Genomic DNA, 72089 nt, shown 5'->3' on the forward strand with positions numbered 1-72089 from the left:
AACCTCCCAGCCCCCAGGTGTGGTGTAAGGGCAGACCCCTACAAGTGCTGGAAAAGACCCAAGGAAAATGCAAATGCCAACGGACAGAGGAGAGGGGACTTTTGTGTGTGGGAGAGAAGGAAGCTGAGGAAGACGGGGCACTTTCAGATACACCTTGAGGATGGGTCAGATGGAGGGAAAGGCACTCCAGGGCACAAGGCACAGCAAGGAGCAAAGGCACAGGAGGCTGAAAAGTCCAGGCGGTCGGGGGAGCAGGGAGAGCAAAATGGTAGGTGGCGGTGTGGGAGAGGGGAGGCTGGAAGACAGACAGATGGGGAGTGGACCCCACCAGGAGGGGCCAGGAGCATAGACTACAAAGTCGGGGACCTGAAATTAATACTCGGATTCAGTTATAAATCTTTATTTTTCAGACTTGCCCATTATTGACAAATAAAATACAAAAGCAATCAAAAATTATACTATTTTCTAAAAATAGTTTTCCATTTGGGGTTTATGTCCCTCTTCCATAAAATCACTGTAAAGACTTAAGAGGTTCTGACTTCAAATTCCTCAAAGACTCTTTCACTGGCTGCAGAAGCCCCAGTGAACGTGTCGCTCCTTAAAAGTCATGGGCAAAAAAACCCTCTTAAAAAGCAAATGCACCTTTCTCAGTGCAGAGATTTAGCCTCCCAAATCTGTGGGTTTTTCAGAGGATCACACAGGACCTGTAGGAGCTGGGGAAGTAGGTAAAGGTGAGCAAGCCATCCCGGGGGAGGCCTGGAGTGCGGCCCGCGTGGCCTGATCACATCCCCGGGAGGGCCTGCAGCCGCGGGGGGAGCCTCCCTCTGGTCCCAGCTCTTCTGTCTCTGATCAGCACACATTCTAAGGGACGTGTTCACATTCAGAAAAGTGTCGACAGCATTTCAGTAGTAACCAAGGCATACCTTGTTCATGGACAATTTTATTCTGTAAGAAACGGGAAGAAGAAGTTATTGAACCCGAAGTTGGTCAACCCTGAAGAAATGAAGACGAACGGAACCCACCACGGAACATGTATGACAGACCCACCCAACCCAGCAACCCTGGGGATGCATCTATTTTGAATTCGTCCACAGTGAGAGGTAGAAGCCGGCAGAAGCAAAGTGCCCACGTGCAGAAGAGGACAGCAGTGCTACATGTGCCCTTCTGCTTTCAGAAGGACACCGACCCTTTAAATGCCAGGTGCAGGGTTACCTGTCAATCGGATAAGGGTTTTCACAAAGGTTGACCAACACGTACAAATGTCTCAAAGCATACTCGTACTGGAGGAAAACAAACCAAAAAGCACGATCAAACATCATCATTTTATAACACGATCAACTCCTAACATGGGACTATGTAAAGCATCTAGACCAGTGGTTCCTAAGAATTCCCTGGCAGTCCAGTGGTTAGGACTCCGCACTTTCACTGCTGAGGGCCCAGATTCGATCCCTGGTTGGGGAGCTAAGATCCCACAAGCCGCCTGGTGCAGTCAAAAAAAAAGAAAAAAAAATCACACCAATGGTTCTTAACCTTTATTGAGTCAGGGATCCCCTCCCACCTTTAGATTATCTGGTGAGATTTATGGACCATCTCCCAAGAAAAATGCACATGTGCAGGGGGTTGGCAGGCTTCCTACAGCACCCTCAAGCCCAGGCAAGGACTCCTGGATGAGAACCCCCTGGCCCTGCTCGCCTCTGTTAGCTCAGACCTCCCCCTGGCAGCCTGGCTTTTAGTTTGGGACACAGTGGTGAGGGAGACAGATGGTAAGTGATTGCCAAACAGATGGCAACTAAGACGGAAATAACTGGGGGTGTTTACCTTGAAAAACACTTCAAGGGAACCTGAGAACTCACAAGAGGAAGAAAGGAGAGATTCACTTTCTGTGATTCCAGCAGGCAAAAATGTTAACACCAGAGGATTAAGTATTTGTTAAATAAATGGGAATTTAAAAAATCATTAAATAAAGAGAATGCTTTGTTAAATAAATGAAAAATAAAATTGAGAGCCTCTTAATAATGGAGAGCTATCTCTCAAGTGACCAGCACTCCACCCTCAGAAGTATCTGAGGATGACCATGCACGTCACAGCCCAGAGGGGACTTTCTGCAACAATGAAGATGTTCTATAACGTTCTCAATTCAGTAGCCACTCACCACATGTGGCTCCTGAATACGGGAAATGTGGCTACTGCAGCTAAGGAACTGACTTTTACGTTTGGTTTCATTTTAATCCATTTATTTCTTTATTTTAAATTAATTTTTTTCTATGGGAGTAGAGTTGCTTTACAATGTTGTGCTAGTTTCCGCTGTACAGCAAAGTGAGTCAGTTACACATACACATACATCCACTCTTTTTCAGATTCTTTTCCCATATAGGTCATTACAGAGTATTGAGTAGAGCCCCCTGCACTATTTAGTAGGTCTTTTAGTTACCTATTCTATATGTAGTAGTGTGTATACGTCAATCCTTAATCAATTTAAATTCAAGTTTAAGGAGCCACGTGAGGCTAGTGACTACTGTTATCGAAGAGCATGGGTCTAAAGCAGGACTTGGCAAACTTTTCTGTCAAGGGCGAGACAATAAATATTTGAGGCTTTGTAGGCTGCATGAACTACTCAACTCCACTGCAGGGTGAAAGCTATGTGACTGAGTAGAGTGTGGCTGGGTTTAGATAAAACTTTATTTATAAAAACAGGCTGTGGAGGGAAAAACCCAACAGGCTGTGGGTAGGAATGGGCCTGCGGGCCACAGTTTGCTAACCCCTTCCCTATAAGGAGCCAAGCATCGTGTAAGTACTGACCAGAAAGGAGGCTTTTTAGGTACCTTCCGACCCTGACATTCGACAATCTGCAGAAACTAGGTCCTTTCTTCTCCTCCATGGGCCAGGGCCTGCTTCAACAACAAATCTGGGGAAGAGGTCGGAACAGACCCAGAAGGGAGAAAACCTGCGTGGCTGGTGTAAGGGGCAGGGCGGAGGGGTGGGGTTTGGCAGGGACGGCACAGTGTGAAGAGAAGGAAGTCCCCTTCAAAGGCCAATGGAAACGGCAGTTGAATGGTCTATGACTGGTAAGCTCTCCCAGCCACTGGGACAGCTCAGAGTGTCTGGGGCCAAGATTTAGGGTCAGTGAATTTGGATGACCTTCCTCCTCTCACATCCCCACCAAAGGCCTCTGAATGAGCCTGTTGCTTCTTCTACAAGACGGAACCTTCTACAAGGCAATGCACCTGATGTGATTCCCAGTGGACAGTACTAACTCAGGTTTGGGGTTTAAGATGCAGACGAAGGCCAAGCTAGTTGGCCCACGGAAGGCAGGGTGCAGAGGCCGGCAGCCCCAGGGTCTGGGCTTACCGTGGGGTTGTGCCAGTTGAAACAGTGCGTGCGGAAGTGCGACACGGCTGCCTGGTAGCAGTCGTGCGCCGTGAGTGGGGCTCTCTGGGACAGGAGCCTGTCTACCTCGGCATCGGACCCTGAGATCAAGGCGACGATCTTCCGCACTGACTTCTCAATGACATTTCTGACCTGTGAAGAAACACATCTTTTCCAAATGTATCTTACTTAACGTAGTCTCTCCTGGAACCCTGGACCAGTTAGATGCTTCTTTCATAGAGCCTCCACCCCAGTATGTTGAAAGAGATGCCAACAGATGCTTTCTGTGGCCAAAGACGCACACGCGAGGCTTCTGTTACAGCTAGAACCCTTCAGAAATACCTTACCTTTTAGGGATCTTCGGGCATGACAGAAGCATTTAAATCTGAATACCTGAAGAGCAGGTATGGCCCAGGCTAAGGAAGTGGGGAGCAGGGGGGAGGCCACGTAGAAATTGTGCCCCATAGTAGACTGTTGTCCCATAAGCGGTGCTATGTGTTCACAGGCACCTTTGTCCATTCTGGAAACCATCAGATGCTTAGACAGAAGGACGCAAAGGGTGGACATCATTTTCTTCCCAGATAATGAAAACCAGCATCATTAAGGAGAAAGCTGCTTCCATATCAACCAAAACTTACAATCGAGTCCCCTGACCCTCCCGCTCCCCAGCCAGGGTTTGTTCCATTCATGCCCGAATGCTCCCTGCCCACTGTGTGCCAGACCAGCGGGTCTCAACATGTGGTCCAGGACCACCGAGGTCCCCCAGGCTTCTCGGGGGCTCCATAATGTCCTCCCTTTCCCAACTATGTATCTGTGTAAGGTTACATTTTCTTTATAGATTTCAACCAGAACAAAAGAGCCCAACAGTGAATGCAGACGCAGGTACGATGACCCAGCTGTCCTCTAGAACGCCAGGCAGAAAACAGATTTGCAAAAGTGCAGTGATGCCAATCTTCTCACCCAAATTGTTTTTATTTTAGAAAGTAATTCTTTTTCATAAAAAATATATTAACACAAAATGGGTTTATTATTATCTCTAAGTGAGTTACTATTTTAAAAATCTCAGTGTTCATTTCTAACACAGTAAATATTGATATAACCCATACCAACAAAAGCTCTTTGGGATCAATAATTTTAAGAGTGTAAAGAGGTCCGAGAGCAAAAAAATATGAGAACTGTTGTATTACCCTGTGGTACCAACAACTACAACAAAAACCCCATCCTGGTTAATGTACCACGTGTAGGATTGCTAACTGTCAGGATTATGAGATATACGACTTTAAGACAGGTCATATAGATTTTTTTTTTTCTTTCCTAGAAAATTCAGGCTGTATCCCAGCACATCAATCCCTGTGCTGTGCTGAGGAGGGGACAGAGTCTGCACGGCTGGCTTTGCTGAACAGACAGTCTTTGCCCAGCATCTCGTGAGTACACACCTGGTGGTTCTAGCCACACAGCTAGAATCTGAAAAGAAATTTGGCCAGTTGCAAACAAACAGATGAACTGCTGAAAACAAATCCAGTCATCGTAAAAGATTGCTCAAGCATTTTAGGAAGAATGTGGGGCTGTGACTATGATTTCCTAAGGCAGCAGAAATTTTTTGTGGACTGGATTTTTGTTTTTAAATATGATTAGCTACTAACTCACCAAGCAGCAAAATAAAAATGTCTTGTAAGCAACTAGGTGTAAAAGAAGAAACACCCACATGCCATGGCTTCTTGGCAGGAGACAGGCTCCCTCTCTTTGCTTCCTGCTTCCAAAGAGGTCAAGGCCAGTTTACTGATGAAGAATGAAGCTGGCCACTGCCCTGCTCACTCGCGTCCATTTTACAGCGAGTACAAAGCCTGGTTTCCTTTCCCATATACTCCCAGTGTGGCAGGAGGAGGGTGACCCCAGAGCTCTGTCACTTGGCTCCCACCAACACGGATTTATGGTCAGGAGGCAGAGACAGGACTCGCACACGCTGCCCGGCAAGGCTGGGAGCCGCAGCTTCGCCACCACTTACCTCCAGCTGCCTGTCGATCTTCTTGACAAGACGCCTGGACTCCTGCAGATCATTGGTGCTCATCAGTTTCCTTTTCATGATGGTGAGGGGCACCTCGGGGCTTGGAGTGAGGTCAAGGTGTTTGACTCGGGGCAGGGAGATGGGAGAACTAGCTTTGTGTTTCAGACCCTGAAACTGCATCAACTTCATGGCAGAGATGGACTGGGGAGGGAGGGGGAGAGGGAGCAGGGGGGAGGGAGAGAGAGAGAGAGAGAGAGTCAGTTTGAGTGGGAGGAGCAGATGTGCCAAACGTCCCTTGGGTCCTGGAGTCCACAGCTCACCCCACGTGGTTTCAGGACCACTGAAGGGTCACAATCGCAGCCTGAAAGCACGCGCTTGGTCTTCAGCAGCGGGCGACGCCACGCATTTGACCACCTGAAATCCACCGATGATGAACTTCGAAGCTGCCTGGCACCCTCTGCAGCAGAACCGCTACCCAGTTCCGCCACGCTTGTACCAGAGTCGTTTCAGCCAGGGGTGACCCTGGGTTGTGCTCACCCCTCCACGCTCACCCGCCTGCCCCTAGTGACCAGCAGAAGGAAGGTGCAGAGCATCGGTCTGGGTCAGAGCTGAGGTCTGGGTCCACTGAGATGGGCAGAGCTAAAGCCACCGAGGGGCGGGGCCGACTTGGCATCAGGGCCTAACAAGCGGGCCCGACTGCCTGGCTGCATTTGCCGGCAGGGGTCACTGCAGACTGGATCCCGATTAAGAGGGAAAGAAACGCTACCAGCGGTCATGTTCCTAAACCAAGCGACGCTAATCTAAAAACAGTTCTAAAACAAAAAATAAAATATACACACACGTATATATAGAAACATAATGCTTAGAAAAGATCCTTCATACCTCCTCAACCAAGAGCAGACGTGGCTAATGCTGAGGAAATTGTAAAGAGAACAGAAAGCTCAGGGCAGAAGAGTTGTTGCTGGTACCCTCCCTCCCTCCGATCCCCCGACAAAGCTGGGGCAGTGCCACCTTTGACCCTGCCCCCTCTGAATTACCTTTCCCTGGCCTTCTCTCTGCTCCACCTCCCCACTACCCTCCCTCAAAAGCCTGACCAAGCCCACGACATCCTGAGTGCACTTCTCGTGGCCTGTGAGTGCACTTCCCGTGGCCTGTGAGTGCACTTCTCGTGGCCTGTGACTGCACTTCTCGTGGCCTGTGACTGCCCTGCTGGCTCCCGGGCCCTCCGGTCCACACTCTGCCCGAGAAGCGCTGAAGGCAATAGCTGGACTGACTGCTCACAAGGTCTTCTAGAAGGCCAACGCTCACATCAAAGGAACAGAACTCAGCTGGCGAGCTCTCAGCTGGTGGCAGGCCACCTGGGGGATGATGTCTGGTCGTACAGACTGCTGGGAGCCCCGCACAAATCCCCCTCCTCTGCACATCCCGAGGGCTAGCCCCAGGGGTGGCACCTAAAGCCCAAGCCTTCAGCAGCCACCTGCTATGACCTCTGTCCGGACAGCCCTGATGGACTGACCTATTTTACCACCTAGGTCCCTTCTGAACATGGTTGGGGGTGGGGGGGGTAGGGGTGGTAAAAGTCTCGAATTTATAGCCAAAGGGTCAAGATAACATCCTGCAACTGCAGGAAGGCTGGACCCCGGAGGATTCAGGGTGTGGGGTTCTACGGGTCAAAGCCACAAAACTCACAGGAGAAGCTTTCGATTCAGTAACCTCTCACTGTGTGTTTCGTGCACGTGATGGACCCCCTTCTTTTTGCTCATCACCTTGTGTGCTAGGGCTTTGACCAAGGAGGAAACGGAGAGGTTTCAGAGAGGTCAGGTAGGTTGCCCAAAGTCTCACAACTTTGTGAGTTTGAACCTAAGTCCGATTCCAAAGCCTGGGTGGAATCTCCAGGATGGAGCGGCCATGAGAGGCAGAGCCAGCCCTGCCTCAGCCGTTCCTCACCCGGATGGATCTCGTTTCTCTTCACTGGGAGAGAAACGTCCCCGGTAAGTCAGCCTGAGACTCGAGGCATCATCAGGGGTCCGAGGCTCCCCTACTCACCTTGTTTCCATACTGCATGACGTGGCTGGTGTTGGTGTGGGATTTCACCAGCTGGTACTGCTTGTGGAGGGTCTCTTTGGTCAGATCCTCCTGCAAAAATGAAAACAGTCAAGTCCTTTGACGATGGCAGCTGACAGCTAAGCCTCAGCTGAGCAGCCGGGCCCCGGATGGCTCACCACGTCCGAGTCTTCCATCCAGCTGACGCTATACCAGTCCCCCAGGAACGTGGACCTCGCCTCATCGTAGTAACAGGCATAGGACGACTCCTTGGGGTTGGCAGCAGTAGTTGCATAAACTACGAGGAATTAAAGACACATTTCAGTCGTGTTTTATTCTCGGCTGTCTGCGGATTCCACTTGAAGCTTGAGTTCCTCCTCCTTTCCTAGTGCAATCAAAGCAGGTCACCTGGGGCTTCCCTGGTGGCGCAGTTGTTAAGAATCTGCCTGCCAATGCAGGGGACACGGGTTTGAGCCCTGGTCTAGGAAGATCCCACATGCCGCAGAGCAACTAAGCCCGTGTGCCACAACTATTGAGCCCGCGTGCGACAACTACTGAAGCCCGCGTGCCTAGAGCCCGTGCTCCCCAGCAAGAGAAGCCACGACAATGAGAAGCCCACGCACTGCAATGAAGAGTAGCCCCCGCTCGCCGCAACTAGAGAAAGCCTGTGCACAGCAACAAAGACCCAACACAGCCAAAAACAAAAACAAATAAATAAATTAATTTAAAAAAAAAAAAAAGCAGGTCACCTATGATCAGCTCAGGGGGGGCAGGGAGACCTCCTTGTATCCAGCCCTGTTCACTGAGTTTCAGTAACTCATCTAAAACTAAATGTGGAAAAAGAGAAGCCAGCTGATAGACACTTTTCTGCAGCAATGAGGAAGCAGGAGTGCTTATTAGGACATCCAGCTATTTTGGAATAGTGCTAACAGATTTGAGTAGCTCTGGAGTCTTGAAGGATATGGACCTCATTTCATTTCCACAGAAAGTGAACATTTATTAAAGAAACACTTAGATGGACTGAACAGATGAAATAGCTACCATTTACTACCTAGCTACCATGGGCTCAGAACTATGCTGGACAAATGTCATCGCTTAAAATGTAACTCTCCTAACAGACACTATCTTTATCCCCCATTTTACAGATGAGTAAGTCTGAGGGTCCAAGAGGGTAAGTCACCTGCCCAAGATCAGAGAGCCGGCAAGCAACACAACTCAAAGGACAGAGGCCAGTCCAAAGACTGTGATTTTGGTCTTAAGTAGCCTTACTAGAACCCGGCAGAGCACCACAGAGCTCACATCCAGAGCTTACATCCCTTCATCCCCTGACCACTAATCCTGCAGGAGTAGAAGAAGCTCAGAGCTGCCCACAGGTATCCCCCTACTTCTACGCACTAGGCTGGCCTAGGCCTGGCTTATTTAAGACACTTGGTTCTTCCCACGGGCAGATTCAGAGAATGTCCAATTGCACCGTGTAGCAAGGTGCTCACCCAGCCCGGCTCAGAGGCCAGTGCTCCCACCACCTACCATCGATGTTGGGGGGCAGGTGGCTCATCATGGACCCAGACTCGCAGGCTTCAATGTAGAACACCATCTGGGAGGCGAATGAGACAGGTGAACTCACCCCGCCCAGGCACAGACCTCTCGCAAATGCTACTTTGACTTTGCCCACTCTCTTGACCTGTTTCTTAAGAGTCTTTCACTTTTGCTTCTGGGAGACATCTCTGCTGTAAGAAGCAGAGGCTACAGAAGCTGTTGTCACACAAACCAGAAGGACCCAAATTTATGCATGGCTAAGAGAATAAAATGATCTTTTAGCTGAAATAATGCAGAAAAAAATGGAGCCATAGATGATGCTAAGGAAAACTGATCTGCCATCCAACGCAGGGAGCAGTTTCCAAGAGCAAAACACGTTACTAACACATACACGCCTGAGCTACACAGGTTCCATACAGGGTGCAAAAGGGGCCAGAGGGGGCCAAAGGGAAAACAAGAGGGTAGTATTTTCCTCCCCAGCTGCCCCAGATTGGTGACAGTCCTAGAAACAGTAGTCCTCAAAGTGTGGTCCCTAGACCAGGAGTGTCAGCATCACCTGAAAACTCAGAAAGGCAAACCCTCAGGCCTCTCCCCAGAACAACTGAGCCAAATTCCGGGGCTGGGGCCCACACTGTACTTTAACAAGATCGCCGGTGATTCTGATCTAACAGCTAAAGCTGTAGAATCACAAAAAGTTACTCCTGGGAGACCAGAGGTCAAGACTGATTGAAAGGACACCCTTTCCAAAAAAACACAGCCAATCCAGAGTTAGGAGGCCTGTCGAAGAACCATGGGCTTTGCTTCCACTGCATCCCTCACATTCCTCCCCCAAGGCCACCCCAAGCACTGACATTACCTTTTGGTACCTCTTGTGTTTGTGCATGTAATGGATGGTCTCATTCAGGTCCTTGACGTGAAGCTGAAAGGTAAGAATATGCACATTCAGACCAAACACATCAAGAGAAACCGTTTGCTGGATAACCCACTAATCAAGTCTTAATCATGCTTTATAAATTCTTATTTAGAAATCCTGAGAGATAATCGTGGTGAACAGCATTATTCCGGAACATCATCGAGGGCTTTAACCACATAATAAAAAGGGGAAGCAGATGTGCTTCCTCATCACTTTGTCCGGAGCACTCAGGGACTAAGTTCTATGACTGCGTCTAGTGCACTGCACCCAAGTTCAGGTACAGCGACTCATGCTGTGATGTCAGGAGACACGCAGGGAAAACTTGCCAGAAGAGATGCCTCTGGATAGATTTCAAGCTGCTAAATGTGACCCCACCCTCAGCAGCCACCTACGAACCTGCGCTGTAGGATGTTAGAGACACACATCACAGGTGGCCTGCCAACACTGAGGTTTTGTTTCCCATTCTCCCAGCTTGTTGTTTTTTTTTTGGCCATACCACATGGCTTGTGGGTCCCCCGACAGGAACTGAACCTGGGCCCTCGGCAGTGACAGTGTGGAGTCCTAACCACTGGACTGCCAGGGAGTTCCCCCCCAGCTTGTCTTTAAAACATTAAGAAAAACTCACATCGTCGTTAGGAAACACCAGTATTCCAGTGGCTCCGTGATCAGTGAAGTAAACGAACACGTGGTCCCGGGGGCCACTGCCAAGAGACACGCAGACGAGCATGAGAGTCCAAGTGGACCACTTCTTAGTTCTACTTCCATTTCTCTGAAAAGCCGCCCCAATCAAAAAACTCAGGAGAGTTCTGAGGATTACAGTCTCCCAACCAGGTGGGAGGAGGAGCCCAGAGCCCGCCGCCCAGCCCGTTCCCTGTGCTCCCGCTGGGTGCCGTTCTGAACCACGAGGCGTATCCCAGAGCCTGGAGGGTTCGCGGCCGGGAGGGTGCTCGGCAGACAGCCCAGGGTGATCTGGATAGCAAGGCCTCTGGCAATAGGGCCTCATCCCGGGCGGCCACGCTGTGCCACCAGACCTCTCCGAAACGAGTAAGGGAGCCAGGACACGCCGCCAAGCACGGTCCTGCAGCTCCGACCGCCCCTCCGGGCCCCTCGGCCTGCACACGGCCTGGGACGCCCACCTGCGCCCCCTCACCAGGCTTCCACTCAGAGGGCCCTGCTTCAAGGTTGCAGAGATGCAGTAACTCACTCGGAGGCAATTTGGTTCATCCCGCGCAGATGTCCGTCTCTGCTCTAACTCACATGAGCTACTTGTGCCCAGGTCTCCCCTCGGGCATAAGGGAAACAGCACCATTTGCCAAGTACCTGAGACTCTCTGAAGTCATGCTCCTAAGGTCCCTGACATCACGTCAAAATGCTGCATAAAGAGATGCTAAACAAGACATCTCTAACCCACAGCCAACAGGGCAAGCAATGGGATGAGTTTTCTCCGATATGGAGGTTTGCTCTGAACTTACAAATGTCCTCCTCCCACTCACTGGGCTGACCTGCCATCAGAGCACAGGGTCAGCAGGAGGCGGGGCGGGGGCCCTACAACCTGACTGGCCACAGAGCCTCACGCCTGTCTTGGCGTGTTCCACTGGTAGTGGAACCGACCAGCACGAGGATCCACAGACAACAAAACGCAGCGGGTTTAAGTGATGGGGAACATTTCACTAAGACTAACCAGGGACCCTGGATCACAGGGTTAATTCGTTACACAAATGGGCTGCCAAAAGAAGCCACCAGGTCTGTGCAGCCTGTCAGGGCAAAGGTCCCCACGCTGCCGTCTCTCACAGGTAAACAGCCCGGGAACAAAGGGCAAGGCCTGTTTGAATTCTCAGTTCTGGAGTACCACATCATTCAGAAAAGTGTGACAGCCATAAAACAGACATTACCTCTTCAAGACCTTTCCAGATCCTTTGCCCTTCACTGCCTCTGCATCACCTCTCAACACAGCAAGGAAATTCTGCGGGGTGACATCCTACAAAGAATTGGGAGTTGAAATCAGATGCAGCTGTCACTCCAAATCAGTGCGTTTGCTGAGTCTGTCGCAGAGGGCCCAGGCCACCGTCCACATACCTCCAAGGCTTAAGGTTTAAGGGCAAACACTTTGCAACCAGGAAAGATCCAGTGTTTCCTGGGCATGTGCATGACCTCGTCTCAAGTATCATCTTGTCTTTGGCAGATGCCAACTCAGCAAGCCTGCCATTTCTTCTTGACCATTATAAAGTTCATGTGGAGAAACCCAGAGATGTCGGTAGTTAGGGACAAAGAACAGAGGAAGAGCACACTGCCTCAGAGAGACAGCAAAGAGGGCGGCAGGAACGTCAGCACCGACCTTTGCAACCAGCTTGCCTCCTAAAGGCCAGTTCCCAAGGACACTCCATGGCCTTAAAGGGGATTTTGTAAAATGGATATGCAATCGTTAAAAAATGTAATACAGAAAAGCACAAGGAAAAAAAAAAACATCAAAAATCCCACCACCTAAATTCCAAATGTTTCCCTACATAACTATATAGAAACAATTTTATAAAAATGGAATCATCTATATGACACGTATGATGTGCCTGATTTAAATGTTGAGTTTAAAAGAGAAAAATAAAACTGAAAGAACTGCTAAACTTCAGACGTTTCCCTGTCACAAGGAATATTACTTTCGATCCCTCTGACATTACGAAAAAGGGACTATGAAATCCATGAGGCTGAAGTCATAATGGTGTTCTTAAAAATGTGTCAATGTATACAGCCTCAATCGACTGGGAAGCATGTAATGTTCTGGAAGTTATATACTATAATAATTAATGAAAAACTATCTTACAAAATTTAGAGATATATTTTGTACTAGGGCTGACGCTGAGAAAATTGATTTTCAGAAAAGGGCACGGATAATCTATAATCAGATCACTGGCAATATCCTAAGAAAATCAGGTATTATGGAAGGAAATCTATTATGAGGCTTAAAGTACAACAAGATTAGAAACTAAAGATCAGTAGACTACAACTAACATTCTTTTTTTTCCCTCTGCTTTCTTTCAAAATTCTCAGAAATTACACCTCAAGCACAAATCTTAATACAAACACGAAACATTAACCAGAAATCAGTCTAATGAGGTTCTGATTCCAGAAGTACAAGAAAGAGGGAAAAATCATCACTGAAATGAAACAGACCCCGCTGGCTCCGACCCCGTGATGCGCCTCACCTCGCCCGTGTAGTCCTTTAGAACCCCCTTGTACACGTCTGAGCCGTTGGGCCTGTTGATCACAATTCCTGGGGTGGGATTGCTGAAAATCAAAGGACACAAGTGAAGCACACAATTTGATGTATCTCTGAAATCTATGTCTTCGTGAATACGCCCCTGTTACGCTTAAAAATACTAAACGACCGTGGTTGTCACAGACATTTCTCATTGCCTCCGAGGTCACCAACGTGTTAGTGATTTTAGCAGCTTGGGGGTCTCGGTGTCCCACAACTCCTGAGTTCCTGGCAGGAGCAGCGAAGGACTGAGCTCTGCAAACCGAGGACAGGGACCCAGGCCCCTGTGTGCCTGGCTTCCTGCTGGACACCAGATTGCATCTTGGGGGCAAGATGTCATCAAGAGATCTCTCAGAGCAAAACTACTTTCAGAAAAAGACAGACCAGAAAACAAGGCTTTAATACAAGAGCTTAGGCTTTAAAGCTGAGGATGGATTATGAGCTGTTACGTGATCACAGTACAGGGCCATAGTCTGGGAACCAAGGAGCTGGGAGACTGGATAGGGTTAGGGTTAGTACCCATACAAGGAGCTGGGAGACTAGAACGGGTTAGATGTTCTAATGTATTCTAAGATACAACTGAGCCTTCTGTGTACAGGGCCTCTGAGGCGTCCCTGCTCAGAGCTTAGGAACAAGCACCACAGAACCCAATGATGAGTCAGTTCCCCAAGCTGAGAGGGAACTCATGCTTTAAATCCTTCCAAAGCCCCAGCCCAAGGACCTTCACCACCATTTCCTATGTCCCTGCCATTGCTGGGACCCACCAAGATATGGTCAAAGCTCTAGATGAAGCAGCCATGTGGAATTTCATCCGGGAGCCTGTTTATATTCTAATGTTAGGCCACCGATCTAAGCATTCCTGAGGGTCTGTGTGCATTTTTTAAAATGCCCTGAAGTTCCTCACCATCAAGTTCAAAGCACTCCCTACTCACTCTTCAGAGTTAGCGATGTCATCATACATCATCACGATGATCTGCTCATCAGGAATCCCATTTCGGTGAACAATCTGGTAGGCGTGGCACGCATCAGCCTGGGAGAAGTGGTTTTGTCAAGTGTTAGATTTTTCCCGGAAGGAACCCAATTTTGGAGTTCTAATGAGCAACATGTTCTTTCTCATGGAAGATGTGCTGTGAACCGCTCCCTACTGGTCAGGTATTTAAATTATTTTAAAACACACTCATTTATCTTTTTCAATTCAATTTTTAAAAATCCACCCCCCCCATGAAACTTTCATTCATCCGGCAGTTAGTGTATATGTGGATTACACACACACACCACCACCACCACCACCATCACATCTACAGGCAACAAGCGCCTTTGAAAGTCCTGAATAAGTTATTTTCATTTTCCACACCATAGAAAAGTCTCCTGAAAGCACTGATTTAGGTCTGAAGAACAGAATGACTTAGAATGATGAACCAGCAGATTAAAAGCTTAGCGGCTAGTTCTGTATCACACAGGATTCTTCTGGTTCCAGTAACTTTAACTGCCATAGTTGTTGTTCAGAGAACTGAGTGAAAACTCAAAAGTTCAGCTCAGGAATTGAAATGAGGGATGTGCTCTTTAGTTTAAAAAATAACAAGGGTTGGGACTTCCCTGGTGGCACAGCGGTTAAGAATCCGCCTGCCAACGCAGGGGACACGGGTTCGAGCCCTGCTCCGGGAGGATTCCCATATGCCACGGAGCAACTAAGCCCGTGCACCACAACTACTGAGCCTGCGCTCCAGACCAAGCCACAACTACTGACGCCCGCGTGCCACAACTACTGAAGCCCGTGCACCTAGAGCCCATGCTCCACAACAAGAGAAGCCACCGCAGTGAGAAGCCCGTGCACCGCAATGAAGAGTAGCCCCTGCTCGCCACAACTAGAGAAAGCCCGTGTGCAGCAACGAAGACCCAACACAGCCAAAAATTAATTAATTTTAAAAAATAAATAACAACAAGGGTGACCATATTAAGGGTAAAAGAAAAACTTTTCTGATGTGATTCCTTCTCCATAAAAGGGTGAAGACATTCTTTGCTTCCTTTTTCAGATGACACATACTACACTCCATGACATGGAAATCATTTGAGAACAGAAGGGAAAAATGTTACCTAACTTTCTGCTTTTATTTAATTATGTCTTTCCTAGGACAAAGCATAAAAGAAACAGTTTGCCCAGCTACTTGCCTCTCTAAGGAAGAGGGCTTTAGGAACTGGACCTCCACAGATCATATTCTACACAGCTCTTAGCACGTCAATTAAAATAAAGCTTGCCCGACGTGGATGGACCTAGAGACTGTCATACAGAGTGAAGTAAGTCAGAAAGAGAAAAACAAATATCATATAATATCGCTCATATGTGGAATCTAGAAAAATGGTACAGGTGAATTTATATGCAAAGCAGAAATAGAGACACAGATGTAGAGAACAAACTTATGGATACCAAGGGGGGAAGAAGGGGTAGGATGAATTGGGAGATTGGGATTGACATATATACACTACTATGTATAAAATAGATAACTAATAAGAAACTACTATATAGCACAGGGAACTCTATTCAATGCTCTGTGGTGACCTAAATGGGAAGGAAACCCAAAAAAGAGGGGGTATATGTATATGTATAACTGATTCACTTTGCTGTACAGCAGAAACACAACATTGTAAAGCAACTATACTCCAATAAAAAGTAATAAAAAAATAAAGCTCGCCCACCACCAAACCCAGCATTTTGCCTGTAGATGCCCCACACAAATGGACTTGATAGCAAACAATGGGTGCTCAAAATACAGCTGCTAAATGTTGAGTGGGTGAGTCTAAGACCTGGCATTCAAGAGCTGTTAGATGAACAGATGACTGAATAAATATGAAAACTCATACATTTATTGACTTTCTTCTACTTGTCAAGCACTATGCTCAGACTTTCTATGCACGATCTCATTTAATTCCCATAACAACTCTATGTGATAATTATTCCCACTTCATAGATGAGGTAATCAAAGCTTAGGGAGGGGAGGTGACCTGTCCAAGTCACACAGCTCACAGTGAAAGATCCCAGGCATTCTGACTCCAGAACTTGATATTGCTTCAGACAGGGACAATCAAGAAATCATTAAAACTGTAAAGGCCCAGGAAGAGTAGGGGGCTGAAAATCTAAACATAGATCATTTTTAAAAAGCTACTAAATATTACAAACACACACACATTAAAATGTTTAAGTCCCCATTTCTATAAAATAACAAGGACCCTCAAACACCAACTACGGTAGGATGAATAACAGCTCCCCAAAGATGTCCAAATCCTAATCCCCAGAACCTGTGAATATGTTACACTACATGGCAAAAGGGAATTAAGATAGCAGCAGATGGATTTAAGATTGCTAATCAGCTGACCCTAAAATAAAGAGGTTATCCTGGATTATTCCAGCAGGCTGAATGTAATCACAGGGGTCCTTATTTGTGGAAGAAGGAAGCAGGCAAGTTGGTGTCAGAGGCATATAATGTAAGAAAGACTGGATTGCCACTGCTGGCTTTGAAGATGGAGGAAGATGCCACAAGCCAAGGAATGTGGGCAGCCTTTAAAAGCTGGAAAAGGTAAGAAAATGGACCTCTTCAAGAATCACCAGAAAGGAAAGCAGCCCTTTGGACACTTTGATTTAACCTAGTGAGACGCATTTCAGATTTCTCACCTCAAGCTGTAACATAATAAATTTGTATTGTTTTAAACCACTAAGTTTGTAGTAATTTGTTACAACGACAATAAGAAACTAAAACATTGATGGTGGAAGTATAGTGTAATTGGCACTGGGCTCGGGGAAACATCTTGACATTATCGGATCAGACTGAAGCATACCCTCCAACCCAGCAATTCTGCTCCAAGCTATACCCTAGGCCAGGGGTCCCCAACCCCCGGGGCCGCAGACCACTACTGGTCCGCGTCCTGTTAGGAACTGGTCCGCGCAGCAGGAGGTGAGTGGCGGGCAAGCGAGCGAAGCTTCACCTGCCGCCCCCCATCGCTCCCCATCGCGCGCATTACCGCCTGAACCATCCCCCCCCACCCCAGTTCCACAGGAAAAATGTCTTCCAAGAAACCGGTCCCTGGTGCCAAAAAGGTTGGGGACCGCTGCCCTAGACTATGTGTAACGGGAGACTGTTCACAGTGCCACTGCAACAGTAAAAATCAAGAAATAATCCAAAGCACCATCAATAGCTGGAAAAATAAACTGCCCTATGTTCATATAATGGAATATCAGAAAGCTCACATAAATGGAATACCTAAAATTGAATGAAATACAACCCATGCTTCGAGATACATGAATCTCAGGAACATAATGACAAAAAGAAGTCATAGAAAAAAATATTCACCACAGTTTACACGAAATAAAGGTCAAAACACACTAAAGTAAACATTATGTTGTTTAGTTAAATACATATATGATAAAGTCTAAAGCAAAGCAAAAGAAAACTCAGGAACTTGTCCTCTGGCAGGAAGGGAGGGGGCTCGGATCACACAGGGGACAAGGTACTAGTAATTTTCTTTTGCCTTGGTTGGGTACAAGGTACACAGGTATTCATTTTATTATTATTCTTTAAACTGCACGCATGTTATATAGACATTTGTTTTCTATTTCATAAGAAAAAAAAATCAAACCAATATTATATCAGATTTAACCTCCCCTATGATGAAACTGGAGTGAGCAGGCACCCCACCCACTCACCTCAGCGCAAGTCATACTATTATTTATCGCTCCTGTCAGATATTAAAAGGAAGGTTCGGGCTTCCCTGGTGGCGCAGTGGTTGAGAATCTGCCTGCCAATGCAGGGGACACGGGTTCGAGCCCTGGTCCGGGAATATCCCACATGCCGCGGAGCAACTAGGCCCGTGAGCCACAACTACTGAGCCTGTGCGTCTGGAGCCCGCGCTCCCAACAAGAGAGGCCGCAATAGTGAGAGGCCCGCACACCGCGATGAAGAGTGGCCCCCGCTTGCCACAACTAGAGAAAGCCCTCGCACAGATATGAAGACCCAACACAGCCAAAAATAAATAAATAAATTTAAAAAAAAAAGGCAGGTTCATCAAAAACCAAAAAGAACTTAGGAATAAATTTAACAAAAGAAGTGCAAGACCTGCACACTGAAAATTATAAAACAGTGCTGAGGGAAATTAAAGAAGATCGAAATAGAGGAACATCTCATGTTCATGGATCAGAAGACTTACTACCCTTAACATTTTTAAAAACCGATCAGCAGGGATTGCTGCAGAAATTGACAAGATGATCCTAAAATTTGTATAGAATTGCAAAAGACCTAGAATAGTGAAAAAAAATATTGAAAAAGAAGAAAGTTGGAGGACTTTCACTTCCTGTTTTCAAAACTACATTGGGAAAGAAGAGTCTTTTCAACAAATGGTGCTGGGACAATTTGGATATCCGTAAGCAAAATGATGAACTTAGACCCTCACTTCACACCATATACAAAAATTAACTTGAAGTGGATCGTAGACTTAAATGGAAGGGCTAAAATAATAGAACTTTTAGAAGATAACCTAGGAGAACATCTTTGGAACCTTGAGTTATAACTGCAAAGATGTCATAGATATGATACCGAAAGCATGGTCTATAAAAGGAAAAAACTGATAAACTGGACATCATCAAAATTAGAAACTTTAGTGCTTCAAAAGACACCAGTAAGAAAATGAAAAGACAAACAGCAGAGTAAGAGGAAAATGTCTGCAAAACACATATCTGATAGAGGACTTGTACCTAGAATATGCAGAGAACTCTTGTACCTCAGTAAAACAATCAGTCCAATCAAAAATAGATAAAAGATTTAAATAAACATTTCACTTAACTAGATATACTAATAAGCCCATAAAAAGATGATGTCCACAATCATTAGTTATTAGGGAAATGCAAATTAAAACCACAATGAGATACCACTTCATAGCCAGACAGACAGTAACAAGTGTTGGTGAGTATAAACCAGGAACCTTCACTCATCTACTGCTTGTGGGAATGTAAAATGATGCAGCCATTTTGGAAAATTGTTTAACAGTTTCTTAAAAAGTTAAGTATAAATTTACCATATGACCCAGCAATTCTACTCTTAGGTGTCTGCCCAAGAGAAACAAAAGCATTTATCCACACAAAGACCTGCACACAAATGTTCTTAGCAGTATTATTCAAATAGACAAAAAAATGGAAACAACCCAAATGTCCACCAACTGGTAAACAGAAAAAAAATGCGGTTTATCCATACAATGGAACACTATTTGGCAAGAAAAGGAATGAAGTACCGATACATGCTACAACACAGATAAACCGCAAAAACATTACCCTAAGAGAAGCCAGACACAAAAGTCCATGTTGCAGGGCTCCACTTACATGAAATGTTCGGAAAAGGCAAACTTACACAGATAGAAAGTGTATTAGTGGTTGCCTCGGCCTGGAGGTAGGGAAATTGGCCCAAGGGATCTTACTGGGGAGATGCAGATGTTCTAAAACTGCCTTATGGTGATGTTTGCACAATTTGGTAAGTGTACTAAAAAAATCATTGAGTTGAACACTTGAAATGGGTGAATTATACATGCTCTGTAAAATATGCTTCCATAAGACCATATATTTTAGAAAATATATTCAGCCTGTCCTGTTAGTGCTCCCCTACACTGTTTGGCTCCTCACCACCACCTTGACAGGCAGATGCTTTTACGCCCATTTCACAGATGCGGACAAGCTCAGGAAGGGCTCATGGCTTCCAACCCAGATCTCCTGCCCCCGACCATGCCCTACGCCCTGCCTCCACACACAGTGGTCTCAAAGCCAAGCGGTGATTCTCTCTTGAGTCCTTGGAGTTACTTGGTTGCCTCTAACTTTCTTAATTCAGAAGGGTTTTTGGTAGGAGTCAAGCATTTACTGGTACCCAAGAGAGATAAATAAAAGTAGGGTTAGGCCAAGTCAAATGACTTGGAGATGGTGTTAAAGGTTACTTGAATGACTTCCCTGGAACACAACTCATCTCTATGCATTTTTCCCCTTAAAACAGAAATGCCATACGAGGTGCCATGTGAGAGGAGGGTATTGAGCAAGACTTTAAAGAAAGGCAGAGCCCTCTGGACTACTGAACAGAGACTGCTGACTCAGCTTGTTTCATGGCTTGCGTAAGGAGTTCCGACGGGGCTTAACTAATGCATCCCGTGATGTCCTGGTGCAGGTCACTGTCCGGACACTGATGGTGCTGCCTTACCTCAGACCCAACTGTAAGCAAAATAAGGATAGCCGGCTTGGAGCAAAGGCTAAATACTTGGCGTGTTCTAGTCACTGCCAAGGGGTCCACTTTCAAACCAGGTAGGGGCTGGGAAGTGGTCCTCACAGGCTGCTCACTGAGAGGATATTACCACTGAGTGTATATTACCGCTTCCTGACACGAGCTCTGAGCGTGGCAGAGGCTAAGCCCTGGGTCTGGGCTTTGCGGGGATGCCTCACTGAGCTCACCACCACCTCAAATTTTCCAGAGGAGAATCAGAGGTTTAGAGTGAGACCACGTAATTTGTTCCAACTAATACAGCAGGTGAGCGGAGAGAAGGAATGATACCCGGGGTCTGTGCAAGTCCACGGCCCACATTCCCCACGACCCGGCCCAGCCTCTGGCTTGTACAAGGACAGCCCTCCTGGGCTAACTGCATTCCCCCAAGTCAGTCCTACTCCGCTCTGCTCTCCATCCATGTTTCTGTTTTTAAAATATACGTGATATTTAGTAACAAGATGGATTAACCTCAAACACATTATGCTGAGCGAAAGAAGCCAGACACCACAAAGACTGCATATTGTATGACTCCATTTATATGAAGTTTCTGGAGAAGGCAAAACAATAAAGACAGAAGGCAGATCCTTGGTTGCATGGGGCTGGGATGGGCACAGGCATGGGGAACTTTCTAGAATGATGGAAGTGTCCTAAAACCAGACTGTGGTAATGCTTGCACAACTGTCTGAATTTACTAAAAATCACGAAACTACAGGATAGGTGAATTGTATGACATGTAAACGTATACCTCTTCAATAAAGCTGTTTCTAAAAAGTGGTAATTGTACACACTTTAAAAGTATATAAAATGAAAGGCGGTCTCTCAGAAATGTAACCCTCCATCATCATATCTTCTCCTCCCGACTCCGACGTGTGTGAGTTCTAGACTTCTCCCTCTCCCTCCCTGCTTCCTCCTGGCCCCAGGATGCAGACGTTCTCAAAGCCTTCCCGGATGAGGTGGAGCTCCCTTCCTTTCCGCTCCAGTCCCCAGCTCGAGACCAGCAGAGGGGAGGAGGCACCAGCATTTTCCCAGCCCCTCGCCCCTCCTGCTGTTCTCAAACCACTCCTGTCCTATTGCCAACACGCCAGACCTCCTCCTTCAGTGCCCCACTGTCCAGCAGTGACCTCAAACCGCCCCCCAAGCCCCCTTCTCCTAGTGACGCCCGGCTCACATCTGCCTGTCCTCCCAACTCCCACCATCCTCAGCGTCCTCCTGTTGGCCTGGGCAAGGGTGAACTTCACCTTCAATCTACTTAACACCAGCCCCCCCGCCCCCACTGGGCCTTATACTTTCCTTCTCAGCGCTCTCAAATCTCTGTCCTAAAAGAAACCCTCCTCCAGTCCTGTTCCTCCCCTGGTGACCTACATACTTCTTTTTCCCCCTTACAAGCCTGTCGAAAGAATAGATGGTACAGCTGTCCCCCTGTGCAGCTCAGCTTGCACTGCGGGGCCTCTCCCTCTGTCCTCCATGCACTGCAGCCTGGCTTCTGCCTCTGCCACTGCAGGAGCCTGTCCTCCCAAGACCTTCCCCCCAACACTCAAGAGGCCGCACGCCCCACCAGCATCACCCCAGACCAACCAACTCCCTCTCTGTCATCCCATTATCCCAGCCAAAAATGGAAAACAGAGAAATCCAATTCGGTTTAACCAACATAGGTTAAATAACCATCAGAAAGCACAGAAAAGCTCTCTGCAGTGATTTAATTGTGCCTGGTGTACTAACCTTCCCTAGACAAAAGAAATTTGTGATAATGAGTGCTGTGTTCACTCAAGGAAAATATAAACCTCTATAAAAATGTAAGTTTAAAAGTCTGTGTAGGGACTTCCCTGGTGGCGCAGTGGTTAAGAATCCGCCTGCCAATGCAGGGGACACGGGTTCGATCCCTGGTCCGGGAAGATCCCACATGCCGCGGAGCAACTGAGCCCGTGCACCACAACTACTGAGCCTGCGCTCTAGAGCCTGCGAGCCACAACTACTGAGCCCGTGTGCCACAACTACTGAAGCCCGTGCGCCTAGAGCCCGTGCTCCGCAACAAGAGAAGCCACTGCAGTGAGAAGCCCGCGCGCCTAGAGCCCGTGCTCCGCAACAAGAGAAGCCACCGCAGTGAGAAGCCCGCGCACCGCAACGAAGAGTAGCCCCCGCTCACAGCAACTAGAGAAAGCCCGTGCGCAGCAACAAAGACCCAACGCCGCCAAAAATAAATAATAAATAAATTTATTTTAAAAAAAAAAAAAAGGGGGTCTGTGTAGAGGGGCTTCCCTGGTGGCGCAGTGGTTAAGAATCTGCCTGCCAATGCAGGGGACACGGGTTTGATCCCTGGTCCGGGAAGATCCCACATTCCGCGGAGCAACTCAGCCTATGCACCACAACTACTGAGCCTGTGCTCTAGAGCCCATGAGCCACAACTACCTGAGCCCACGAGCCACAACTACTGAAGCCCGCGCACCTAGTGCCCGTGCTCCACAACGAGAGAAGCCACCGCAATGAGAAGTCCCCACTCGCTGCAACTAGAGAAAGCTCACATACAGCAATGAAGACCCAACACAGACAAAAATAAATAAATAAAATAAATAAATTTATTAAAAAAAAAAAAGTCTGTGTAGAAAAAAAAAGTCTGTGTAGGTTCTAGGGGAAAAGTTCTTTCAAATGCTGTTTTAGTGCTTGGCCTCCAAAGTCGAGACGGCAAATGTTGGCAGTTGGCTGAGAAGAGAACCGGTCCGGCCGGGATATGGGCTGAGGCCAGAGATGATTCAGCACCCATGTTTCCTCTTCACAGCCTCAGTGCCAGCAACCTCCCTCATTTAGGGATGAAAATTTCAGTCTGTGGCCACTTCTTTTTGCCTTGCTTGCCTCATTCCATTTTGATATGGAATATTTTACCCAGGGAAACTAGCAACACTTAAAAATGTTTTCTGGGGCAAAGGTTAATCGGATACCTATACTTAATAATATTTAACCAATACATGCTTTTTTAAGTTGGTTGTATAAAAACCAGGGTGGCTGATGAAGCAGCCTACGCACTATCAGTGACCCATATTTATAACACCGCATCTTTCTGACTCATGGTTAGAGAGGGAGGAGAAAACTGAGCTGGGTAGTTAGTACTCGGGTTGCTCCTCTTTAACTGGGTCAGGTCTGGGTTAAGCATTAAAAAGAAAAGGGATCACATTTTGCCGTAATAATTTTTCAATCAAGCCAACTTTCCTATTCAGCTAACATAACAAAAAGCATTCAAGAAATAAGTCATTCAATAATCATCAAATTATAGAGCCAGTAGGAAGTTCATCTAAACCAACCCCTATTTAACAGATATGAAACTGACACCCTGGGAGGGAAACGCACATGAGGCAGCCCTGCTAAGCCATCAGGAACACAGATGCTAGGTCCGTGCTGTCTAATACAGCAGCCGCTGGCCACACTTGGTGACTGAGCACTTCAAATATGACCAGTCCAAACTGAATGTAACGTGAAGGTAAACGTGCACTGGATTTTGATGACTTAGTATTTTTTTAAAAAACGTAAAGTATCTCATTAGTAACTTTTTATATTGATTACAAATGAAATGATGATAGTTTGGCTATATTGGGTTAAAGAGGACATATGGAAGTTAATTTCACCTGTTTCTTTTTAGTTTAAAACAAAACAAAAACGTGGCTACTAGAAAATTCACCACGACACAGGTGGCTCTCCTGTTGGACGGCGCTGCTCTGGAGCTAGTCGGCCTGGGTTTGAATCCTGGCTCGACCACTTGCCATCTGGGCCATGTTGGGTTGAAGTACTGACCTTTTCAAAGCCTCAGTCCATGCATCCGTAAAAAGGGAACAAGAACCAGACCTACTGCACGTAACCCCACAATGGTTAAATGAGTTCATTTATGTAAAGGGCTCTTAGATGCAAGCCCAGCACCTACCGTGATCATCTGTGCATCTTGTCTCTGAGAACTGAAAGATTCAATGACTTTTTTTCTTTTTCTTTTTTTTAAATTTTCTTACTCTTTTTAAAAATTTTTTTTAAAAGTTAAAAAAATTTTTAAATATTTATTTAGTTATTTATTTGGTTGCGCCAGGTCTTAGTTGTGGCAGGCGGGTTCCTTAGTTGCAGCTTGCCAGCTCCTTAGTTGCAGCACGTGGGCTCCTTAGTTGCAGCACGTGGGCTCCTTAGTTGTGGCATGTGAACTCTTAGTTGCAGCACACATGTGGGATCTAGTTCCCTGACCAGGGATCGAACCTGGGCCTCCTGCATTGGGAGCATGGAGCCTTATCCACCACACCACCAGGGAAGTCCCTAAAATTTTTTATTTATTTATTTATTTATTTTTGCTGCACCGCACAGCTTGCAGGATCTTAGTTCCCCAACCAGGGATTGAACCCGGATCCTCAGCAGTGAAAGTGTGCAGTCCTCACCACTGAACCACCAGGGAATTCCCTCAATGACTTTTTAAATAATAACTTTATTAAGGTATAATTCACATAACATAAAAGTCAACCTTTTAAAATATACAATTCAGTGGTTTCTAGTATGTTCACAAAGTCATGCAACCATCACCACTATCAAATTCCAGAACATTTTCATCACCCCCAAAAGAGACCCCATACCCATTAGCAGTCATTCCCTCTGCCCAGACCTTGGCAACTACTAATCTACATTCTGTTTCTCTAGATTTCCCTATGCTAGACTTTCATATATAAATGGAATCCTATGGTCCTTTGTGACTGGCTTCTCTCCCTTAGCATAATGTTTTAAGGTTCAGCCATGCTGAAGCATGTATACAGTACCTTGTTGTTTTTTTGTTTTTTTCTTTTAATTTATTTAGTTTTATTTATTTATGGCTGTGTTGGGTCCTCGCTTCTGTGCGAGGGCCCTCTCTAGTTGTGGCAAGTGGGGGCCACTCCTCATCGCGGCGCGCAGGGCTCTCACCATCGCGGCCTCACCTATTGCGGAGCACAGGCTCCAGACGCGCAGGCTCAGCAATTGTGGCTCACGGGCCCAGTCGCTCCGCGGCATGCGGGACCCTCCCAGACCAGGGCTCGAGCCCGTGTCCCCTGCACCGGCAGGCAGACTCTCAACCACTGCGCCACCAGGGAAGCCCTCTTGCTGTTTTTTATGGCCAAATGTATGGATGGACTACATTTTGTTTATCCATTTATCAGTTGATGGACACTTGGACTGTTTCCACTTTTTGGTTAACATGAACAAAACTGCTCTAATCATCTGAGTACAAGTTTTAGGGGGGACATATGTGTTTATTTATTTACTTTAGTATATACCTAAAGAGTGAAATGCTGGGTCATATGGTAACTGTGTGTTGAAACTTTCGAAGAACTGCCAGACTGTTTTCCGAAGCAGCTGCACCATTTTACATTCTCACCTGGAGGCTGCACTTTTAATGTATTTACGAATATAGATTCTTTCCGCTCTGATTTCTGCCAGGCTGATTTGCTGGGAATGCCAGGAAAGATGAGGAGAAAGGGGTAAGGGCAGAGCAGCAGGGCAGAGGTGTGGAGGGCAAAGAGGCCTCACGATGCTTTGACCAGAGTCCCGTCTGCACCTCAACTTGCTGTGTGGCCTCGGGCGAGTCACCTCCTCTCTTCAAGTCTCAGTTTCCTTATTTATAAACTGAAGGCATTAGACCAGTGGGTCTCAACTGGGGACATCTGGCAAAGGCTGGAGACAACTTTGGTCGTGACAGTGGGTTGGGTGATGCTCCTGGTATCTAGAGGGCAGAGGTCAAGGATGCTGGTAAACATCCTACAATGTGCAGGACAGCCCCCCCCCCCCAACAATAAAGAATTACCTGGACCCAAGTGTCAATAGTGCCAAGGTTGAGAAACCCTGCATTAGACTGAGGTGACCCCAGATGGGCCACTTTGAGAAACTGCCAAAATGTTTTCCAAAATGGCTGTACCATTTTATAATCCACTCAGCAGTGTGGGAGGGTTCCCATTTCTCCATATCCTCACCAACACACTTATTTTTGCCAACCTAATAGGAACATAAATGGCTTTTTAAAAAGTCTGTTCTAGTAACAATGTCCAGGATCGTTTACAGAATGCCAGTGTCATAAAGGAAACGATTAGGCATTTTCTTACCTGGTGCCTATAATTATACCAGCCATTTGATCCCGCGACAATCACCACCCAGTGCTTGCCTCCGTCCTCAGGATCGTCCACAGGAATAGCACCAACTCCCAGGACCAAACTGAGCAACACAGCGACTTCCCAAATCATTCTGCGCCTCGGAGTTCCACTGCAGAAATCTGGGAAGAAAAGGGCTGAGTCAAGCAAAAAAGGAATGACACGAACAGAAGAACATTACTGGCCCCTAAGAAAAGATCACAGCAAATGGGTCAAAAAGATAAGACGATTTAGTCATCAGACACAACATGCTGAGGGTAAAAATGATGACAGAGCAGACTTTTATTCTTAGCTCTGCGGCCCTTTTCCCCGGGTGGAGCAGGGGGCTGCCCATAGCTCCCAACCTTCACTGTGGGTTGAAGTTATGAGTATAAACCAAAGAATAGTGAGAAAGCTCTTGGGGCAACCTTTTAAAGTTTTTGTCACAACTTGGAACATGGCAGACAAAATTCATCAACAAACTTGACTGTGTTGGAAAAACGCCTACCACATACTATGAACTGTCTGTAAGAAAATAGACATATAATGTGTGCATAGCGAAATGTGGAAGGCAGACAAAATTTAACAGCAGTTATTCTTGGGTGGTAGGTGGAATTAAGGATGATCTTTATTTTTGTCTCTTTTACTACAATTAATATATATTAATTATACAATAAAGTTTGTAAAAATTCAGCATACATTCAATATAAACACGGGGGGGAGCAATTTATGTTTGTGAGTTATCTGGATAAGCTATAGTCTAACACTGGCAGCCCAAATGAATGTCTTTGCATAACACTTACAACCCATGTACATTACTCTGTACAAGAGGCAGGGCAAATATTTTAATCCTTGTTTTACAGGACGGGGAGGTTGAAGCACGAGAGAAGTGACTTGTCCAATATCTATAGACAGTCAGCTCTGGGCAGAGATCAGAACCAATGCCTTCTGAATCCCTGGTCCAGCCTTTCTGCTACATGGTTCTGCATCTCAAGACTTTATTCTTAATGAAGTACATGCCCAATTTTATACTTCATTGCCAAAACTTTAAAGGGCTTTAAAGCACAAAAGGCAAGACTGAGGCCACTTTGCATTACTCAGACAAGTATGTTATCTTACTGCCCTGTGTCCTGACTATGTTATTTTAAAAAACAGCCTTCCTGTGACAGAAGCCAGGCCTGTCACTCTGAGACAAGAGGAAAAACAGTCTTTGAGCATCTCAGTCTGCTCTGAGATATAGGGACTCAGAGCAGAACAAAGTCTAGGAGGCTAACCTCTGCCTCCGATGCCTTCTGACAAAACAGCGCTCATTCACTCATTCACTAATTTATTCACTCATTCATTCACCCACTCGGCCAGAGTCTCCTGAACTCCAACCCTGCCAAACAAAGCGCTGGGTGCCGGGAACGCAGCAGGGACAGGACAAAGCCTCTGTCCTCACGGATCGCACAGCCAGCTAAGGCATGAACAACGTCTAAGCCTAAGAAACCATCCTCAGCATCTGTGCCTGACACTGTGCTGAAACTCAAAATGATGGATTTCCCCCCAAGTGAAAAAACAGGAAGCCCTGAGTCTGGTAAAAGTTTGAAAAGTAAAAGCACCTTGGGCCAGTGCTTCTCCAACTTGACTGTACGCCGAGATCACCTGGGGGGCTTGTTAGAAGGCAGATTCTGATTCAGTAGGCCTGGGCAGGGCCTGATACTCTGCATTTCTGACAAGCTCTGGGTGATGCCCAGGACAACACTTGGACTCACAGCAGGCCTCTTCCTTAACCCTGGCAGGCTCTAGTCGGCTCCGCCCAGAAGCCTGGCATCCCCATCAAGAAACCACACTACTCTATCCCCCGGATAACTCCTCCCAAGAACTCCGTTCTTAATTTGTAAGAATTAAGAATCTGAGTTGGTGCTAGATCCAGGTTTCTTTAGCTCCACTGCAAGGTCATGGATGCACGGGTAACTACAATAACGTGCCCCAGGTGTGTTTTCAAGATTGTCTTGAAACGGTCAAGGTGCGTAACAGATGAGGGCAGTGGACTGCCCAGGCTGCCCCAACGCTGGAACCTGCTGGTCTGTTAATATGTTAGCGTGTATCAACGGATGCTCTCCCAAGTCCACTCGACCTGCCCAGGGCTCACCATGGGGCAATAAAAGGTGAAGTTATACAAATGTATGAAGCAGCAGCAGTGAGGTCAGGCAAGAGACAGCCAAACTCCCGTCCCCAGAGCTCTGCAGTGGCCTCCACACGGGAGGGGAGGTGTGCCAGTGACTGCTGAGGTCCTCCAACCAGCAGCCTCCTGGCTGCAGCCAAGCCTCCCAGGAAGCCGTCCCATGGGGTAGGGGTCGGCAAACTTTTTCTGTAAAGGGTTGGAAAGTAAGTATTTTCAGCTTTGCAGGTCACACCATTTCCATCACAACTCTTCAATTACCATTGTATCACGAAAGCAGCCAGAGACAATACGGAAACCAGTAGACATGGCTACGTTCCGATAAAACTGAAACAACAGTGAGCCAGAATGTGCTCTCAGCCCACATGACTGGTACAGCCTGGGGTTTTTATCATCTTTCATCGATAATCATGAAACAGGCTCTCTGGTTTGCACACCACTCTCTTCTGAGTTTTGATCATGCGACTTAATCCCGAAGGGGCTCATTCCTCTGGAGGCACTGGTGTGTGACTTTTTCCCCTCTTCTTTTTTTTTCTGTGCCTCACAGCATGCAGGATCTTAGTTCCCCTGACCAGGGATCGAACTCATGGCCCCTGCAGTGGAAGCGTGGATCCTTAACCACTGGACCACCAGGGAAGTCCCCCCCTTCATATTTAAATAAAATACTAAAATTGAATGGTTGCCTGACTGTGAACAACAGAATAGACATCACCAGCTCAACTGCCTAAATTAGTAAACAAAAAACACCACCAGGTTATTTTTACAAGTTCCAGTTTACCTTTCATTCTTCTACTAAAATACTAGCAAGTTACTCCTCGGTGAGGCAAAGTACCTTAGTCATACACAAGTGATATTTTCATGGTTAACATCTGGCGATAGTTCCTGTCTATCTTCTTTTTTTTTCTTCTTATAAACACAGAGTTGTGGTTCCTTGAACACAATGCCAAGTTAAAAGCCTCACAGGGACTTCGCTGGTGGTGCAGTGGTTAAGAATCCGCCTGCCAATGCAGGCGACACGGGTTCGAGCCCTGGTCAAGGAAGATCCCACATGTCGCGGAGCAACTAAGCCCGTGCGCCACAACTACTGAGCCTGTGCTCTAGAGCCCATGCACCACAACTACTGAGCCCACGTGCCACAACTACTGAAGCCCGCACGCCTAGAGCCTGCGCTGCAACAAGAGAAGCCACGGCAGTGAGAATCCCACGCACCGTAACGAAGAGTAGCCCCTGCTCACCGCAACTGGAGAAAGCCTGCATGCAACGAACACCCAATGCAGCCAAAAATTAAATAAATAAATTTTTTAAATAAATAAATAAATAAATAAAAGCCTCACAGTGTGACACTGATTGGGAAATGCCACTTAAAAAAACATACTAATGCTATTCTGGATAACATATTGGGGCCTGGGGCAAAGGAAAGATGTGAAAGTAATATAATCCTTCCACTGCCCTCAGCAATGAACACATCTCAAAGCAGCAGGTCTCAGACGGCAATTTCCTGGTCAGCAATATTCTTGACAAAGTCAAAACATGAAAACAAAGTCATAATCTTGCAGCATACCTATTATTCTTGTTTCATCAGAGTGAAAAGTTCAAGAAGAAAAAGTAAATGATCCCTGCCAAACTAGCCCTTGGTGACTGCTATTTTTGCTCGTGGTCCTCCACGGCACCAGTCACACAGGCGTTATCATCTACTTCTTCCTGTCTACCCACCCATCCATCCAACAAACATGGCCTGAGCACCCACCAGGTGCTCACAGGCACTGAACAGGGCGCCAAACAGATGAAACCCTTCGCAGAGCTGACATTCTAGCAGGAAGAGACAGACCATTCAAACGCACAGGTTGTCCGGTGGTGATGAGTGCTGGGGAAGAAATAAAGGCGGGGGAGGCAGTCCCAGTGGGACTGGCAGGTATCATTTTCAAAAGGGGAAGATTTTAAGAAGGTAAGGGAGCCTGCCTGTGTGTAGCAGCAAAACCCTGGAAGCAACATAAATGGTCATCTACAGGAGCCTGCCTAGTTAAAAATCAATTATGATACATCCTTATAATGGGATACAGTGATGCCTTTAAAAGAGGAAGGCAGTTTTTAACGTGCCAAGCGTGGAAAGACCTCCAAGGGGATGGTTAGGGGTATGTGTTTAGTCTGCTAACTGTTTGCAGGGAGAAAATGACCCAGGTAGTTTTTGCTCTAACCAGGGGCGGGACAGAAGTCTCCCCAAGAGTGCTCTGTGTTGCTGCACACGGTGGGAGAGTGGGATATGTATGTGTCTATGAGCCATGCAGTGTGTGAGGCACTTTACCATCCTCACAACAGCCTGTGAGCAGTCTCATTACTCCCTTCAGCTGAGACGGACTCGCAGAGGCGGAGAAACTAGGTAGAAAGTGGCACTGCTGGGTGACACACATATCTCATTCCAAAGATTGCTTCTTCCACTACACCACCTCGCTTGTCACAAAAAAGCACTGTTTATGTGAACATCTGGGAGACCCTGCAACCACAGATGGCAGCGCTACACCCCACACCCCAGGGCCTCCAAGTTTCCCCCAGTAGCAGGATTCCCGCAGTGCTCTTCACCACCCTACTATTTTAAAGCGCTTGTTGGTAATCGGTTATAAAGAGCTCTTAGAAGAAGAATCCATCAAAGGAGAACCTGAACCACACAAAGTCAAAGTCAACGGACAAGCCTTTACAAATGAATTTCAGCAGCCTCCAAGGACAGGTCCTCACTGGTTCCACTGGTCCTGCGACCCTCTCAGGCTACAGGGCTACATGAGGTCAGTGATTCAATTGAAGGACTCCACTTGACTTCAGGAAGTGTACCATCAAGTGGGGTTTATCCATTTGGGAGGTTTGGGACAGAATGCCCATTCTAGATCAACTGTTACCAGCAATGCAAGTAATAGGCTACCGTTAGAGGACCATCTAAATAGCAGAATCAAGTTCAACTCCATGTCTGACACCAAAGCCCACACCTTAACCACCATGATGACCTCCCACCATCAGTCCTGTACTTGCTACTTGCAAGAGACAGCGAACCATCAAAGCCAGGAGAAGCAGCTGGGCAGACAATGTTATCTGTGAAGAGCCTTCCAAACCTACAGGTTTTTGATCCTGCTATCTGTTCCCTGGGGGCTTACAACAAAATCATCATGCAAGTGGTCCCTGGCGGACAATATGCAAGAGAGACAAGGACAGATGACAAGGACCCCTCCTTCACCAAACTTAAGTCAAGCTCCTCTGAGCCCTCTTCCTGACTAGACCTTGGCCTGCTGAGCCCAGGTTTAGCAAGAATCCTGCAAGAATCTCCCATCTTTGACATCTAATCAAGCTCCTCTTAGTAATTTTTCAGCCACTGACCCTCCCACTCTGCCTATTGGTGATAAGTCTCAGCTGTCCTTGATGTATTTGGAGTTGAACTCAGTTCTATACTGAAGTCTCTCTCTTCTAATGCAACAGCTGGAATAAAACCCATCTTGCCATTTTTTAACAAATGTCAGCTGCAATTACTCTTTAAAATCGGACAGGTAGTTACTAAGTCAAGGGAGACCCTCTCTGGGCCTTAATTGTCCATATGTGAACTGAGACGGTAGAACTAAACTATTAAGGGCCCATTCAGTTCTCAAATCCTTTGATTTCCTGTTTCAAGAGTGAAATAAAAAAAAAAATAATAATCCAAATAGGTCTCATCTCAAATAAACAAAATACGGATTTTGTTCAAGTTAGTTAATCAAACTTTTTTCCATAGGGAAAATTTCTGATTCAGTGGCAAAGCAGATTCTAGTTTAGAGCGTGTCCTTCAAGGTTATCTAATTCTGATTCTATGGAAATTTTTTTCACAACTCTGTAAACCATGGATACTAGCAATGCTAGTAATTCATGTCTAAAGACATGCAAATGAATTCTATCAAGTGAAGGTTCAAGTGACTCCCCTAGTGAAAGAAAGAAGCCAGGCTTCACAATGCACATTTCAGTATTTCTAATCTACAAATGTACTTTGGAATCTCCTTTGAACTGGTTGTAATACCTCACTGAATCTCTTCATTAATAAGTTAAATAGGGCTTCCCTGGTGGCGCAGTGGTTGAGAATCTGCCTGCCAATGCAGGGGACACGGGTTCGAGCCCTGGTCTGGGAAGATCCCACATGCCACGGAGCAACTGGGCCCGTGAGCCACAATTACTGAGCCTGCGCGTCTGGAGCCTGTGCTCCGCAACAAGAGAGGCCGCGATAGTGAAGAGGCCCGCGCACCGCGATGAAGAGTGGCCCCCGCTTGTCACAACTAGAGAAAGCCCTCGCACAGAAACGAAGACCCAACACAGCCATAAATAAATAAAAAAGAAAAAGAAAAATAAAAAAAGAAAAAATATTTTAAAAATAAGTTAAATACAATCTTTAACACTTGTTCATTTTTATATCTGTATAGAATTATGACTTTACTTTTTAAAAATTATCTTTTAACATTACAAAAGGTACTAGCAGCTATATCATATTTCAAAATAGATATAGTCAAGAAAGCATTATTTATTATTTATTTATTTTTATTTTTTACATCAAGGATTTTTTTTTTGACATCTTTTTTGGAGTATAATTGCTTTACAATGTTGTGTTAGTTTCTGCTGTATAACAAAGTGAATCAGCTATCCGTATACATATATCCCCATATGCCCTCCATCTTGCTTCTCCCTCCCACCCTCCCTATCCCACCCCTCTAGGTGGTCACAAAGCACGGAGCTGATCTCCCTGTGCTATGCCACTGCTTCCCACTAGCTATCTATTTTACATTTGGTAGTGTATATATGTCAATGCCACTCTCTCACTTCATCCCAGCTTACCCTTCCCCCTCCCTACATTTTTTAAATCTACTAATGATTAGAATTAGGAATCTAGCAAAGTAAAATTTGACCAATGGTTAATGGTTTTTCCACAGTTTTATTTTCACTGCTTTTATTGGCACTTGAATTCCTTTTTTTGAATTTCTTCCAAATTACTATATTTTGAAACCTGGGATTAATAATAGTTTGTAGTCTTTTCCCAAAATCAATGAACATGACTTTTATAGCTAGATGTTAAGTTCAATTTTGCTATTATATTTTACAAAATTGAAGGATACACATTAAACTACAGAAATGTACAAAGTATAACATAAAATACCTGTTACCATCATCCAGATCATCAACTGTTAATATTCTGTAAATCCGTTAACCGTCTTTCCCCATAAACAAAACATTACAGAAAAAATAGTCCCCCATGTCCTGTCCCATTCTCCCCATACCACAAGGTAACCACTATCGTAAGTTATTTCGTTCCAATCAATTTATTATACTTTAAAAAATATATATCCACTTTATAAACATTCCCCTACTAACAGACATTTAGGCTGTTTCAATTTTTTTACTATTACAAACAATGTTGCAAAAACATTCTTATACTCATCTCCTTGTATACAAATGTCTCTTTCTCTAAGGTACTTTAGGAGTAGAACCACTGAGTCTTAAGATATACCTATTTCGGGGCTTCCCTGGTGGCGCAGTGGTTAAGAATCCACCTGCCAATGCAGGGGACACAAGTTCGAGCCCTGGTCTGGGAAGATCCCACACGCCGCGGAGCAACTAAGCTCGTGCACCACAACTACTGAGCCTGCGCTCTAGAGCCCGTGAGCCACAACTATCGAGCCTGCGTGCTGCAACTACTGAAGCCTGCGCACCTAGAGCCCATGCTCCACACAAGAGAAGCCACCGCAATGAGAAGCCCGCTCACCGCAACGAAGAGTAGCCCCCGCTCGCCGCAACTAGAGAAAGCCCGCGTGCAGCAACGAAAACCCAACGCAGCCAAAAATAAAATTTAAAAAAAAAAAAAAGATATACCTATTTTGCTAGCAGCTGTACTGTTCTAAGATACTCTTCCAAATTTCTATCATCTCTTGAGAGTATCAAACTTCATAATTCCTAATCTGATAGATATAAAGTGATCTAATTATGGGGTTTAATTTGTGTCTCCTGGATTACAGGAAAATTCAAGTCTTATATGTTTAACCATTCAGATTTCAACATCCTCGACATATGTGATAATTTCCCCATCCTAAACTGGGATTCGAATTTTGGTCTACAAAGCAACGTCTGCAGTTTAAGGGGAAAAAAAAATGCTGGTAATTTCCTTAAAAGATAGTCATAGGTGGAAAACTCAAGAGACAGCATTCACTTCAGTATATTTTTACTGAACAATACTGGGTACGGTGTTCACCTCCTTAACAGTTCACAACCCTTTTCTCATCTTCTCTCCCTTCCCACTGCAACTGTCTTTAAAACCCTCAGCAATTCTCCTGGGAATTGCTGCAATGAGCTCCCTGGTGTGGCCTCTCTCCAACACTTTTCCACATTAGAGAGTATCTAAGATACACATCTACTAAATTCGGCTTCCGGGGCTTTCAGGACAAAATCCAAATCTCTTACAGCAGCACAGGAGGTCCTGTAAGATGTGCCTCTCTGTTCTCCACTATCCACATGAAATCCCTTGCTCCAACCAGGCTCCGGGACTCCAGGTCCAAAATTGGTGCTCTTTCCCTGCCTTCATCATGCTGTTTTCCAGGCGAAAAGCTCTCCTCCTTCATCTCATCAGCTCCTGCCCGTCTCTCAAACTCCATTCAATCATTCCCTTCTCTGCAAAGTTCTATCTCTTCCCACAAGTCAGGGTTAGATGCTGCCCCTGGAACACTGGAATGGTTCATGGTAGACTGCCTCTCCCCTTTACGAAATAATCCCTGCGCAAAAAGCTTAGTAAGGCTCAATATATGTTTGCTAACTAATGCAGCCCTGGAGTAAAGAAAGCGGGGCTACTCCACTCACTAGATACCACAGGGCAACTCTCAAATCCTGGGCATTTATTTTCACCTCTCAAACGAAGCACATGACGCAAAGTTCCTTCTCCCAGCCCCCAGATTCTGCAATTCTTGGCACTGAATAACACATGTGGGTATAACCTCAACTCTAATAGTTAGGAGCAGGGGACCAAATCCAGATAACCTTCACTTCCATGGTTGATGTGAATCATCCTGTAACTCCCACCAGCTCAAGCCTCTGAGAAGTAGAGCTTTCCTGATTTCTCAGAAGGGATGTTTTTATACGTTTGGGTATATTAGTTGTGGTGGTTAACATAACCCCTTCCCCCTTGGACTACTGAGAACTAACTGGAAACAGGTGCAATCCTCTGCATGACAAGCCTCAACAGCTTGACCTGTTTCTAGACTGTGAATTTGGGAACCAGGCCCCAGACACCTCCCGGCACTCTCTGGCTATGAGACCTTAGTAAATGTGCTCTCGTCTTGGGTCTGTTTCTCTGTGAGCTCGGAGGAGCCTGGGTTTCCAGCCAGAGCACGCGCAACAGAAGGAGTCCCACCCTGCCAACCAACAACCCCACAGCACGGCAGGCTGAGAGGTCGCAGGGTTTCCCTCGGGATTCATCGTTTGCCGAAACTCCCTTTCGCTGGGTGAGAAATGGATTACTCAGAAAAGGCCGGGGAAACTGAAAATCCCCGCCTTGAAGCCAAGAGCTGCGGCAGATGGGCGACCCTATTCCGGGCTTTGGGACCCGGCCCCAGTCCCCTGCCAGGAATCACGGTTACCTGCGGTGGGACCGTGGGAACTCCTCGCGACGCGCCGCCTCCAACCAGCCACCTTCCGACGACCGCCCTGCAGTGATTGCAGAACAGCGTCCTCGCTCTCCGCTTTGAGAGTCTGCTGCGCCGTGGTGCTTGGCGGAGCTTCGGGGCGGGGCGTCTTCGAAAGCCAATGGGAGGCGGGAAAGAGGCCGTAGAGTCGCAGGGACTACGAGTCCCAGCGTGCACTCGCCGGGCCTTCTGAGCTCTGAGGCTAAAGAAACCCAGGGAGGTGGGTACGCAGTGAGCTAGGGCTGGGTGGGTGGGGACGGGGGTCCTGGAGTGCGTGGGAACAGGGAGCTCAGTGATTCCACCCAAGGATCAAAGCCAGCGCGCGGAGCACTTTAACCCTCAGTTTCCAAACTTGTGCACATATTGGAACCACCTAGAGTAGCTTCAGAGACACTGATGCCTCCGTCTCACCCTAGAGACTGTGAGTTCATTGGTCTGCGTGTGGCCTGGGTTTTGGAATCTTTAAAGAGCCCCAGGAGGTTCGATATGCAGATCCGTTTCATGCTCGTAACAACCCTAGGAGAGGGAGGAACTATTAGCGTACACATAGGGCAACGGAGGGAAGTTTTGTCAGGGAGGTTAATTTTCTGAAGGTCACACACCTGTGAAGTGGCAGAGCCAGAATTCGGAGCCAGGCAGTCTAGTTGCAGAATCCCGTGCTTTTTTTTTTTTTTTTTTTTTTTTTTTTTTATTTATGGCTGCTTTGGGTCTTCATTGCTGCCCGCGGGCCTTCTCTAGTTGCGGCGAGCGGGAGCTATTCTTCATTGCGGTGCGCGGGCTTCTCATTGCGGTGGCTTCTCTTGTTGCAGAGCACAGGCTCTGGGCACGTGGGCTTCAGTAGTTGTGGCACACGGGCTCAGTAGTTGCGGCTCGCGGGCTCTAGAGCGCAGGCTCAGTAGTTGTGGCGCACGGGCTTAGTTGCTCCACGGCATGTGGGATCTTCCCAGACCAGGGCTCGAACCCGTGTCCCCTGCATTGGTAGGCAGATTCTTAACCACTGCGCCACCAGGGAAGTCCCCAGAATCCCGTGCTTTTAATCCATATGCAATGCTACGTCTCAGACGGTTGGTATTATCTCACAGGGAGAGAAAAATGAAATATTATACATACAAAGTGCCATGTTGTGGAGCACAGAAAGTTGAGTTGAATTATTGTGAGGGAATAAGTCCAGTTTTGCCCAAGGACATCAAGACGTCAAGTGCAAGATATAGGACTACATTCATGGGTTGTCTTTTTTTTTTTTTTGGCGGGACAGCCTATGGGATCTTAGTTCCCTGACTAGGGATTGAACCCAGGCCCTTGGTAGTGAAAGCGCAGAGGCGTAACCACTGTACCGCCAGGGAATTCCCTGATCTTCTTTTATAATCCTCTTTTACAGTAAATCATGGGTCAGCATACTACCCTGGGCCTACTGCCTATTTTGTGAATAAAAGTCTATAAGAGCACAGCCTCGGTAATTCCCTGGCAGTCCAGTGGTTAGGACTCCACGCTTTCACTGCTGGGGCCGGGTTCGATCCCTGGTCAGGGAACTAAGATCCCACAAGCCGCAGGTGCCGCCAAAAAAAAAAAAGAACACAGCCACACCCATTGGTTTAGGTATGGCTGTTTTGGGGAACAAGGCAGAGATGAGTATTTATAGGAGAGACTATATGGCCCACAAAAGAATATATATACTGTCTGACCATTTACAGAAAAAGCTTACCCACCCTGAGTTAAGCAGCTGGCCCAAGATCACAGCTCCGAAGTGAACATGGGCTTCAAGCTCAGGTCTATCCTAGCCCAAGGTCAATTCTCATGACCACTATGCTTTCACAGTCTTCCTCAATGGGGAGCATTAACATTATATGCCAGGTGTAACTGAACATGGAGAGAATTAGGATTCTGTCCCTTACCCTTGAAAACTTACTGTCTAGTAAGAGAGGCAGAGTGTCCTTAACCACTCCCTCAATTCACCCAGAATAAATGGTGACCTCTGGCAGGTGAGGCTTTCACAATTGAAATGGAATAAAAATAGTGGCCTGGTGCCAGGCATGTTTAGGCAAACAAAGGGCCGGGGGGTAGCCCCCTCAGTCTCCCTCAGCAACATTGTGGGCTGAGAGCTCAGAGTTGGGACAAGAGAAGGTGGCTGAAAGTTGAGGACCATGGGTGGGGGGTGGGGGGGGTGGCTGGGGGTTGCCATGGTGATGGTCAGGTAAGCCTCAGAAGAGGCTGTAAGGTGTCTAACCTAGGCCAGCCACGGGGAGGAGGCTGAGATGCGAGAGGCCTGGAATGGGAACTTGTAGGTGGTGGGCTCTGCCATCAAGCTACCTGAATCCAAATCCCAGTTTTACTATTTACAAGCTGTGTGACCTGAGCAAGTCGCTTAGCTTCTCAGTGCCTAGGTTTCCTCAACTGTTGAATGGCAAAAACGGCACCTACTTCATAAGGTCTCTCTGAGGATTAAATTTGTTAGCACAGTACTTAGCACCAAGTAAGTGCCCTATAAATATTAGCTACTCCCTGTGTTAATAGGATCTTTGGTTGCTGGGCTATAAATTAAAAATCCCAATTAGGAAAAGAAGATGGGGATCTGACTTTGGGCACTGCCTGGGCTCCTGGTACCCACTCATGGGATGGCAGCAAGGTATGTGCTAATAGGAAGCACCAGGAGCAGAGAAGTTGGCACCAAAACAGCACACAGGTGGCAGGAAGGTGGCAGGTTCCCCATGGACATACAGGCATGGGGACCTCCCCATCAAATGCCCCTGGCAGAATTCTCACCAGAAAAGCCACAGTCTCGGACTCTTGCCACCATTCCATGCAATCAGAGGTTAATGAGGCTCAGCTGGATATGGATGTGGCCAATAACTCTCACCAGAGATAAGAGCCCTGAGGAGCCATGTCAGATTCAGACCCTTTTCTTATCTAATGGTGGGAGATTAAGTGAGAGAGTAAGATTATAAAGCAACAAGAGTTGGGGAGAGTGTGAAAGAAATTGGTTAGGTTTAGAGTGGGTTTCTCAACACTTCTCAGCACTACTACATTTGGGGCCCAGTAATTCTTTGTTGGTGGGAAGGTGGGGGCCTGTCCTGCACATTTTAGGATGTTTAACAGCATCCCTAGCCGCTACCTATCTGATGCTAGTAGCACCCCTCTCCCAAGTTATGGCAGCCAAAAATGTCTCCAGACTTTGCCAAAAGTTCCCCCCATGTTGAGAACCTCTGGTTTAGAGAGAGAGAGAGCGCTGAATATATCATTCATTCATTCATTCATTCACTCCATTTGATGTGATTGTTAAAAGCCTAGACTGTGGATCCAGACCACCTGAGTTTCAATTCCATCTCTGCCACACTTCCTGGTTGTGTGACCCTGGGCAATCATTTCACTTGTCTGTGCTTCATAGGGTTGTTATAAAGACCAAATAAAATGATACATGTAATGAAAAAACTTAGTTCAGTGTCCAGCCAAGTGTCAGCTATTCACTGAGTGCCTGATAAGTGATGGACCCTAGCCTCAGCCCTGAGGGTCCCTACAGTCAATTCCTCACACCGCAGACAGACTGATCTTATTCTTAAACTTAAATATTTCAATGGAAGTATAATGTGCATAGAGGAAAATGCACAAATTATAAATGTACAGCTCAATACACTTTCACAAAGCAAACACGTCCAGGTAACGAGCACCCAGATGAAAAACTGAGCCTGGCCAGCACCCCAGAAGCCTCCCTTGGGCCTTCTTCAGATTATCTTTTTTTTTTTTTTAATGTTCCATACCCTCCCTTCCCCTGAGCATTTAACTGCACTGTTCCCTGCAGCTCCCAACTCCCTTTGTTTTTATTCTGACCAAGTACTACTTATTCTTTTTTTTTCCTTTTTCTTTTTTTATTGTAGTAAAACATATATAACATAAAATTTGCCATTTTAACCATTTTTATATGTGCAGTTCAATAGCATTAATTACATTCACATTGCTGGACAACCATCACTACTCTCTATTTCTGAAACTTTTCATCATGATTTCCAGCTCAAAAACCATCCCATCCTTCCAGAATAAAATTCTGCCTGGCTCACATCACCTGCCTAACCCCATGACCTCATTTCCTGCCACATGACTCACTCCACTCCAGCCTGATGGCTTTCTTGCCTTTGTGTATGTAGCTCCCTCTTCCTGGAATGCCCTTCCCCTTCCAGGCACATAACTAGCTCCTGCCCAAATGGCACCACCTCCTCAGAGAGGCTGCCTGGGCCAGCTGACCTAAAATAGCACACAAACCTCTAGCCTTTCTAGCTAGCTTTTTACCTAGCTTTATGATCATTCTCTAGCATTTTACCTAGCTTTAGGATCCCACTTTATTTTTTGTTAGTTCATTTCCTGGGGCTCCACTAAAAGTTAAACTGCTTGAGAGCAAGACCCAGTCTATCTTATTTATTTCTATATTCACAGTGCCTAAAAGTGTAGCTGTCATATAGTAGGTGCTCATTAAGTAAGTATCAATTGAATTAAATGGCATGATACAGGTAAGTGTGGTTTGCTGTGCTCCTGTACTCAGGGGGGGCACCATCTCTTCTTGGTTGTTATTTTTAAGGATTTCCAGTCAATCAATAAGCATTTATTTACCTCTGTGGTAGGCAGTAGTCTAAGAATGACCCCCATAACCCTCACTCATGAATAATCTGCTCCTATTTCAGTATGGGTGAAACCTCTGAAGATGGTGAGATATCATTCCTGTGATTATGTTATATGGCAAAAGGGAGATTATCTGGGCAGGTGAGCCTACTCTAATTGTATGAGCCCTTTAAAAGCAGAATTTTCTCTGGCTAGTGCTAGAGAGAGTCATTGCTGGTTTGAAGATAGAGGGGCCACAGACATGCAGGCAGCTTAAGGAGCTAAGAGAGGACTCCAGCTGACAGCCAGCAAAGAAATGGGGACATCAGTCCTACAAACTCAAGGAATATAATTCTGCCAACCAGCTGAATAAGCTTGGAAGTGGATTCTTCCCCAGGGCATCCAGGTAGACACCCAGACTGGCCAACACCTGGATTTCAGCCTGTGAGACCCTAAGTGGAGAACCAAATTGAGTTCACCTCTGATGGCCACGAGGCTACATAAGTCTACCCTGTCTCTGGACACCATTTGGAAAAGAGGAGAGAACAGAAAGTATATTAGTTAGAATGCAGAGTCAGCTGCTATGACAAAAACCAAAGTGACAGTGACACAAACAAGATGGGTTTCTCTCTTGTGAAACACTTCAAGTGTTAGCAGTCCAGGGCTGATAGAGAAGCTCCCTGGTGTTGGGGACCCAGATTCCTTCTGTCTTGAGCTCTCCCATTCCTAGATCGTTGGCTTTATCTGGTCCAAGATGGCTCCACACCATGTCACATTCCAGGCAGCCAGCTGGAAAATGTACATGTATATTACATCCTGCTGGCCAGAACTGAGACACATAGCCATACCTGGCTTCAAGGGAGGCTCGGAAATGCGGTCTTTAGTTGGGCAGCCATGGACCTGGCTAAAACTCAGGGGTTCTGTTATTAAAGGAAGCAAGAGAGAATGGGTATTTGGGGATATCCAGCCATTTCTGCCACCAAGAAGACAGCCTGAAAGACTAATCAGTTTTCCCCCAAAATCTGAAGGAAAGTGATTTAAACCAGAAGAATCTGAGAAGCCTCTCATTGGCAACTTTAAGCCATCTTCCTTCCCCTGCCCTTTTAGCCTGCAAGATCCAGTTGAAGGAAGTAGAGGAACACAATATTTTCTGCACATCTGAGGGGCCTGTGTAAATGTTTAACCTACGAAGAAAGAAAACAGAGCTAGGTAAGCTTTGTAGTCCAGCTCTGTTCCAGAGCAGCCAAGCAGGCCTGCACTTCACCCTCAGGAGAGGGAGAAGGGAGTTCCATTGCCAACAAGCACGGGCACCGCAAAGCAGATCTAGCGCGGGGAGCATGAGCCTTCTGCAGAGGTTCCGTGAGCGCTCAGTAAATTCCAGGTGACGACAGAAGAGGAAGAGGTTGTAGGGTAATCAGAGACAGGCCTGAAGTCAAGGACCTCAGGAGCCCAATTTTAAAATGTCTTTTTTCCCTTTAGTATTAAAGCTGTCATGTTTTTTAAAGCTCACTCAGGACCTGTTAGCAGAGTATTATTTTATCATTTAGTCCTCTTTAAAGGATTAATTAACCAATAAAGTCTATGAAGTAGGGACTATTACTATTCCCATTTTACAGATGAAAAAGTGAAGGCTCAGAGAAATTAAATAAATGGCCCAAAGTCTGTAACGGAGGTTAGCCTGGAGAGCAGGGGTCAGGAATCAAGCTGGACGGGGGCTTTTCTCCTCCAAGGATACTGTCAAGGTTGTCTTCATTACCTAGTGGGGTATGCTTTTCAGAAGGACCAAGGTAGAAATTCTGACTGGTCTTAATACAGTTAGTTCTTGAAGGGGAGACACTGAATTGTATAAATGAACGTGTGTGTGTGTGTGTGTGTGTGTGTGTGTAAACACAAGTCTTATTGTGAAATCTGAAATCTGTGGCCCACCCAAGGGAAACCCACAGTTTTTCAGACTCATTTTTGGCTACATTGTATGTCACCACCACAGTCCTTTCTTCTTTTACTTCCACTTTTTTTCCTCCAGTCACTCTTTCAATGTAAAAACATGTGCTTGGGAGGAAAAGTCTTGGTTTTGGCTTGGAGTCAGGCTCAGGTGCAATGCTATGTGTCTCAGACCACCAAGGCAGAAAAAAATATTTAAAGTTCTTTTGTTTGTTTGCATCAGAGCAATACTGTGGACAATGAATCACCTGACCCTTTTAAGATGACCTTCCATGTAATATTTTGCAAAATAAATCAGGATATACTTGGAAGACAGGGACAGTCCATAGGAACTGTCATGGATCAGTTCCCTAGAAACAAAGCCTGAGAGGTGATCCTTGTGCAAGTGAGTTGTTGAGGGCATGTTCTCAGGAGAAACCTAGAGGGGAGTGGGGGAAAGGGACAGGGCAAAAGAAGGAACTCTGAAGAGATATGGATTCAGGAAGAAGTGGGTCTCAGCCTAATCCCACGAGGAGCTCTGAAGCACACCTTGTACCATAGAGGTTGTTCCACCCACCTTGGCCAGTCATTGGCCGTGAAGAGGAAGTATAACCTCCAGGGCATCTTCTGGTGGGGGACAGCTTCCCTTAGCCAAAGGCAGAGTGGGAACCAACCTAAGAAAGGTGCAGCGTGAGCTCTTAGCAGCCAACACCTGGTAGTTCGCTGGCCCAGTGAAGGGATCCTGGGCAGGGCACCAAGAGCATCCACTACACTGGAACCATCACAACTTAAGCGTGACACTAAAGTCGAGTATATATGATAGTTCTTGGTGTGCTATTCTGGTTACTTATTTATTTTGGTTAATTTTAATACACTTTATTTTTTAGAGTAGTGTTAGGTTCACAGCAAAATTGAGCAGAAAGTACAGAGAATTCCATATACCGCCCCACCCCCGTACCCGATATACACACAGCCTCCCAAACAATCAACATCTTGCACCAGAGTAATGCTTTTATGACAACCAATGAATCTACACTGACACGTCATTATCACCCAAAATCCCTAATTTACATTAGGGTTCACTCTTGGTGTTGTATAGTCTATGGATTTTGACAAATGTATGATGATATTGATCCACCATTACAGTATCATACAGAATAGTTTCACTGCCCTAAAAATCTTCCGTGCTCTGCCTGTTCATCCCTCCCTCCCCCAAACCCCTGGCAACCACTGATCTTTTAACTGTCTCCATAGATTTTTCTTCTCTAGAATGTCACGTATTTGGAATCCTACAGTATGTAGCCTTCTCACATTGGTTTCTTTCACTTAGTAATATGCATTTAAGTTTTTTCCATATCTTTTCATGGCTTGAGAGTTCATTTCTTCTTAGCACTGAATAATATTCCATTGTCTGGATGTACCACAGTTTATTTATCTGTTCATCTACTGAAGGACATTTTAGTTGTTTCCAAGTTTTGGTAATTATGAATAAAGCTGCTGTAGACATCCATGTGCAGATTTTGTGTGGACATGAGTTTTCACTCACTTGGAGAAATACCAAGGAGCACAACTGCAGCATCACATGGAAAGTGTATGTTTAGTTCTATAAAAAAATGCCAAACTGTCTTCCAAAGTGGCTATACCTGTACCATTTTGCATTCTCCCCAGCAATGAACAAGAGTTCTTATTCTACATTCTCACCAGCATTTGGTGTCTTCAATGTTTGGGATGTTGGCCATCTAATAGGTGAGTAGTGGTATCTCATCGTTGTTTTAATTTGCTATTCCCTAATAGCATACGAGCATTTCTATATCTTCTTTGGTGAGGTGTCTGTTCAGGTCTTTTGCCCATTTTAAAATTGGGTTGTTAATTTTCTCATTGTTGAGCTTTAAGAGTTTTATATATATATATATATATATATATATATATATATATATATATATATATATATGTATTTTGGATAATAGTCCTTTATCAGATATGTCTTTTGCAAATATTTTCTCCCAGCAAGGGACCGGGATAGAATGGGGAGTGACTCCTAACAGGTACAGAGTTTTCTCTTTGGGGTGGTGAAAATGTTCTTAAATTAGATATTGGTGATGGGTGCAGAACAGTGAATATATTAAAAACCACTGAGGGAATTCCCTAGTGGTCCAGTGGTTAGGATTCTGCGCTTCCACTGCAGGGGGCACGGGTTCCATCCCTGGTTGGGGAACTAAGATCCTGCAGGCCGCGTGGTGCGACCAAAAAAAAGAAAAAAGATATCTAATTTTGCAAATTCCCTGGTGGTCCAGTGGTTAGGACTCCGCACTTTCACTGCTGAGGGCGTGGGTTTGATCCCTGGTCGGGGAACTAGGATCCTGCAAGCCATGCAGCGTGGTCAAAAAAAACTACAAAAAAACCCCACTGAATTGTACACTTTAAAACAGTGAATTTTATAGTATGTGAATTATATCACAATAAAGTTTTTTTTTTAAAATAAGATATGTGAGGTACATCCTTAACTTTTTTTTTTAAAATTATTTATTTATTTATTTATGGCTGTGTTGGGTCTTCGTTTCTGTGCGAGGGCTTTCTCTAGTTGCGGCAAGTGGGGGCCACTCTTCATCGCGGTGCGCGGGCCTCTCACTATCGCGGCTTCTCTTGTTGCGGAGCACAGGCTCAGCAATCGTGGCCCACGGGCCTAGTTGCTCCGCGGCATGTGGGATCTTCCCAGACCAGGGCCGAACCCGTGTCCCCTGCATTGGCAGGCAGACTCTCAACCACTGCGCCACCAGGGAAGCCCAATCACAATAAAGTTTTTAAAAATTTGTGCTTTAGAGCTAAGAGGTATAAAAATTTTAATTGAATATTTTTATAGACATTTTTCATAAAAAATTGGGTTTCAGGTCAGAACATGACTTCCATATTTACATAATTTTAGTATCACTCTCCCTCTTTCTAAACTTTTTTAAAATTGAAGTATAGTTGCTGTACAATATTATATAAATTACAGGTGTACAGTATAGTGATTCACAATTTTTAAAGGTTATACTCCATTTATAGTTATTATAAAATATTGGCTATATACCCTGTGTTGTACAGTAGATCCTTGTAGCTTATTTCATACAAAATAGTTTTTACCTTTTAATCCCCTTCCCTTATATTGCCCCTCCCACCTTCCCTCTCTCCACTGGTAACCACTAGTTTGTTCTCTATATCTGTGAGTCTGTTTCTTTTTTGTTATATTCACTAGTTTATTGTGTTTTTTAGATTCCACATATAAATGATATCATACAGTATTTGTCTTTCTCTGTCTGACTTATTTCACTTAGCATGATACCCTCCAAGTCCATCCATGTTATTGCAAATGGCAAAATTTCATTCTTTTTTATGGCTGAGTAGTATTCCATTGTGTGAGAGAGAGAGAGTGTGTGTGTGTGTGTGTGTGTGTGTGTGTGTGTACCACGTCTTCTTTATCCATTCATCTGTTGATGGACACTTTGGTTGCTTTCTTAACACTCTCCCTTTTAATTTACACTCTCTGTATTTTATGCATCCTTGAAAGCTGCCTTCAATCCTTTCTGGAATTAAAACTAGATGTAAATAAATAAAGACAGAATGCCTGGGACTTCCCTGGTGGTCCAGTGGTTAAGAATCTGCACTTCCACTGCAGGGGGCATAGGTTCAATCCCTGGTCAGGGAACTAAGATCCTTCATGCTATGCAGTGCAACAAAAAAAAAAAAAAAAAAAAAAAAAAAAAAAAAATTAATAAAACCAAAAAAACAAGAAAAAAGACAGAATGCCTGATTCATCTTTGGGGGTCTGGAAATTTTCACAGGTGCCTTTGCAGTATATTTTCAGCAGCAAGAGCGAAACTGAGAGTGTGGTGCTGAGGTCCAGCCCCAGGGGTCACATGTTCGTGTAAGTTAAGTCACATGTTCATTCTGCGGAGTCTTGGGGAAGTACACGTAGTTAACAACACAAATGGTCAACATCTCCTTTGGCCAGTAAGCCCTTCTTAGTCATCTGACAGATGCACTTCACTGCCTTTGACTGTCATGTGACAGTGTGGGCTGGCCTGGGTCAGGTGACTTATCCAGATTAACTGAGCTCAGTAGAGCCAGGCATTTCCCCTAAAACTGTGTCCTGGGTGAAACCTCTTAACATTTTGACCTGCCTAGAATGTCATACCTTAGTGTACACTGAGAGGCAAATAGAACAATTCTTAGCTTCCTGGAATCAGAAGGTGCCTTGGAGGAGGCAGTGAGAGTGGAAAGAAAATGAACTATCCAGAGACTGGCTAGGCAACCTTAGATGAATGGCTCCACTGCCATGGGCCTCCAGCCCTTTCTCATCTTGAAGATGAGAGGGTTGAACTCAGTGATCCCTAAGACCTCTTTCAGCTCTACAGATTAGCTGGTGTAGGGCTTCCAAACTCTTGGATTTCACAGATCATTACAGTTCCCACAAACCTTCCAGAAATGACACAGGGTGTTTACTTTTTACTTTCCAAGGAAGGACAATAAAAAACCAACTACTATTACTGCCATTTTCTATCACATCACTTCTAGGAAGAAAGGATATATTAACTTTAAAAAACATGGGAAGGAAATAATCTCAGAACAAAAGACAGTCCTTGTTAAGAAAAGGGGTCGGCAACTTCAACATGTACACTCTATACTCATTCTGTCCTTCTCATTTTAACAAACAGCTTTATTGAGATATCTACATGTCATACAATTCATTCATTTTAAGTATGCAATTCAATAATTTACAGTAAATGTATAGAGTTGGGCAACCATTCCCACAATCTAATTTTAGAACATTTCCATCATTCCCAAAAGACCCCTTATGCCCATCTGCAGTCACTCTCTGTTCCCACCACCAGGTCCCAGTTACCACAAATCTACTTTCTGTCTCTATAGATTTGCCTTTTCTGAATATTTCATACAGTGGAATCATGCATTATGTGGCCTTCTGTGTCTGGCTTCTTTCATTTAGCATAATATTATAAAAGTCCATCCATGTGTGTATGTATGAGTACTCCATTGTTTTGTTTTGTTTTGTTTTGGCTCAGTAATATTTCATTGTAAGGATGTATACCACATTTTGTTTATCCATTTATCAGTTGATGGACATTTGGGTTGTTTTCACTTGTTAGCTATTGTAAACAATTCTGCTATGAACATTCGTATATGAGTTTTTGTGTGGATACATTTTCAATCCTCTTGGGTATATAGTGGGTTGGCCAAAAAGTTCGTTCGGTTAATAAAGTTCTTCGTGAAAATGAGGAAAGGGTCTTTTATTTTTACTTAAAACAGAACAAACTTTTTGGCTGACCCAATACCTACAAGCGGAATTACTGGGCCCCCTAAAGATGTCTATGTCCTAATCCCTGGAACCTGTGAACATGTTTCCTTACGTGGCAGAAGAAACTGCAGAGGTGATTAAGGATCTTGAGATGGGGAAATTATCTTGGATTATCAAAGCGGGCCCAATATAATCACAAGGGTAATTATAGAGAAAAGAGGGAGGCAAAAGAGAGTGTCAGAGTGGTGTAGCATAAGAAAGACTCAACTGGCCATTGCTAACTTTGAAGATGGAGGAGTCCATAACCCAAGAAATGCAGGCAGCCTCTGAAAAATCAAGGAAGCAGATTCCCCCCTAGAGCCTCCAGAAGGAATGTAGCCCTGCCAACACCTTGATTTTAGACTAGTGAGACCCGTTTTGGACTTCTGACCACCAGGACTATAAGAGAATACATTTATGTGGTTTTAAGCTACAAAGTTAGTGGTAATTTGTTACAGCAGCCATGGGAAACTAATACACTGGGTCATAAGCTAATCCTAGCTCTACTTTTACATCACTAACAGAACCATTTAGGGAGACATCAGTGGTTGGAATTAAGAGCACAATTTGTCAGATGTATGGGTTCAGATTCCAACTCTACTACTTACTGTATGTGATCTTGAGTAAGTTTTCTTAACTTTTCTGTTCCTCAGTTTCCCCATCTGTAAAATGGAGTTAATAATAATACCTTTCTTGCAGTCTGTTATGAGGATTGAATGAATAGGACTTAGTACAATACCTGACATATGGCATATACAGAATCATTTACTGTTATCATTATTCACATTGTCTTCACAGAACAAAGGAACAAAGGTGAAACCAAAAATTTCCTTAAACCTTTCAAAAAATATTTTCTTCCTCCCATCAACTCTATTAAAACCTCAAAATTCTTTAGACCAGGTTTCCCCTAGAGCGAAGATAAAAGTTTGAAGTCCCGTCTCTGGAGAATTATTTTTGAGAAGAAGGCTTGGCCCAGCCTCCTAGCTGAAGAAGACAGTGATGTTCTGCCAAAATGTTCTCGGCAGATCTGGTTCCCTCTACCACATCTTGCTCAGAAATCACTGCTTGGTCCAGGGACAACTAGCTGTTATGTGTTTTCATCCAGTCCCTCAAAACATGCTAAGCACTTTGCAAATGTTGGCTGAATACCAAATGAATGTGCGAGAGTTGACCAGGACAACATTGTGGTTCCTACTTCTGGTGACATTCTTTCTAGAGTAAATGAAGTCCCTTTCTGACTTTTGGATGTAGAATAACTTCGGAGATGATATAGCCCAGGACCCTGATTTTGCAATTAAAGAAACGGAGATGCTGAAGGAAACATGACAGCTAAGATCATACAACAAGTTAGCTGCAAAGCAGGACTCGAACAAGGCTCTTCTGGTTTCCAGCCCAGATGCCTCTCTAAGTGTTGCTACACATCAAAGAGTCTAAGATTTTGGGCTGAATCTGGGCTGATCTCTGGTCATGCCCTGAAAACCACTTGTTGAATCAAGTTCCTGGTATCATGTTGTCTCATTTTCTTATCCTTCCTTTCCCAAATAAAACTTCTTTTTCAATTTTAGTGTTCAGTAAATCAAAGAAATGCTATCAGTATTATTTCTTTTGCATCTTCTTTCTACAGCCTCAATGAGCATGAAAAGATATTGGCAAAATCCACTGTTATCTTTGGCTGATATCCCAGAACACATGACTTCCCCAAACTAGGGATGAATTGCATAGCGAGCCTGCCTTGTGACGTTTAGCAGAACACACAGATAGTAATTAACATGATTTCAAAAGTAAAAATAGTTAACCAAAGTTGAACAAAAGTAGACCTAAGTTCCTCTTTTTTCTTCTTTCTCTATAACAGAGCACTTGGTTAAAAGTGAGATGGCTGACTGAGGAAATAAAAAAATCAAAACGGGAAGCGGTAAATAGCTAACAAAGCTTTGTACTCAATAAAGGACTCCCAAACAACTTTATGCTTTCATAAATGAGTGAACAGACCCTGAATCTATGAAAAGTTATGCAGAGTGTATGAATAGATTCAACACTCATCTTCTTAGGGATCCTTTATGCTAATAAACTCCCAGGACTTCTTACCTTCCTTTATATCATTCAGAGAAGAACCTCTGATGTCTTCATACTATTCCTACCCCTGAACAAATGTCCTTTTGTTATCCCCTCCCAAAAAATTCTTTACCGAAGTCCTCTAAAAGATCTCTTTATTTCAAGCACTATGGCAGTATTTGGATCTTTGCCAAATTTTTTAATGTTTTATTTCTTTTTCTTATTTCATTACATTGACTGGGACTTTTAGTACAATGGTGAACAGCAGTGGCTATCCTGGCTTTTTAAAAAATAATTTACTTCGTTATTTTGAAATATTTCCAATGTAAGACAAGCCTATAGAATAACAAATGTCCATATACCCACATTCCAGCCTTATCAAGTGATAACATCATGTTATTTTGTTCTGACCCTGAAAAAACTTATGTCTGAAGGCCCCTCTGTCCCTGCTTCCTCAACCCAGAAGTAACTACTGTCATAACTTAATGTTTATTATTCCTGTAAATTTTTATACTCTTACTAGGCATGTATACATCCATAAAAAGTATATAGTAGGGGATATCTGTATATGTATGGCCGATTCATCTTGTTGTGTAGGGGAGGCTAACACAACATTGTAAAGCAACCATACTCCAATTAAAATTAATTTTAAAAAAAGAGTATATAGTACAATTAAAGGAATGGAGGAAACTTAAATGCATATTATTAAGAAAGAGGCCAAACTGAAAAGGCCACATACTATAGGATTCCAACTATATGATATTCTGGAAAAGACAAAGGTATGGAGACAATACAAAGATCAGTGGTTGCTAGGGACGGGGCAGGGAGAGATGAAAAGTCAGAGCATAGAGGATTTTTAAGGCAGTGAAAATACTCTATGATATTGTAATATGATGGCTATATGTCATTATGCTTTTGTCTGAACCCATAGACTATACAACACAAAAAGTGCACCTTATTGTAAATTATGGGCTTTTGGTGATTATGATATGTCAGTGTAGGTTCATCCTTGATAAAAAGTGTACTGTTCTGGTGAGTGATATTGATAATGGGGGAGGCTATACATGTGTGGGAGCAAGGGGTACACGGGAAATCTCTGTGCCTTCCTCTCAATGTTGTTGTAAACCTAAAACTGCTCTAAAAAAGGAGAAAAGTCTTTTTAAAAATTACATAGTATTGGGACTTCCCTGGTGGTCCAGTGGGTAAGTCTCCACGGTCCCAATGCAGGGGACCCGGGTTCGATCTCTGGTCAGGGAACTAGATCCCACATGCCCATCCCACAACTGAGAAGTCCACATGCTGCACTGAAGATCCCGCGTGCCACAACTAAGACCTGGCACAGCCTAAATAAATAAATATTTTTAAAAATTACGTAGTTATCATTTCACAGATTTAAAAGTTTTAAATAGATGTTATTATACCATATAAACATCCTTCAGCAACTTCTTTTTCTCACTCATATTTTTAAAATAAAAACAGGCAATTCTGATCAACTAGGCAAGTATGTATCAAACATTCCATGAGACACAGTGAAAACAGTGAAGAGCTCAAACTCTGCTCATGCTGGCTGAGCAGATTTCCTACCTCATATCATGTTGTCTTTTCTTGTTTTAATTTTTTATTATGGGAAATCTCAAATGTTTACTAGAGTAAACAGCACAGCATAGTGGACCTCCGTGTACCTACCTATCAGTTGTTGATCAACCGATGGTCAGTCTTGCTTGATTTGTATTGAATCCCACCAAATTCCCAAAATCCACATTATTTTATAGTAAATCCCAGACATTATATCTTATCTGTTGTAGTCAGCCCCCAAGATGACCCCCAGTGATCCTTACCTCTGGTTACTCACGCCCTTGTTTATTCCCCTCCTACACTGAATCCTGGATGGTCTGGGTAGCCTGTAAAATACAGTGAAAGTGTTGGTTTCTGATCTCTGAGTCTGAGTCATAAGGTATTGCAGTTTCCTCATTGGCCTCTTGGATTGCTCACTGTGGGGGACAAGGCTGGGTCTAGGACAGAGGTCCCCAACCTTTTTGACACCAGGTACCGGTTTCGTGGAAGAAAATTTTTCAAAGGAAAGGGCCGGGGGATGGTTCAGGCGGTAATGCAAGCGATGGGGAGTGGCAGATGAAGCTTCACTCGCTCTCCCCACTGCTCACCTCCTGCTGTGCGGCCCGGTTCCTAACAGGCTGTCGACCGGTACCAGTCCGTGGCCCGGGGATTGGGGACCCCTGGTCTAGGATGACATAAGCAAGGCACCTAGGATGCAAAATATAGGGAGGCATTTACTCTCAGGTGCCGACCCTACACTTGTACAACCCTGAGAGTGCGTGCCTCCTTAAATTTTGCCCTCTAAGTGACTCACTTCCCTCACTATGGTCCCAGCCCTGGTGGGGGAAGCAAGCTGCCATTCCATGAGGACACTAAAGCATCCTTATAGAGAGGCCCATGTGAAGAGAAACAGAGGCCACCCATCAATAGACAGCACTGACTTGCCAATCAGGTGAGAAGCAGATCCTTCAGTGCCAGTCAAGATTCCAGATGACTGCAGCTCATGGAAGACCCTCATAAGACAATTGGATCCAGAACTGCCCAGCCAACCTGCTCCCAAATCCCTGCCCACAAAACTGTGGGAGATAATATATAACACCATACTGTTTAAGCTACTAAGTTTTGGGATAATTTGTTATGCAGCAGTAGATAACTAACACAGAGACTGATACAAGGAAGTAGGTGCTGCCTTAACAAAAACCTAAAAATGTGGGATTGGCTTTGAGATCAGGCAAAGGGTGGAAACTGGATGTACCTTGAGGAGTGTTAATGAAAGCCTAAAGGGCCTCAAAGAGGCAGTTAGAAGTAGCTTAATGGCCCCCAGGGGGGCTGACCATGAAAGGTTAAAGGAAAATGAAGAAAATATCAAAAACTGGAAGCAAAGGAATTCTTGGTATTTAATGGCAGAAATTTTAGCCACATTGTAATCCATAGTAACATGGAAAGTAGACAATCTAATTAAGTGAGTGATCTAAGAAAATTTTTAAGCAGAGGGTTGAATATTCACCTGACTTCTTATTGTTGCCTATAGTAAAATACAAGAAGAAAGACATATGTTAAAGAAACAACTCTAAAACATAAATTTTTCAGGACTTGCCAGATTTGAAAATTCCCAGAATCTATAGATAGCAAACAATGCTAAAATTAATAAATGACTTCTGGGGAAAAAATCAGAACACAAGTTATAAAAACATGGTTTAAAGATGAAGCCAAGGGCTTCCCTGGTGGCACAGTGGTTAAGAATCCACCTGCCGATGCAGGGGACATGGATTCGAGCCCTGGTCTGGGAAGATCCACATGCTGCGAAGCAACTAAGCCCGTGTGCCACAACTACTGAGCCTGCGCTCTAGAGCCCACGAGCCACAACTACTGAGCCCACGTACCACAACTACTGAAGCCCATGTGCCTAGAGCCCGTGCTCTGCAACAAGAGAAGCCACCACAATGAGAAGCCCACGCACCGCAACAAAGAGTCACCCCCTGCTCGCCACAACTAGAGAAAGTCCACATGCAGCAACGAAGACCCAACACAGCCAAAAATAAATAAATAAAATAAATAAATTTTTTAAAAAAGATGAAGCCAAGGGTGGACTATAAAATCCTTTACTAACATGTTAGAAAGATCTAAGGCAGTGCCTCAAATAATGGTTCAAACAATAGGACTTCTAAGAATTTTAAGAACATTGTTCTTAGGCAGTCTCAGGCAAAGCCCAAGTAGAGAAGAGATTATCTTAGAGATTCGTGGGTGTTGATTTGCCTAATAACGTAAACTCCAGTAAGATTCATAGGAGATCTACAAAATTTTAAAGAGAATTATATTAGGAGAAACACCACCGGTTTGGACTGAAATTAAGAAATCTTTGGACCCCCCAGATTCTGTAGGCAGAACACAATCTAAGAAAACTACCTCGTTGTAAAGACAGGCTACCTTTCATGGAAAAGGAAAAATGATGTAGAGGGTGGAATCAAGAGCCATAGTGAATCTTCTCAAGCCTTGAGCCCTAATTAGGGAACGAACAACATGTGCCTCCTGGATTTCAGAATCCACTGCTATGGACTAGTGATTCTTGTGTGCTTCCTAGTCCCCCATTTTTGAATATGAGAATCTATACCAATTACCCTATGCCTGCTTCACCATCGTATGTTGGCAGACCTCATTCAAATTACATCAGGTTTTACATACACTCATTTGTATGTGTGTGTTTATAGTTTTATGCAGTTTTATCACATGTATAGATTCATGTAACCACCACCACAATCAAGAATTCAAGATACAGAACTATTTCATCAACACAAAAGAACTATTTTTAAAAGCATAATCTCAATATTATTGTCACACTAAATAAATAACTATAATTCCTTAATATTGTCAAAATCCAGTCATTGTTCAAATATCCCCAATTGTTTCATATTATTTTTTGCTTTTTCGTTTTCATTTGTTGCAATCAATATCCAAGTAACATCCATACATTGGAATCTATAGGTTCCTCTCACCACCACCACCACCGCCCCGCCTTTCTCTCTCACTCTCTTTCTCTGTTTTTTGTTATAGTTTTTGTTCGTTTTTCTACCTTGCAATGTATTTGTTGAGGAAATCAGGTTATTTGTCCAGTAGAGTTTCCCTCATCGTGGATTTAGCTATTATATCTCCATGGTGTTTTTAACATGTTCTTTTCTGAAGACTTGATAAGATTCAGATTCTAATTTTTGACAAGAATGCTACGTAGGTGATGGTGTGTACTTCAGTCAGGAAGCACCTCATGCCTGGTTCCTCCCTCTTTTCTTAAATAACAGTTTTATTGGATATAATTCACACACCATAAAGTTCAATTCCATGGTTTTTATCATATTCACAAAGTTGTACAACTAACACAACTATCTAATTCCAGAATATTTTCATCATCCCAGAAAGAATTCCCATACCCATTAGTGGTCACTCCCCATTCTCCTCTGCCTGCACCCCTGCAACCACTAATCTACTTGCTGTCTCTATAAAGTTACCTATTCTGTACACATCATATAATGGAATCATGCAATATGTGTTCATTTGTGTCTGGACTCTTTAAACACTTAGCATAATATTTTCAAGGTTCACCCACGGTAGCATGTATTAGCACTGCATTCATTATTATGGCTGAATAATATTCAGTTGTATGGATACGCCACACTTTAAAATCCATTCAACAGTTGATGGACATTTTGGTTGTTTCCACTTGTGTCATTATGTGTAATGCTGCTATGAACATTCATGTACAAGTTTTTGTGTAGACATATGTTTTTATTACTCATATATATACTAAGGAGTGCAATTTCTGGGTTATTGTTGAAACCCATTTAAGTTTTCTTGTAGGTTTTTGTTCTCCTTTGGCCACGTGGCTTGTGGGATCTTAGTTCCCTGACCAGGGATTGAACCCAGGTCCTTGGCAGTGAGAGCGCAGAGTCCTAACCACTGGACCACCAGGGAATTCCCTCTTGTAGCTCTTTTTGTTCTTAGTATATATGTCTGTGGGAATGTGCAGTCAAATTACTTTGTGTTAAAGTGAATTGAAATAGTTTCTATTTGTGTGGTTATGCCACAACTCAATGTACAGATGTATTTCATTCTTATCTTTTGATATGGGGATTTATTTTTAAACTTAATTTTGTTTTATATTTATGTGAAATATTCATATGGGCTTCCTGCCTTCCTTTTTTGCTTCCTTACTTAATAACCCAGTTGAGAAGTGATTGAACAGGTACAAGTGAGGAAAGTTGCCAAGTTTGGAGGTACCCCAATAGCAATCAGGGCTCATATAAGATTATTGGCCCAGCAGGTCAGTGCCCTGGCAGTGGGGTCCTCAGCAAAGAAGGTGGCCAAGTTGGGCAGCGACAAAGCAGGGTTGGGAGATTAGTTACATAAAGTGGGATTGAGCAAATACATAAATATATTGAGGATAATGGATAATAGAGAGCAGGTTTCTCACTGTCAGAGAGGAGAGTTACAAATATGAAAATGGCAAGTCTGGAATGAACCTTGTGGTGTTGGATTGGGATTGGAAGTATTGGTGTAAACTCATGGTTCTCAAAATATAAAGATGCACAAGTAAACAGCAAGTAACAATGAACACACTTAGCCCCCAAATCTTGGTTTCTAAATACCACTTTTTTCTAGCAAAATGAACCAGGGATCCTTGGGGAAATCACTGATTCTAGGAGGGCACAGAAAGTATAAGATGAGCCCAAAACCTCTTGTGGGGTCCCAGAAAGTAAGGAAGTGCTCTAAAAATGATAGTGACATGTCAAAAGGACAAAGAAGCCAGATTCTAGGAGAATTTGAACATCAAAAGAGTTAATAAGCGTTACAGATTATAGGGACTTCCCTGGTGGTCCAGTGGTAAAGAATCTACCTTACAATGCAGGGGACGCGGGTTCGATCCCTGGTCAGGGAACTAAGATCCCACATGCAGCAGGGCAACTAAGCCCGTGCACCACAACTACTGAGTTCGCGCGCCTCAGCTAGAGAGTTTGTGTGCCACAAAACTACAGAGCCCACGCGCCCTGGAGCCTGCGCGCCACAACTAAAGAGAGAAAACCTGCACGCCACAATTAGAGAGAAAACCTGCACGCCACAACTAGAGAGAAGCCCGTGCGCCGCAATGAAGAGCCCGCGCACCGCAATGAAAGATCCCACATGCCTCAACTAAGACGTGACGCAGCCAAAAATAAATAAAATAAATAAATAATAAATAAATCTTTTTTTTAAAAAAAGAGTAACAGATTATATTCCATTGAGTAAAACAGGAATCTATGAGTCTACGTTGATATCAATAAATGAATGAGGAGAAAAGAAAGCACTTACTTGCAGTAGAATGCTAACTAATAAATGTAGAAGGAATGATGGAATCAGAAAATCATCATTTGGCAATCGTCATAGCAATAATGAATTTAGGCAAGCAACATCAACGGATGTTAAGTCCAGCAGATGAATGTTGGATGAGAAACAGGATATTTATATGGTCTTGAAATGTCTCCCCACAAAGTATTTATTAACTCAAAAGGAAAAACAAGTAACTTCATGATGGAGAATCTTGGCAGAGTACATTGTCTTCTACTTTGAGGACGGAGCACAACTTATTCAGCTATCCCTATTGATGGCCCTTTGGGTGGTTTACAGTCTTTTCTTATCATAAATAGTTTACAGTGAATAGTCTTGTGCATGTCTCCTTTTGTATTTGTATCTGGGCATTATTTTTGTAAAATAATTTGACTTCAGGACCCCACCCAGATAACTTTCCTCAAGATTAAGATTATTCATTCATATTAAAAAAAGAAAAATTTACTGAGCACTGCTCCAGGCGCTTTTGAATTTGGAAATGAACAAGAAAGCAAACTTCCTGCCTCCATGGGGCCTGCCTTTTAGTGTCGACACAGAAATAAAGTAGCATCAAATGATGATAAATGCTATGAAGGAAAAGACAACAGAATAAGGGAATAGTGAATGATAGGGTAGGCTCTATTATTGGGCCGTTAGGATAGGGAGCCTGAATTAATGCAACAAGTTCTGTGAATATCTTCAGGCAGAGGGAACAACTGCAAAGGCCCTGAGGTGGGAGTGAAAGCTGTACCTCACTCCCGCTCTTTGGAAGAGGCAATGAAATTAGCTCAGGCACTGCTGTCGATGGAGGCTGCTTGTAGCCTGTGGCTCTAGTACACTTTCCCCTGGAGAGCTCCCTTCACCGAGGGCATTTTCATGTAATTTTACAAAGCATCCACTGTCATCACATTCCAGGGGTGAAACTGGATCCTTTCAAGGTGAACAGAATGCTTCTTGTTTGCTCAATGCCTCTTCAGTGGCTCCTCAGCCAAGATTATTATCCCTCCAGCATGTTCAGAATTTTCTCCCAGCACTGACTCACTCACCCCCTCTAATAAGCCTGGGAGGGCAGGGGGCCCAGGGAGTGAGAGACAGGGCTGGGTCTGCACTGGGATTTCGGCCAGGCTTTGGGTGGGATTTCTACTTTACCACTTGGCTTCAGAGCCTCCGTTTTCTGCCTTGGGTCCTCCCTAACAATATCCATCTTTGAGTCTCAGACCTTACCAACCACCACCTCTCCCCATTACAGTCGTTACTGACACCAGAACCAAGATCCTTGTTCCTTGAAGAACAAGCTTCTTGTTCCTGGATCATTGTCACTCTCTCCTGCACAATGCCTGTCACTATTCTCAGTGATTCCAATGTACCCACAGCTATTCCTTCCAACACGCTGAGCCCTCAAATCGCATGTCATATCCTAGAGTGGACCATGTCATTATCAGTGTATTAGTCTGCTCAGGCTGCTATAACAGAATACCGTATTGTTATGAGTAGTGAGTAGTTTAAGTGAGTAGTTTAAGTGAGTAGTTTAAGCAATAGAAATTTATTTTCTCACAGTTCTGGAGGCTAGAAGTTCAAGATCAAGATTTGGTTTCTAGTGAAAGCTTTCTTTCTGGCTTTTGGCCTTCTCACTGTGTCATCACTTGGTGGGGAGGAGAGGATGGGGATGAAGAAAGAGCACTCTCTGGTTTCTTTTCTTTTAAGAACACTAATCCTATCTCATCAGGGCCCCACTCTTATGACCTCATTTAACCTGAATTACCTCCTTATAGGCCCTGTCTCCAAATACAATCACATTGGGGATAAGGGCTTCAATACATGAGTTAGTGGGGATACAATTCAGTCCATAGCAACCAGGAACCCCCAATCCTCCATAATTTCAAGCATCCCATTCTCCACCACTTCTTCCTACCTTCCACTTCATTCTCTCCAGGACCTCGGCCCTAACAGTCCTTGTAACCCTCCAGACTCTACAATCCATTTCACCCAATGTGCTTTGCTGTCTGCCACTTACCTCATGCTCTCACACCCTTTAACCCACTTTAAATTCCATGGCCACTTTCATGGGCTCTCTCGTTTCCTCAAACTTGCTTAGCTGAACCTGGCTAATCCATTGCTCCTCCTGCTTGGCCCAGGGCTTATGAGGCAGAATGCCACTGCAGGGGATCACGCAACCAGCCTGATACATCTCACTGTAAGTTCAGGGCCCAGCTTGAAGTGGGCCCTGGATGCTATCCAGAAATCACCCATATTCTCCCTATAATTTCGGTTCCCAGTCTGCTAAGTGGCACTTTCACATTTTCTCACTCCTAAAACCCCATGACCTCCTCCCCAATCCTCATCTTCAGCTGGTGACCTCATTTCCTGTTTTTCTGAGAAAAGTCAATCAATCAGAAGAGAACCTCTACAAACACCCCGAGAACATCCACCCCTCTACCTGCATCTATGACTGTACAGTCTGCTTTGCTTCCTGTGAGGATGTGCAAGCGAAAGAAGAGCAAGGAGCATCTCACTCTCCATCCAAGTTTACAAAGATTAACCCGCTGCAGCCGCTGACTGACAGTGCACTAGGTACTTCAGACAAAGAGATTATGGCAATAACAGGATGAAGCGCTCTGTGCTTCAGACAGAGGAAATTAAAGATGGCAACAGGATGCTCTGTGCTTTGGACAAACAGGTACTTAGATAGTTTGATGCATTTCGGGAAGAATTTTAATGAACCCCGGGAGACAGCATTTCAGATAGCACTGAGAAACTGCTCCAAAGAGGTAGAGGGGAAGGTCAGTATACATGTGATTTTGGTGAAAGGGGAGTGCATGCAATCAAGCACATATTTTTTGCGGAAGGTTTCTGCTAGTCACGAGGCGCAGACGTCACCATGAAGGATTTTAGTGGTTTTCTAGACATGAGGAGATACAAGAATTGGGCTCATAAAATCGTCTCCTGAAAATATCGAACTATCTGAAGACCTGTTCTGCTAGTTTTTCCCAGAGCATAGAGGGTCTCATTTCTGCTCTCCACCCTGAATTCTTTTCAGGGGGTGTTGAAAGTCAGCAGCTGCAGTAGCTCATGATTTAAGCCTTGTAGAGGTAGATGGCAAGTGCCAATTTGTAAGTGACAGGGGATAGACCTTTTTTTGGTGTTCTGAGACCAATTTCCAGTGCATACTGAAAAAAAAAAGCCACACAACCTAAGAGCTGTGAGCTGCGTTTTGCTCAGGATCTTACTGAGGATGATAGCCTGAGAAACAGCCTCTCAGTAACTGAGGAACTGCTCTGAAGAAGTAGGGCAGGAACCAGTACACACATGAATTTTTTTGCCTAGGAAAACATGTAGTGAAGCATACATCTTGGTGAAAGGTTACCGCTAATCACAAACAGTATCTCGGGTTGATGAGTTTAGTGCTTTTCTGTGTATGGGAAGATGCAAGAATCTGGGCTCATTGAAATTCTTCCTGAGATATGCATCTTAGCTATCTAGGAGCCTGTTCTTAACTATCTGGAGCCTCATCCTGTTTATCCAAAGCACAGGATGCCTCACCTGTTTTTTCCATTCTGAATTCTCCTCGTGGTGCACAGTCACTGGGCGACTGCCCTAGGTTGTGATTGAACCCTTTGTATAACTGGAGGATGAGTGACATTCTTTGTTCCTTTTTTTAAACCAACATGGCGGGGGTGAGGGGTGTTCCCCACACTAACAAACGATTCTCAGACACCAACTGGGTGTCCTAGAGTTCAACTCAATTGTGACGCTATCTACCTGGAGTTAGCATCAGACTCTACAGGTTAAGGCTTCGGTCCTACAAGACTGCCCCTCACCCCCCCACCCCTCACTTCAGAGGCCAGTCACGAGCCCAGGTTGTTATCTGTGTTAGCTGCTTCTGACCAACCAGCTAAAGATTGGAGCTTCCAACACCCCTCCTTGAACTTCAGATGCCAGTTGCAGGTCCAGGTTGTTACCTGTACTTCTAACAAACCGACAGAGGTTTCCAAAACGCCCTCCTCGGGTTTGATTAATTTGCTAGAATGGCCCACAGAGAGACATGTTACTTACTAGATCACTGGTTTATTGTGAAAGGATAGAACTCTGGAAAAGCCAGATGGAGAATTGCATAGGGTATTACCAAACTGAACTTGGGTCTGCTCGCCCACCACACAGCAAAGCCAATCTACTGACACCAGATTGTGACGAAGGAAAGTACAGTGTTTATTGCAGGGCAAAGCAAGGAGAGCAGACAGCTCATGCTCAAAAGACCCAAACTCCTGATGGCTTTCAGGGAAGGGTTTTTAAAGGCAACATTTGGGGTGAGGGCTGCAGTGTGCATAACCTTTTTCTGATGGGTGGGTGGTGAGGTAACAGGGTGGTGTTTCAGGAATCTTAATCATCCACCTCCTGATTCCAACCAGTCTGGGGTCCACATGCTTGTGGTCTGCAGGTAGTCATCATCACCATGATGAACAGGGGAAGAGGGGGCAGGGTGGGATCTTCATTTTTGCAGAACAACTCAAAGATAGGCATCAGATTGTTATATATATATATCCCTTGAGGAGGAACTAAGACTCTGTTTTGTTGCTGAACTATCGTTTCTTGACTGCTTTCCCTTTGTTTCTGCATTCCCTCACTTCCCTAATTAGTAACTGCTTGAGTCTTCTCTTTGGAACTCAAGGAAGGCCTAGGAGACCAAAGCCTTTTTCCACAAACAAGAAACAGGAGACACAGAAGGGCTTTTATAACCAGGAAGGCCCCATAGGGCCCTGCTCAATTTCAATCCTCCTTTTCTTTGATATTTCTCAATCCTGAGGGGAATAGGGGTTGGACGAGAAAGGGAATAAAGTTTTGGATAGAGAGGTTAATCCTGAACTCAGCAGGGGAACTCTGTTTTAGGGGACTTGGTTTCAAGCGCAGGGTAAGTGGGAAGGGGCACAGAGATTCCATGCCCTCTGTTGGCCACTTTGCCTCCCATCCACTCATATTCACCAACCAGGAAGCTCTCCAAACTCTGTCCTTTTGGGTTTCGTACGGTGGCTCTACTACAGAGGCATGACTGATTAAATCATTGATAATTGGTGATGTATTCCATTTATTCTACCTCCAGCCCCTCTCCCCTCCCCACAGGGTGGGACTGAAAGTTGGTTGGTTCTCCTGGTAAAAAGCCTCTACCCTTAGTGCTTCCATCACCTCACTAACACAACAAGACACTTTTCATCACTCTCAACACTTAGGAAATTCCAAGCGTTTGGGGAGCTTAGAGCCAGGAACTGTGGACAAAGACAAAATTATATATGGAGAAATATATGTTGGTCATCTGAATGACCAGATATATATTTCTTATAAATCACAATATCTCAGACCTCTATAAAAATAAGGAACTGATGTCCATAAAAATCAGGATTGTTGCTACCTTCAGGAGAGAAGAGGGTTGTGGTAGGAAAGAACACTCAGGGGCCTCTGATGCACTGGCAAGGTCATATTTGTACATGTATGTGATATGTATTTGTACACTCCTCTACGTGTGTTATGTTTCACTGTAAAAATAGGTTAAAAAAATGCAGGGGAAATTTGTGTCCAAGCAAGTTGTGTATAAAATATCCTGAACTCTTCCTACATTAAAATACCTAAAAAACACTAGATAAAAATATTTTTAAAAATATATTTTATATATACACATTATATACTTATAAAATACGTATTTATATACATGTATATTGCCAACTTAAAAAAATGCACAATGTGAGAGTTGTTAGTTAAGCTTTATTTGGGGCAAAATGAGGACGACAGCCCGGGAGACAGCATCTCAGATAGCTCTGAGAAACTGTTCCAAAGAGGTAGAGGGGAAGGTCAGTATATATATGATTTTGGTGAAGGGGAAGTGCATGTAATCAAGCACATACTTTTTGCGGAAGGTTTCTGCTAGTCACAAGAAGCAGATGTTACCATGAAGGATTTTAGTGCTTTTCTAGATATGAGGAGATACAAGAATTGGGCTCATAAAATCATCTCCTGAAAATATTTAACTATCTGAAGACCTGTTCTGCTAGTTTTTCCCAGAGCACAGAGTGCCTCATCTCTGCCTTCCACCCTGAACTCCTTTCAGGGGATGTTGAAAGTCAGCAGCTGCAGTAGCTCATGATTTAATCCTTGTAGAGCTAGATGGCAAGTGCCAATGGCAAGTGCCAATTTGTATTGACAATATCAAGGTGTACACATACAATATATGTTTACATATGAAAAACCACAATGAGGCACCACTGGATACCCACCAAATTGGCAAAATTTGTGAAGCTGGAAAAAACCATCATTTTAAATGCACGAAGGAGTTAGCAAGGAAGAAAAAAAGTATAAGAAATCTGTTGATGCCAAAGTAAAAACCAGACTCCAGAGGTGAGTGAGCCTTGAGGTTAATGAATAAAATGACAGAAGGAAAACATGCGATCCTTGCTTTGGCTCTGGGTGGAGAGGTAAAAATCTCCTGGGAGTACTGTGGCCTTCTGGCAGCCCTCACGTGTCCATTCTCCCTTTAGTTTACTCTCCTTAGGTTTTTGCTCTACAGCCCCCAAAACAACTCCTGTCCAGACCACCAAAGACCTCCACACTTCTAAATCCACCAGTCGTTTCCCAATCTGAGCACGCTTGATCTCTCACAGAACTTTTTTTATTGATGTGAAATTCACATAACATAAAATTAATCATTTTACAGTAAAATTCAGTGGCATTTAATACATTCACAGTGTTGTGCAACCACCATCTCTGTCGAGTTTCAAGACATTTTCATCACCCCAAAAGAAAACCCTATACCCAATCAACAGTCACTCCCCACTCCCCTAACCCCTGGCAGCCACCAAATCTCCTCTTTGTCTTTATCGATTTACCTACTCCGGATATTTTGTATATATGCAATCATGCCCTCTCCCACAATTTGAGGCAGTTGATCACTTCCTCTTCCTTTCAACATTTTCTTCACGAGGCTTCCAGGATCCCCACACTTCCTGGTTTCCCTTAACCTGATCTCTGAACATTGGTGGGTCCAGGGCTTAGTCCTGTACCTCTCCTTCTCTCTGTCCCCACTCACTCCCTGGCTGACTCACCCAGTCACATGGTTTTAAGTTCCACCCATGTGCTGATGGCCCCAAGCTTTTCTCTCCAGCCAGGACTCTCCCCAGAACTCCAGACTCACACATCCCATTGCCTACCTGACATCTCCACTCGGCATGTCATACTTGTCCTAATCAAGTCTGAGCTCCTGACCTTCCCCACCAAGCCTGCTCTTCCTGATTCATGTCAAGTCCCCCTTCCGGGTCCTGCAGCAGAAAACCTTGAAGTTTTCATCCTTGACACTGCTCTTTCTTTCATACCCTACATTTGACCTGTCAGCAAAATCCTATGGATTCTCTTCAGAACAGATCCAGAATCTGACCACTTCCATCACCTCCACAGCTATCATTCTGGGGCAGGCGCTCTCCTTTTTCACCAGGGTTATTGCAATCACCCGATAACTGTTGTCCTACTCCTGTCCTTGGACCCCTTCAATCCATTCTCAACATCCAGAGGGATGTATTAGTCAGGGTTCTCTAGAGAAACAGTATGTGTGTACATATGTATGTATGTATGTATGATAAGGATATGGAATTGGCTATTGGCTCATGCAGTTATGAAGGCTTTGAAGTCCCGTGATCGGCTATCCGCAAGCTGAGACCCAGGAAAGCCAATGGTGTGGTTGCTGTCTGAAGGTCTGAGAACTAGGAGAGCCAATGGTGTGAGTCCCAGCCTGAGAGCAGAAGACCAACGTCCCAGTCTAGACAGTCATGCAGAAAGCGAATTCTCCCTTCCTCTGCCTTTTTGCTCTATTCAGGCCCTTAGTGGATTGGCTGATACCCATTCACATTGGGGAGGGCAATCTGCTATACTCAGTCTACTGATACAAATGCTAATCTCATCCGGAAACATCCTCCCAGACAGACTTCGAAATAATGTTGAGCCAGATATCTGGGCATGCCAGACCCAGTCACGTGGACACATAAAATGTATATCACGTTGCTAAATGTGAGTTAAAGCAATTCTCTGCTGGAAACCTTCTAATGGCTTCCTAACACTTCTAGCATAAAATGCAGAATCCTCCACATGGCCTAGAAGGACCCGTATTATCTGACCCCTGCCTGCTTCTCCACCCTCACCTCCAGCCATTCTGCCCCTCCTGCTCTTACAGTCCTGGCCCCCTTTGCCCCTGATTTCCAGGTCCCGGCACTCACACTCCCCTCTGGCTGGAGCACTCTTCCTCTCCCTTGCCCCATGTCCTCTGGGCTCACTCCTTTACCTCCTTCAAGTCTTTACAGAGGCATCAGCTTTTCATTCAGCCTTCCTGACCATCCTATTGAAAATTGCAGTTTCCACCTGGAACACTGCCCCCTCCTTCCCTGCTTTGTATTCTCTCATAGCACTTACCACCATCTCAGATGCCAGAATCTGACTTATTTTATCTGTCTCCTCTCATTAGAATATAAGCTCCACAAGAATAGGGATCTTTGTGTTGGTCCCTTTTGTTTCTATCCCCAGCACCTGGATTTGCACTTAGCGCACAGTAAATGTTTAATAAATATTTGTTGAATCAGTCAATGAATGAATTTTCCAAAAGATAGTTTAAAGAAAGAAAAGGGGTTTGTACTGATCAAGAGAAAAATTCCTTATTGTTCATAGAAAGGAGAAACCTTTTAAGGATCCCACTTTCCCCAAGTCTCTGCCTTAGAAATCTCACACGTATCCTTTTAAGAGAGCGGCATGGTCTTGTGAATTCAGTCCTAGACCTGTCTGCTCCTACCCACTGACAAGGTGGACGTAAGACTGGTCACACCATGCGCGGGGGCTACAGGATTGAGTAGATTGAGGCATGTTCACACACCCAGACTTACTCACTAATTCACTAATTCATTCATTCCTCCAGCCTCCCTTGCAGGACTTACTACCTTGTTTGTAATTGTCAGTTTTCTTATCTATCCACACAGACTTTGAGCTCTTTGAGAGCAGACATTCTATCTGTCTCCTTAACGCCTAGCTGTGCCTGGCACAGACTAGACAACTCAACAAAATGGAAAGAGTGGGTGAATGGAAAGCAGTGGCCAGAGTGAAAGAAGGCCAGCAGCTGGGGAACTCACGAGGCTTGTCTTCAGAATGGGGGGGCACCTGTCTGGATGGAGCAGAGGGTACCTGTTAGGGGAATAACATTGGTTGGGTGAAGCTGGGCACCGAGTCCCTGCTAGGCTGCCACCGTTCCCTAATTAGGGGAGAACAGACCAGTCAGGAGGGACATGAGTTGAAACAAGCACACATTTATTTGGCTGCCTCCTATGTGGCTTCACACAGCTACCCCACCTGCATTCAGATGACGGATCCCCAAATCATGATTAACAGTCAGTTTACGCGGGACTGATGTCAATGACCCAGGAGTGCCCCTTCCTGGGCCCCGTCACTAGACTTAGGCACACTTCTCTCCTCCTTCTGCCCTCCGTGACCGGGGAGCCCCACCGCTATCCCTCCTTCCTGAGACTCTCACCTCCTTCTCGGCCTCCTGAGGAAAGGGGGCTGGGTTGGCCCTGCCCCTTGGCCGCACCACCAAAGTCACACCTGATTGCAAAGATGATGTCTCCCCTGAGGGGTGATGAAGACCCCTCCTCTCAGGCCTGAGGAACTCCACCAAGCTTTTTTATGCTTGCATGCTGGAATGCCTCCAGCATTTCAGTAGAATGTTCCACCCCCATGTTTCTGGGGTCCTTGAAAACCAAGTAGGGGAACTACTTGAGATGAGTTTTGGGAGGAAAGAGATAGATTGGCCTTGTGGGTTAGGCAGGCTGGATGGGAGGGGTCCAGGAGGTCCATGGCAAGACCCATGCCTTCATTTTGGATGGAACAAGGACTTTGGATGTGGATTATGGATGGAGAAGAATAAGCAGAAGGTCATGCAGGGGGAAACTCAGAGAGACATAAAAATCATACCTACCATTTATTATGCACCTGTTGTGTGCCAGGTATTGTGCTGGATGCCTACATATGCAATAGATTCTTTCTGAGGTACCTACCTATCTCGTGGAACCAGCTTCTCTAATCCACAGGGTGGGACCACTGCATTCATTCATTTAACAAAATATGTATGCACCTACCAAGTAGTAAGCCCTGTCCTAGGTGCTAGGTACACAAGAGAAAGACAGATGTGGTCTATGCCTTCATGGAGGGGAGATGCACACTAGGTAAATAAACAAATAAAACTACATTATACAGATTATTATAAATTTGCATAATTATAATTGCACAAATTATAATTATACAAAATAAAATTGTATAATTATAAATATTATAAAGGAAAAGAATGAGGTATCGTGTGGAGCAGGACAGGACCTAGTTGACTCAGGGTGGCCAGGGAAACCTCCAGAGGGGGAGAATTTTATACCAAGACCTGAATGATGGGAAGGGACTGGTCGTGTGAATTGGGAATTGTGGGTGATGACGGGGTGGGGAACGTGTGGAGGGGAAATTTCCAAGGCAGTGGGAACATCAAGACCAATGTTCTTCAGGGTGGGATGACTGGACGCTGTGAGTCTGAGGGACAGCCGTTCCAGATGGAGCTGGCGAGGACAGCCTGAGCCAGATCCTGCAGGGCCTTGTGGGCCACAGTAGGGAGGCCGGGTTTCATTTTCATTTTTTTTTTTTTTTTTTTTTTGGCCCTGCCTGGCGGCATGTGGGATCTTAGTTCCCTTACCAGGGATGGAACCGTGCCCCCTATATTGGAAGTGCAGAGTCTTGACCAGTGGACCTCCAGGGAAATCCCCCGGGTTTCATTTTACACACTGTTATTTGATGTGTTAATTTAAAAAGTATATAGATTATTGAATCATACAATTTTAAAATATTTTGATAACTGTATTTCAATATTTCCACTGTAATTTCTTTTGTCATACTGTGCATATTTTTTTATGGTTTAAAAACACAATTCTGCCTCATGGTTCCAGTGGGGAGAGAAAGAGGAATCAGGGGAGCGGGCGGTTAGGGGGGACCCACCAACAGTTTCTGCTACCACCGCTGGGGCCGCCTCTGTGCTCTTGGCCGGGGGAAAGGAGCTGTGAATCCCGGGTGCAAGGCCGCACCTGCGGGAGGGCGGGCAGCGGGATGGCGGGCAGCGGGACGGCGATGGCAAATACAAATAAACTCAACCTCAACAGCGTCATCCAATGGCTGTTGGAGGTTAGAGGGTCCACGCCAGGCAAGCATGTCCAGCTACAAGAGAATGACATCAGAGAACTGTGCTTAAAGTCCCAAGAGATCTTTCTCAGTCAGCCCATCCTACGAGAACTTGAAGCACCGCTAAAAATAGTGGTGGTACCCACAGGTAATACTATGATTTGCTTTGACTTTTGGAGTATGGTGGTTTCCCACCAGATAGCAATTATCTATTTCTTGGGGACAGGGAGAAAAAGTCTTTGGAGAATATCTGCCTCTTATTGGCTAAAGAAAATCAAATATCCCGAGAATTTTTTTCTTCTCAGAGGAAACCACAAGTGTGTCAGTATCAATAGCATGTATGGATTTTTATGATGAATGTAAAAGAAGATACAACATTACACTATGGAAAACTTTCATAGACTGCTTTAACTGTTTACCGATAGCAGCCATTGCGGATGAGAAAACATTCTGCTGTCATGGAGGTTTGTCACCAGATCTTCAATCTATGCAGCAGATTCCGAGAAGTGTGTGGCCAACTGATATACCAGATCAAGGTCTTCTTTGTGATCTTTTGTGGTCTGACCCAGGTAAAGATGTCTTAGGCTGGGTGAAAATGACAGAGGAGTTGTCCTTCACATTTGGTGCTGAAGTGGTTGCCAAATTTCTCCCTCAGCATAATTTGGATCTTATACGTAGAGCCCATCAGGTGGTTGAAAATGGTATGAATTTTTTGCAAAGAGGCAGTTGGTCACTCTGTCTTCTGCAACTGATTATTGTGGAGAGTTTGACAATGGAGATGCCATGCTGAGTGTGGACAAAGCACTAATTTGTTCTTTTCAGATTTTAAAGCCTGCAGAGAAAAAGAAGCGGAATGCCAGGAGCCCCTTTAACACCTCCAAGGGGTATGATCACAAAGCAAGGAAAGAAATAGGTGTCATTTTGACACTGCTTAATTGGGACTTGTAACATATAGTATATGATCTTCATTTTTTAAATCGTAACGTATATTGGTCAGCTTGCTCAAATAGTGTTTGTGGGCTTGCTCCTTCCATTTTTGACTTAATGAATGATATTTGCTAATTATAACAGCAAATAAAAGACTCTCCACTCCCAAGAAAAAAATGTTTTGTTTTGTTTTTTAATTCACTGGGTTTTTTTGCAAACAATTTTAATGATGGTATTAAAGCTGTACACCCCAGGACAGTTTAGCCTGTCTAGGGGGTAAGTGTGCAATTGATCTATTTTAAATTCAGTACAACCCAAGAATAATGCAAATACTTGTTTTCTTTAGGATATAAAGAGAGCCCTAGGGTGCTCAATCTGTACAAGTTATTGTCATAAAATGCATACTGTTGATACAAACCACTGTGAACATATATGTTTACAACTTTGTTTCAAAGGATTGCTTTTTTCTCTTACTGTCTTGTCATGTACAAACTAGTAACTTTCAACCTTGCCAGCATCACTGGTGTGATGTATATTTAATTAAAGCACACTTTCCCCTACCATAGACTTAAAATGATGATTAAAGCCATTATTTTATTTTACTTTATTTTTTAAAATAAATTTATTTATTTTATTTATTTATTTTTGGCTGCGTTGGGTCCTCCTTGCTGCACGTGGGCTTTCTCTAGTTGCGGGAGCGGGGGCTACTCTTCGTTGTGGTTCATGGGCTCTAGGCACATGGGCTTCAGGAGTTGTGGCACGTGGGCTCAGTAGTTGTGGTGCACAGGCTTAGTTGCTCTGCGGCATGTGGGATCTTCCCGGACCAGGGCTCGAACCCATGTCCCCTGCATTGGCAGGCGGATTCTTAACCACTGCGCCACCAGGGAAGCCCCAGAGCCATTATTTTAAATGTTTGTTAACTCTTTCCTAAAGCCAAAGTTTCTGTTGAAATACGTATTGACACTCCTCTAAGTATAAGGTGGCTTGGTTGTGTACACATGCTGACTTCCTGGGGATTCATAAACAGGTTTTTGAGTTTGAATAACGATTAGTAACATAGTGCTCCTTAAGCTATTAATGATTAAAGTTAATAACATTTTGTACAATTTCCATATAGCCTATTCATTAAATAATCTTTGTACCGTTACAGCAGGCCTGAACCCGTTCATTCAGAAAGCTTCAAATTAAAGAAACAATACTGTTCTTTATGAGTGACCAATTATTCTTTCTTTGGTCTACATTCTTTATTCTACAGTGAAATTGAGGCTTGTAAGTCAAAACAAAGGAACTAACTTACTACCACTAGTTTATACAGAACTCACCATATCTATGACTTTTTAAAACTATGATCTGTTACAATGTTTCAACAGATGACCCTTTACAATACCATGTGGTGAAAATGAATTCAGACTTATTAAATGATGAACTTGTTGAAACACACAAACACACACAATTCTGCAAAAGGGTCCATGGCACAAAGAAGATAAGATGTAGGTCAATTCCCTGCACCCAAGCTGGACTGGCCTTCCACAGGATCCCAGAATCTCAGAGTGAGGCTCTTAAAGAACACCCAGGGAACTTCCTGGCAGTCCAGTGGTTGGGACTTGGAGAGCTTTCACTGCCTGGCCAGGTTTAATCCCTGGTCGGGGAACTAGGATCCCGCAAGCCTGTGGCTCACCCCCCGCAAAACAGAACAAAACAAAACAAACCCAGTACAGGGTGCAAAGAGTGCAAAGACATTTTAAACTCCCTAGTAGCTATATCAGGAGCTTCTTGGTAGGGCATGGGGAAAGACTGGGAGGGGCTCTGCATACCTTCTTCTCTGCCCCCCTCCCTCTTCCTCCACACTCTTCAATCAGGACTGCTTGACTTGGATGCATTTTATATACGGGGCATAGACATAAAGATTTCCTTTAAAGAAAGAAGCCTACGGTATAACAATCACTCACATACACCTTAAAAACCACTAACCACCCATTTTACAGGTGAGGAAAAGGAGGCCCTGAGAGAGAAGTGGAATTGCCTATGATGCCAAAGCAAGGCGTGTGATGTTTGTTGACTCTCAGGCATCTGCTTTTTCCAGGACAGCACAAAGCCTCTTCTCCACCCAGCCCTGCTGCCAATGTTGGGTCATATGGGGGTTGGAGGCCTCTGAGCAGGGGCAATGACAGGCTGAGGATGTGGGGTGAATGGGGGCCTAGGAGGTTTCATCAGGGCTGCAGTGGCAGAGGGACTCATCTCTGGGAGCAGCTTAGCATTCAGGGTGACATGGAAAACACCAGAAATGGTCTGTCAATCCGGAGGAACTCCCAAACAGGTATGGGAATACGAAATTCCTGGGTGTCATCCAGCGTTGATTCATGGAAATATTACATTCTGTGCTCTATAAACAAAACGATCCAGCAATACTCATTTTACTTGTCAATCCAGATGTAATATACATACATACAAACATACAAACTTAAGTATATATTTTTAAGCATTAAGTGCCTCCTGCTGCTGGAAGCTAAAAATGCACAAAGAGGTTCACAATTTCATTATTCAGAGTTGCTCAACAAGGAGTAGAATCACAGAAACCTGGAGTTGAAGAAACACAGGCATCTTCCAAAGAAGGTCACAAAATCCCTAGGGAAAGCCTGCAGGGCTGGGCAGGTGACATAAATGAAGGGCGTCAGGCGATCTGAGAGGCAGGGCTGTGAAGACATGAGGAATGCATTCAGCCTCCAAGGGCGTTCAAAGTTAAAAAAGTTTTTTTATATTATTAACTTTCAAAAAATAATAGATTCTTATGGTATAGAGTTCAGAGGATACATA

The 72089-nt window shown here is 44.6% G+C and overlaps 1 protein-coding gene and 1 pseudogene across 1 annotated transcript; one reads left to right on the forward strand and one right to left on the reverse strand.

Moving 5' to 3' along the window:
* Positions 1–384: 384 nt before the first annotated feature.
* LGMN (legumain) lies at positions 385–36416 on the reverse strand. The gene is made up of 14 exons (XM_061181197.1): positions 36287–36416; positions 26480–26646; positions 14046–14143; positions 13061–13142; positions 11756–11841; positions 10489–10564; positions 9807–9869; positions 8942–9008; positions 7594–7712; positions 7418–7507; positions 5372–5572; positions 3349–3519; positions 1213–1280; positions 385–945 (listed from the first exon to the last, which is right to left on the reverse strand). The coding sequence occupies exons 2-14, from the start codon at positions 26615–26617 to the stop codon at positions 903–905; spliced, it is 1302 nt and encodes a 433-aa protein (XP_061037180.1). The 5' UTR covers positions 26618–26646; positions 36287–36416; the 3' UTR covers positions 385–902.
* A 31881-nt stretch (positions 36417–68297) lies between these two features.
* LOC133085656 (serine/threonine-protein phosphatase PP1-gamma catalytic subunit A-like) lies at positions 68298–69261 on the forward strand (annotated as a pseudogene).
* Positions 69262–72089: the final 2828 nt, after the last annotated feature.

This window comes from Eubalaena glacialis, chromosome 2 (genome assembly GCF_028564815.1).
Source record: "Eubalaena glacialis isolate mEubGla1 chromosome 2, mEubGla1.1.hap2.+ XY, whole genome shotgun sequence".
NCBI classification, from domain to species: Eukaryota; Metazoa; Chordata; class Mammalia; order Artiodactyla; family Balaenidae; genus Eubalaena; species Eubalaena glacialis.

What these genes read in the sequence shown, in the direction of transcription:
- LGMN (XM_061181197.1), bottom strand. Translation starts at nt 26,617, where the DNA reads ATGATTTGGGAAGTCGCTGTGTTGCTCAGTTTGGTCCTGGGAGTTGGT. An exon ending in GGTATAATTATAGGCACCAG is followed by an intron (nt 14,144 to 26,479) that starts GTAAGAAAATGC and finishes CACTTCTCCCAG; the next exon opens with GCTGATGCGTGCCACGCCTA. An exon ending in AGATCGACAGGCAGCTGGAG is followed by an intron (nt 3,520 to 5,371) that starts GTAAGTGGTGGC and finishes GTTTCTTCACAG; the next exon opens with GTCAGAAATGTCATTGAGAA.